The 72,089-nt window shown below is 36.4% G+C and overlaps 2 protein-coding genes across 5 annotated transcripts; one reads left to right on the top strand and one right to left on the bottom strand.

Annotated features, from left to right (window-relative positions):
* Positions 1 to 8,747: 8,747 nt before the first annotated feature.
* Positions 8,748 to 13,712, bottom strand: LOC111467852 (glycine-rich domain-containing protein 1). Of its 3 annotated transcripts, XM_023112915.1 has the most exons (8): positions 13,420 to 13,708; positions 13,200 to 13,317; positions 11,786 to 12,169; positions 10,884 to 11,156; positions 10,269 to 10,789; positions 10,023 to 10,147; positions 9,455 to 9,612; positions 8,748 to 9,366 (listed from the first exon to the last, which is right to left on the bottom strand). In XM_023112915.1, exons 1-8 carry the CDS (start codon positions 13,614 to 13,616, stop codon positions 8,854 to 8,856), a joined length of 2,289 nt encoding a protein of 762 aa, XP_022968683.1. In that variant the 5' UTR covers positions 13,617 to 13,708; the 3' UTR covers positions 8,748 to 8,853. The 3 variants fall into 3 exon arrangements, with proteins under 3 accessions (XP_022968683.1, XP_022968684.1, XP_022968685.1); XM_023112916.1 differs by lacking the exon at positions 11,786 to 12,169; XM_023112917.1 differs by lacking the exon at positions 8,748 to 9,366 and having other exon boundaries at positions 9,455 to 9,617; positions 13,420 to 13,712.
* An 11,638-nt stretch (positions 13,713 to 25,350) lies between these two features.
* LOC111467877 (calmodulin-binding protein 60 G-like) lies at positions 25,351 to 47,864 on the top strand. Of its 2 annotated transcripts, XM_023112963.1 has the most exons (9): positions 25,351 to 25,601; positions 45,146 to 45,164; positions 45,258 to 45,336; positions 45,417 to 45,478; positions 46,260 to 46,765; positions 46,851 to 47,014; positions 47,206 to 47,301; positions 47,380 to 47,488; positions 47,572 to 47,864. In XM_023112963.1, exons 1-9 carry the CDS (start codon positions 25,508 to 25,510, stop codon positions 47,694 to 47,696), a joined length of 1,254 nt encoding a protein of 417 aa, XP_022968731.1. In that variant the 5' UTR covers positions 25,351 to 25,507; the 3' UTR covers positions 47,697 to 47,864. The 2 variants fall into 2 exon arrangements, with proteins under 2 accessions (XP_022968731.1, XP_022968732.1); XM_023112964.1 differs by lacking the exon at positions 47,380 to 47,488.
* The last annotated feature ends 24,225 nt before the right edge of the window (positions 47,865 to 72,089 follow it).

The raw sequence follows: 72,089 nt of genomic DNA, 5'->3' as shown, positions 1-72,089 counted from the left end.
TGTTGGAGGATGAACTGGTAATCTTAATTATTGTAGGGTCTGTTTGGTGGTGTTCCTTAGTTTTTAAACTTTTGTAAAACCATAGGGTTTATTATATGGTTTTTGTTTCTAGTTACTCATTTCTAGAAAACGGCTCACAAATTTGAGTAGAAATTTTAGAAATAAAAGAATAATTTTTGTTTTAGACTTTTCCAAATGTATATTTTAAAATCATTTATAAAAAAATGCATTAAAAATATAGAGAGATAATCAAAGTCGGAGGTTCAACTATATTTTTAAAATTCGGTTGAAAGTTTCTATATTTTTTAAACAAATTTATTAATTTAACATACCGAAAATAGGTGATTTTGGAAGCCTATGAAATAAGCTTTGATCAAGAAAGCACGAGAATAACTTATTATGGCATCTCATCTTTGAAAATGTATATTAAACTAAGGATTTTATTCCGCTCTCTCATTCTTATGTTCATTCTAATCTCCGTTCTCTTGGTCAAAACGCTTCCTTTGGTAACAAAATTAAAAATTGTAACTTTTAAACTAGTTTGAATAGGGTAAAGAAAGCACGGAATAACTTATTCTCATGTTCATGTTTGAAACATGACGTAGAAATATAAAGTCAACATTTATTGGACACGTATTCAACACTTAAAATACACATTAAATTATTTTTAAATAATTAGTGCATAAACTTCAATTTTTTAATTTCTTTCTACTTACATACCCGTATATAAATAGATAGATAGATAATTATGTAATTGTTTTATTTTGGTATATGTCATTTTCATAGTTAAGAGAAGCTAACACCTCCATATATAGATAGAGGGCTTAGTGTAAACAAAGAGAGCCATCTATTGCTTGTTGAAATCCTTGAGAACATCTTCAAATGATAAGAGCTTGGGCAGTATCATGGGATTCGTATTCGTCTCCACCCTCCCAATATATGACCAAGGAATATTATCATCATTTATAACTTCTATCACCATACCATAAATATCGATGAAAACAAGACCTACGGTTATCACATTGAAGGACACACGGCTCACGATGCGCTTGTCTAAACCCTAAACCCTAAGTTCTTTCCACTTCTTCTTCATTGACATCCCTAATTCGAACTAGATTTGAAGGCAACACTTCTCCACAACTCATTTTGGAACGTCTTTGTTAGATAGTTTCAACAAACTTAATTTGCTCAAGAATATTTTGGAGTTTGATGTTTATAGTTGTGACGGAATGTTGTTCAAATTGATATAGTAGAATCTCCCCACAAAGACTAATTGAACATTTCTTTGTGAGGAGATAGCTTTGAATCAAATTCTTTATTTGGGATGATAGTTGTATTGTTTTCGTAAAAAAAAAACCGAGACCAAAGCTCAAACTTTGTGTACGTGTATTTTTTAGTTTTAGTAATAAATTACATATAAGTAGTTGAATACAATTAAGGTTAACTAATCATTTTAATATTTATACTCAAACAAATGAAACAATGTCTATGAATCTGGTTATTCCATTTCACTGCAGACCTTGCTGTCTCTTGTGCTTTTTTGTCATTGACATCCTTAATTGGAAATAGATCTGAATGCAACACTTTTTCACAACTTATTTTGGAACTGATGGGTCATTGAACTTGAAGCTCTAGGTCGTGGGTAGGATAGTTCTTTTCGTATTCTTTTAGTTGACGGGACTCGTATGCAACAACCTTGCCATGTTGCATTAATACACATCCTAGTCTCTTCTTGGACGCGTCACTATAGATCACGTACCCTTCTGAGTTGTCAGGTACTGTGAGTACCGAGGCGGTTACCAATCTCTCTTTTAGGTTCTGGAAGCTTGTCTTACAAGCATCAGTCCATGTAAATGGTACTCCTTTCCTCGTTAACTAGGTTAAAGGTAAGACTATCTTAGCAAAGTTCTGCACGAACCTTCGATAGTATCCCGCCAATCCTGGAAAACTTCATACTTCTGTTACCGTAGTTCGGCTTTCCCACTTTGTGACCACTTCGACCTTGGTGGGATCTACGGATATTTCGTCCTTTGACATCACATGTCCTAGGAAAGAAACTTGTCATAACCAAAGTTCGCACTTGGAGAACTTGGCGTACAACTTATTCTCTATTAGGGTGATTAGGACTTTTTGGAGGTGCTCCTAGTGTTCTAGGTCTATTTTCGAGTACACTAGGATGTTGTCAATGAACACGATCACAAACGAGTCTAGACAGTCCTTGAATACTCGGTTCATTAACTCCATAAACATAGGTGGGGCATTGGTAAGACCATATGACATCACTACGAACTCATAGTGACCGTACCTTGTCCTAAACGCTGTCTTTGGTACGTCTTTTTGTTGATCTTAATTTGATGGTAACCGAACTAGATGTCTATCTTGGAAAATATTGTTGCCTGTCTGAGTTGATCGAATAGGTCTTTTATTCTAGGTAGAGGTTACTATTCCTTTATAGTTCTCATTTTTGGCTCTCTATAATCAATGCATAGACGCATCGATTCGTCTTTCTTTTTAACAAACAACACTAGTGCCCCCCATGGGGATACGGTAGGTCGAATGAAACCTCTATCTAAGAGGTTTTGTAATTGCGCCTTGAGTTCCTTCAACTCCACTTGCGCCATACAATAGAGTGCTTTGGAAAGAGGCCCAGTTCCTAGCTCGAGTTCAATAACGAAGTCAACCGCTCAGGAAGGGGGTATTCCAAATAGGTCTTCCAGAAATACATCCGGGAACTCATTTACTATTTGCACTTTTTTTAGGATCTTTTTTTTTTTCCCTCTTACGTCTACGACACATGCAAATATAGCTCATCCACCTTGTTGGATTAATCTCTTTACTTTCATCATCGAGACTACCTTGGGAGTAATCACGGTTCTTGTGCCTTTAAATTTGAAGGTAGCTCCCGCCGGTGGTAAAAATTTTACTTCCTTTTTGCAACAGTCTATACAAGCACGATTTTAAGCTAGCCAATCCATGCCTAGTATGATGTCAAAGTCCGTCATGTTTACTACTATCAGGTCAACACTTAGAATTTGGTTCTCTATGATTACTTGGTCATTCTTTGCTCTATCCCTAGCTATTAAGTTTAACTTGTAGGGGGTGCTTACAGACATTTCATGCAATACATCACATCATACTTGTTAAATAACACATGAAATATAACATTTATTTCAGTAATATTAACAAGAAAATGCATGCGAGTTTGAAAACGTTTCTCATTTCTTATCTTATGCAAGGTGTACTTGACGGTGATGGGGCATCGACGTTGGGATCATGAAACATGCCAAGCCTACATCGTAGGCTAGTCTACATAATCTGAAACCTACAGCTCTAATATCAACTATAATGACTCTAAATTTCTACATACTCCGAGTCGCTACTAACATCTCATGCTCATCTCTTAAATGCGAAATATTTAAAAAAATTCATAACACTTCAAACGGCTGGACTTATGTGTTTCAGAACATAGCGCTAAAATTTAAAATTAAAACAAAAACAATTACAAATAAAATAATTTAAATAATGAAATGAAAACGTCCCATTCTAACCTAAGTCTAGAAATTTAAATATGCAACTACCCTATGCACACACTATAGTCTCGGTCCAGCCCGCTCAGCAACCCGCACGCGACCCACGAACTAAACTGGCCAAATTTTGACTCGTCCCAACCTTTCGGCCCAGTAGCCCACGGTCCAGCCAAACCAACCCGCGACCAAACCTGCGATCCAGCCAAACCGCCTTGCAGCCCAAGTACCTACGGCCCAGCCCAGTAAGCCGATGCCTAAAAGACCAGTCCAGCCTAGTAGCCATTTACTGCCATGTGGCACCTAGCGGCGCAGGCAATCCTTGGCTCGACTTGGCTCAAACAGCTCGTGGCCTCCCACAGGCGATGCTCCAGCGGCTCTTCGGCTGTTTCAGTTAGTTCGGCTTGGCTTCTTAGTTTTCGGCTCAATTTCCACCATTTTGACCATTTTGGACCCATTTTTTTGTCCCGATTAAGGTAATTGAGTCCATTTTAGAGTCGTATTTATGTTTATTAATTAATTATTAATTTAATTGTGAAATACTAACGGAAGGTGGCGAACGGTGTGATAGAAAACAAACCCCAGCATTATTTGAAGCAACTCTCAAATAATGGGAGCATACGTTTAGCTAATTAGGGAGTACTTCCGATAAGGCCAACCAATTAAGTGGCTTTCTATAGGATAGACTAGAAATTGTATGCTTTACAGCTATTTATGAGCATGATGATGTATGAGTATAATCTGTGAGCTGTGATACATGTTATATGTATGTGATTTATGTTTCGATGCATAACTTATATGTTATGTTTGATGCACTTGATGACTTTATGATGAGTATTTTGTTTGCATGACATTTTTCCTTAATATGATGATGTTTTCCATATTGAGCTTGTTATATGATGATGAGTGTCATATTGCATCATGTCATTAGATCGACATAGGATACAACCCTAAGAGCATGAAAATGATATTAATATAAATATCCACAAGCATGTGCTACATAGTGTAACAAAGAGATGAGATTAGAGGGTTATGTCAGGAGAGACGGTAAGATGAGATTTAGAGGGACCTCATGCATGTTGTAAGTTCATAAGCATAGGGCTACTTCCCCTAGAGATGATGAGTGCGTACGTGCATAGTATGATGATGAGGGTGTTTATGAGGTGCATGAGACTAGAGGTTCCGCTGACCTCCAGACGTCACTACAGATTAGCTTGATCAGAAAAGGTCCAGGGGGTGTGCGAGCCCACCTGGGGATTCACACTTGCACGTGTGGGTCGTGTGTAGGGAAGTACTACACATCCATAGTTGTCCAATACTGGAGGTCACCCCCTATATGAGCTAAAGATAGATCTCTACATCATGATTGCATGTGATTGCATTAGCATGACCCCTAGAGTGTGGTCACTTATTGAATATTTCGCAGGTCGTGTGCCATATTATTTTTCAGGTAAAGACAAGGCGTCCATGTATGATTGACGGAGGTATCATAATCCAGAGACTATGGTGCGTGCATAGGGTAATTGCATATTTAAATTCCTAGACTTAAGTTAGAATAGGACGATTGTGTTTCATTATTTAAATTATTTCATATGTAATTTTTTGTTTTAATTTTAAATTCCACCGTTATGTTTTGAAACACGTAAGAATGACTGTTTTCTAGCATTTTGAAGTGTTCTGAATGTTTTTAAATATTCCGCATTTAAAAGATAAACATGAGACATTAGTAGCAACACAATTTTTTATTTTTTTATTTGTTTATGAGGGTTAAAATACCATTTTACAAACAACCTTCAATAAATAGTAAAAAGATGTTCATTCTCATTCAAATAAATGTAAATTCTCTCAAACAACATTCACTCTTCTATTGTTAAGTTATAAGGACCGAGTTGGAAGTCTGAGAGCCTCTACCACACACATCGCCCCTTCTCCAACAAATGGAATGTAGCTAGCGATGTCAAAATCATTAGATATTGATTGATTAGGAGAGTCTGCTGTCACGAGAGTCATGGTCGATGATGCAAAAATGGCTAAGCAGACAACGAATACAAGTGCTAACTTCATTGCGGAAGCATTGAGGGACATTACTGCCATTGTTTGTAGAAAAATATGGGTGAAAAGGTGAAGATAATGAGAGAAGTATTGTCTTGTTTGTATGAGAAAGTTGTGAACTATGGAGGTTCTTACATAGGAAAAGATTAGGAGTTGGAGTTTTAATGTCATTTAATGCCACATAAAACTATAAAATTCATGTTGACGTAACTTTACTTTAGGGATAGTAACGTGAGTATAAGTCAATGGTAATGACATATAACATCACCTCATATATCACCTCATATACTATTGAACTTTGTTCTTTAGACTTCCAAAATTGAAGTTCGAATTTTGTAGAACTTCATGGTAAATACAAAGACTAACCCGAGTTACATTTAAAAAAGCAGATGATGAAAAGAATCTTTTATGGATTTAGATTTTATTACTATGTATGGACGTTGAGATACCAAATTAGTATAAACTTTCCTTTTAAACTATTAAAGGGCATAAAAGTAAAATGGAATCAAATGTCTTAGAAACATGTTTTTAACGTGACATGGAGTAAATGAGTGATACATGAATGAACTGAGACTACATTCAAATAAAAGTTATCCCGAGGATAGGATGACTAAAGAAATGGATGTTAATATCTATATCAACAAGGTACACTTTTATTTTCAATGACTTAATTATAGAAACTTCATAGTCTGATGTGATCCTATCATAAGGGATGTAGAGCAATGTCGGTGCCATCAGATGCGAAATCTTGATTCGAATCATGAGAGTGGAATATGATTGAAATCCCTCGATTTTAAACGTTTACAAAATCAATTTTAAATAAAAGTAACTATCAAAGAAATAGTGACAACAAAATACCAAAAATTGAAAATAACCGGATCACCCTAATCTAACCTAAGGACTACAATTTGACCCATAAATGCGACAATCCTAGGGTGGATCCCATGGCTTCCACTGTGACGCGGTCATCTGTACTTGTGTCTGTTTTCTTTACTTGAAAAATAAGAGTATCACATGACTTGAGTATTTTAGAAAATAATTAGTAAATAACTCATCAGTGTGTGAAAAAATAAAATGTCAACACATGCAATATGGTGGGACCTATTTTTAAAAAAATACCATTGCTTTGCCTTATGTTGCTTTCAAGTTTCTATAGAGTTTGATTTACAGTACTCCCCTACACACGACCCATGCATACCCACATGGACCACTAGACGAACTCATATACATACTCTTAAGCCTGGCTCATTGGCCTAGCACTCTCTAATGGCCGGCTAGACATCACAGAGAAGAAATGCCCCAATAATAGCATGGTTTGAAGCAAGTGATAGGCCAACATTTTGGCTGACTTAAGTTTGATATGCTTGGACCCTTTCCTCTAGTTTTAACTCTTTGGAAGGTTGTTAGTATGAATACGGTTTAGTTAGTTTAAATTTTTGGAATTAGGTTTAAAATGTTTACGTATGATTAAGCTTAATTATTTTAAATTCAAATTATTACGAGTAAGTTTTCTGCCTAATTATACAATTAGTTTAAATTATTTTAACTAAAATTAGATGAGTCAATTCCCACATTAGAATTTGAATTGATGATTGTGGGATCCCATAGGTAGAATTAAATTCCAGAAACCAGCCTTAAATTTGTATCAAACATCAAAGTGTCGTAGTAGCTTCGACCTAAGCCAATCAAGTAAATAGTCTTACTATCGGTGCAATTATAATTATTTGTTGTATGATGACACGTGGTCGTGGCTTCACACGTGTCATATGCTTGTATGTTTGAACGGTTATGAAATGATATGTGAATGATATGATATATTTTAAGGTACAATGCATTTGATGATATGTTTGAGATATGATGTGAGATCCCACATCAGTTGGGGAGGAAAAATGTTGAGACTTCATGCATCAGAGGATACCCCTTCTCCATTTATGATGGTATGGACGTGTACACTACGAGGTAGAAAACGATCATTATATTTATTATAATGTTAAGACGGTCATTATTCCTAAACTGGTGTTTAACATCAACAAATACCAAAGAATGTTCGCCCGACAAGAAAGGGGCCTAGGAGGTGTGCGAACCGACTGGTGGGTCCATACTCGCACGTGTGAATTGTGTGTAGAACAGGAAATACACATCCAATTAGCCTGTTTAGGATAGTCGTCTAAGGAATAGTGGCTTCACTTACTAAATATTTCTTAAAATACTCAAGTCAAGTGCTACTTCTATTCAGGAAAAGGCATGATATCCTTGTATAGCTGACGGCGATATCCCAATTCGAGACCATGACACATGCATAGAGTAGTTGTACTTGTTTTCTTAGACTTGGGTTAGAATAAGATGTTTTTAGTTTTAACGCTTATTTATTTCATTGACTATTTCATTATGTCATTTTAAAGATGTTTTCGAACACGTAAGTCCATGGCGGTGTTTTAAGATGAAGTTTAAACGCTTATTTTCGCATAAAATGTCTATGATATGTATACAATAGTGACTCTAGGTTAAGTAGAAATCTAAAGTCGTTACAGTACGCGTTTGTTCTAATCATAACGGGAAAATATCCCGATACTTATTACCAAAATAAATGCTTGAGTTCCTCATATTTTAAATTCATGGCATATGTTTATGATGCAAGCCAAACCTCCATTCATTTATAACATAATGAGCCTATGAATCATGCTAGCATGTTGACGTAGCGTTCATGATCGACACTCGTAGCCAATCTCTATATCGAGACATTCTATGGTCTGAAGTTCCATGCAGTGGATGTTGCCTTTCTTTATGAAATCCTAACCTGCTAGCGTGGTTCACCAATTCCACCGAAAATCCTCATTTGTCATAAGCTTGCACCTCATGCAAACTTAGCGTTAGAGCGAGTGAGGGAAGCCTTCAATTTAAGGCCTCCCCCTCTTATCCCTCACCCTACGCATGGTTTAACATCTAGAAAGTCACACAATGAGCTAAACAAAGTGTTAGGACCATTTCAATCTCTCTGATGTAACAACCCAGACCCACTGCTCCTCTTTGGGTTTTCCCTTTCGAGCTTCCTCTCAAGGGTTCAAAACGCGTCTGCTAGGGAAAGGTTTCCACACCCTTATAAATGATATTTTATTTTCCTCCCCAACCAATGTGGGATTCTCACACGTAAAAACGTTAGGGATGGTCTAAGGATGAAATAGAAATTACAAATTAATATTTGAAAAACAATATCAACATTAGGAACTAAATTATATATTTAGCCCAATCATGCAACTAAACCATGGAAGTATATCATTCATGATATTATTCCTTGCTTGTACAACTTATCTCCACCCTCCACGGGCAAGTAGCTCGACGCAGGCTGTCTCGTGGGGTGATCAACGCTGTTGGATGCCATCACGGTTTTGGCATTCCAATACCAAGGTTGAAGGTAAGGCAACGAAGGAGTCGAACTTTTCGATGAAGGGTGAAGCATTATGGAGCCCCAATCTCTAAGACCTATTTTCGTCTCCTTCATTCGCCTTCGAAGTAGCAAGTTTCCAACGTCTTCTTTCTTCATTTCTGATACGCTCCTCAGGATCGAAATGCAGAGAAGAAGAGCCAACACGGCGTCCTCCTCTGGCAACAACTCAATCACAAGCAACTTCCAGTTCAGAAGAGCTGTTGCCCTTCCAGTTGGGTCCTCATTAGTATATCGAATCATTGTTACAAACCCGTCGTCATCTTCGTCTTTCTCTTCTTCCTCCTGCCCTTCACCATCGAGTCGTGGCTCTTGATATAGCTTTTGCTGACCTTTTACGAGCCTTACCTGCAATATCAAAACATATTGAAACCCGAAACTCGAAACCAGAAAAAGAACTTGTGAACAAGATCCGAGATATGGAATGACCACATACAGATGATTCTGAAGTTGGATTTGTTAAGACAAAGCTAAAGGCTGGTTTTGGTGTTGAAGTGTCCCATTGAACCATCAGTTCATCACCAGTAGAGAATTTCCAAGCAGCTTTAAATTCTTCTAGTGGCTGTTTTGGTGTTGCAGTTCCTACCACTTTCTCTGTTCTAGATGCCAATGTATTAATCAATGTTCAAAATTTAAGTAATGTAGCTGCTTCAAGTCGAGATTCTAGACCATCTCCGTGCTCATTATTAAACAATCACTTATTCAAACCGAGTCCAAGTTCTGGCTCTTTACCGTTTGTGATGTCCCACATTGGTTGGGGAGGAGAACAAAACACCCTTTATAAGGGTGTGGAAACCTTCCCCCAACAGACGTGTTTTAAAGTTTTGAGGGGAAGCCCGAAAGAGAAACCCCAAAGTGGACAATATCTAATAGCGAGCTTGGGCTTGGGCCGTTACACCGTTCATATAAAGAACTCACCAAAAATTGAGATCTTACTAATTATCCACAAGATATGAAAGTTTCAAGATTTAGGAAGATTTGATTCAAGTACGAATATATCATACCCGGGGTTCGGCCGATGGAGCCAGCGATATACGACCAAGAACCTTCTCGAATCTCGATAACTCTGTCCTCCCATTTCACAGGCAGAGGAGTTTCACCTCCTCTCCTCCAAAACCCCCCTCCAACCCTGCGTTTTACGTTCACATTGTCATGTTACATCTCGATGTGCCCCGAACATTAGTAAAAAATAACTCGACAAATCGTTAACTAAATGAGAGATGATGGTGAAGTATTGATTAAGTTATTACCTTATACAAATGACAAAACACTCTCTACCTCCATGGTCGAGTACGGTTCGAGATAGCCACCGCCCTTCTTGAGGCCGGTATTGGTTCATTTTAAGAACAACATCCGAAACCATCGCCCCGGAATCATCTATCACTTTGTCTGGTACACATTTTAACAAGTAGGGTGCTTGAACTGGTGGAGTTATTGAGACAACCACCTTGAGATTTTGATTCAATTGTCTTTCTAAAGTAAGTGAAGGTGCTCTTATCAAGTCATTCCACTTGAATGTGGTAGCTTTCTTAATGATACTTCCTTTAAAACAATGGCCATTGGGACGCCGAACCTCAAGAACGACTCCCTTGGTACCGAATTCACAATAGAGATGCCACGCTTTGTGCCACGAGTCATCGTTGAGCCTCGAGATCTGTTGATTGAGCTTAAGCTCCCGATGGCATCGTAAAGTGCGTAAACAAAGAAATTCATGTGAAGAAACTTGTTGTAATGGTTGTTTTTGAGCTTTGAGCTGCAGAAACACACAAACCTGAATTCAAAGCATGGATAAAAAAAAGTTAATGAACATAAAACTTTGATACTTTGCTAATATCCAAATGACTTGTTCGAGTTAGTTAACAAACCTCGAGTACGAACCTCGACATCATAGACTTGTACTTTGTGTTAACGTCCGAATCGGATGCTTCCCAGTAAGCTAGAGGATTGGAAGTAACAGCTCTTCCTAGTTCCATGGTTATCCCTCCTCCGGCTTTCTCGTACGGTTGTCGAAAGGTTCGGTGCCACAGTTGCTTGGTTTTTTCCAGTTCCATTGCCTTCACGGTTTCCCCGAACCTCACGACCTTCGTCAAATCTCCCTGCATCTCCTTTACATCTTCTGCATAAACTGTTGGATAACTCTGGTTTACATATAACAAACAAGAATGAAGTTTGGAACATAAAACGTCTGATGTAAAGGCAGAAAATACAGCATTAACAAACATAGATGGTAATACATTGCACCGACATGGCTCGACTAATACAATCAATGTAACGGTCCAAGCCCACTGTAGCAGATATTGTCCTCTTTAGACTTTCCCTCTTGACCTTCCCCTCAAGGGGTTTTAAAAACGCATTGACTAGAGAGAATTTTCCACACCCTTATAAAGAATGTTTCGTTCTCTTCCCTAACCGATGTGGGATCTCACAATCAAAATTTAAAGGCTCTTGTGATTAGTGAATGTTTCGTTCTTTATGATCTCACAATTAAGCATGTGTTAGGATCGCACAACAATGCACACACTCGATCCAGATGAACATAAAGAACAGTACACACTCGATCTAGATGAACACGAGAAATATTGGCTAAAGGTTTATATTGATAAATACAAATATATAACGCAAGAGAGAATACAGAGAACGAAGAAAGTACTTCTTCAAAGCACTATATGCATTCCGTTTACTATATATAGCTTTACCAGATATAACCACCTACTATATGGCAATCTACCGTGTATATCTCTACGAGCTTTTTAATATGAACATTTACCTGATGGGTAAGCCACATGAGAAGAATATCTGAGGCAGGCACGAAAGAAGAACATTCATCAGAAAAGCTCTGCAACATATACAGAAACCCTTTGTATCGTTGCTTAGCTGCAATAAGGTAGATGATCTCGGACCTGAACGGCTCCGAAAACGTCGAGTACAAGTGCTTATGGCTCCTTACTAGTTCGAAAAGCTCGTGATTTTCAACACTAATTTCGTCTCTCAAACTTGAACTTCCTTCATTTTCAAAGGATTGGGTTGGGTACCTCTTGACCCAAATTTCTTTGCACCTCATATATGCATAATCTTCATTCTCTTCATCAAAAATTGATGGTTTTCCAATAAGCTTAAGGAATCTTGTCTCACAGTAATGTTTGTAACTGACCTGAAAGAAGTATATTATTACCTTTAATGCTCGTTAAGCTGCTTAGAACGTTTAGAAAAACACTGTAGAGTACGTTCGACCCAAGTGATTCTACCGAAGTGCTTATATCACACTCCCAAAACATGTTAGGAATCAAGACTCTCCACAATGGTGCTCCCTTCTAACAATCCTCGATAAGTTCACTATAGAGCCTTCCCTGAGGCCTATGGAGCCATCAGCTAGCCTTCCCTGAGGCCTATGGAGCCATCAACTAGCCTCCCCTTAATCGTGGCTCGACTCCTTTTCTGGAGTTCTCGAACAAAGCACACCCTTTGTTCGACACTTGAGTCACTTTTGATTACACCTTTGAGGCTCACAACTTCTCCTATTGAGCCCTCAAACAACCTACCCTTAATCGAGGCTTGACTCCTTCTCTGGAGTCTTCAAACAAAGTACACTCTTTGTTCGACACTTAAGTCACTTTTGACTACACCTTCGAGGCTCCACAACTTCTCCTATGGAGCCCTCGAACAATCTCCCCTCACTCGACGCTCGACTCCTTCTCTGGAGTCCTCGAACAAAGTACACCCTTTGTTCAAGTTAACACTTGAGTCACTTTTGACTACATCTTCGAGACTCATAACTTTTTTGTTCGACATCCTCACTCGACGCTCGACTCCTTCTCTGGAATCCTCGAACAAAGTAGACCCTTTGTTCAAGTTAACACTTGAGTCACTTTTGACTACATCTTCGAGACTCATAACTTTTTTGTTCGACATATGAGAATTCTACTAACATAGCTAAGTTAAGGCATAACTCTGGTACCATGTTAGGAATCACGACTCTCCACAGTGGTATGATATTATCCACTTTGAGCATAAGCTCTCATGTCTTTCCTTTGGGCTTCCTCAAAAGATCCCATACCGATGGAGATATATTCCTTACTTATAAACTCATAATCATTCCCTAAATAAAACACACTAGATAACCAATCTAAAGGGTGTTTGATTCATTAGGAATTTTCTCAGGAAACAAACAGAATAAGGCTAACCGGATTCAACGTGTGGCAGAACCAAACCCATTCAACATCCAACGGAGGAAGAATCATAGGAGGCGAAGCCCCAGCAACCATTAGATCAGAAATCAACGGCATCCAAAGCTCCTCATACCTTAAAAAAACAAAAATCCAGAAAACATCTCGATTAGCATTAAATGCATAAACCCAAAAGAGATTCGCATCAGTTGAATTAAAAAGTGGATTAGGATTTGACCTTCGTATGGCTTCACTGAGAGTGGACTCACAGTGGAGCCAGTGGGAATCGGCGACGGTTCTGAGAAAGCCGAGGTTTCGACGGACGGCGGAAATAATATCGACGCCGATTTGGATGGTACCAAGTTCGGACATGTCGCCGAGGCTTCTCGCCGACATGGAGGCAGAAAATTCGGAAATGGGTCGGTCGGATGACATGGGTTAGGTGAAGAATGAAGAAATGGGTGATGGAAAATGGTGTGTTAGAGAGAATATAATATGAGAATGAAACGGAGTTTCGTTATTCCATAGTGGTGGGCCTGTTCTAACGTGACTTGATGCTTTAGGATATCATGGAATTTGGTGACAAACTACTCCACATCTTTTTTTCTCGTTCCAATTTTATTTGCCTTTGTTTTGTCTCTTTTCTTTCTCCTCCCCGCAATTAGAAAAATATAGTGCGATTTGAGGGGTAAAATGGTCATTTTAAGTTGAATGGTTGAATTAGTTGTCTTGAAGCAATAGATCGATCAAATAACAACAAAAAAAAAAGTCATCCATTAGGACTTCCCAAAATAAGATTAAGATATTCGGGCAAATTTAAGGTTAATGAAACCAAGAAAGATATTTTCTGTGTCATAGTAAGGAAGAGTCAGAGAAGATTTGGAAGAGAAATGGTAAGTACGAAGGGTAAAAAAGTCTTTTTATTTTAATTTTAAAGAAGATTTTTAATTAGGGACGGAGAAGGAATTTCATGATGTTCTAGAAGAGAAAAATGACCTAGAAGAGTAAAAAAAAAAAAAATTAAAATGATAAATTACTAAAACACTTTTAAAGTTTAATATAATTACGGTAATGGTATCATCAAATCTATAGTGAATTTGATTTTATAAGACCAATTGCACAAAGATCAACTGTATTTCTTTATGCAATCCGAGGGTTAAAACGGTCATTTTTAAGTTGAATGGTTGAATTAGTTGCCTTGAAGTATAGGTCTTGGAAAGTGATGAAATAACAACAAAAAAAGTCATCCAAATGGGCTCGTTGAGCATTAAGTTAGGATTTCCGAAAATAAAGTTAAGATATTCGGACAAGTTGAAGGCTAATGGAACTAAGAATTTTCGATGTCATAGTAAGGAAGAGCCCGAAAAGATTAGGCAAAAAAGTTTTTTTTATTTTTTTAATTTTAAAGAATTTTTCTATTTTTAATTCCTTATAGAGAAGGAATTTCATGATGTTCTTAAAGAGAAAAATAACCTAGAAGGGTAAAAAAGAAAAATTTTAAATTAAATTACTAAAACACCTTTAAAGTCAAATATAATTACGATAATGCCCCTATCAATGAATCTATAGTGAATTTAGTTTTATAAGACCAATTGCACAAAGATCGACCGTATTTCTTCATGCGATCCGAGGGTTAAAATAGTCATTTTTAAGTTGAATGGTTGAATTAGTTGTCTTGAAGTAATAGGTCTCGAAAAGTGATGAAATAACAAAAAAAAAAAAAAAAAATCATCCAAATGGGCTCGTTGAGAAGTTAGGACTTCCCAAAATAAGGTTAAGATATTCCGAGCAAGTTTAAGCTAATGGAACCAAGAAATATATTTTCAATGTTGAGTAAGGAGGAGCGAAGAAGATTTGTAAGAGAAATAGTAAGTATTAAGGGCAAAAAAGTCTTTTTATTTTATATTAAAGAAAATTTTTCGATTTTTAATTTCTTAGAATGAATTTAAAGATGTGTAAAGAGAAAAATGACTTAGAAGGGTAAAATTTTTTTTAAAAAGTGACAAATTACTAAAATACCTTTAAACTTCAATATAATTATGATAATGCCCCATTATTGAATCTAGTGAATTTGGTTTTATAAGACCAATTACACAAAAATCGACCGTATTTCTTCGTACAATTTGAGGGTTAAAACGGTCATTTTTAAGTTGAATAGTTGAATTAATTGTCTTGAAGCATTAGGTCTCGAAAAGTGATGGAATAACAACAAAAAAAAATCACCGAAATAGGCTAGTTGAGCATTAAGTTGAGACTTCTCAAAATAAGATTAAGATACTCGGGTAAGTTTAAGGCTAATGGATCCAAGAAAGATATTTTCTATGCAATAGCAAGAAAGAGCCGAAGAAGATTTAGAAGAGAAATAATAGGTAGGAAGGGCAAAAAAGTCTTTTTATTTTAATTTCAAAGAAAATTTCTCGATTTTTAATTCCTTATTGAGAAGGAATCTCAAGATGTTCAAAGAGAAAAATGACCTAGAAGGATAAAAGAAAAAATAAATTACTAAAATACCTTTTAAAGTTCAAAATAATTATGATAATGCCTCTTATCATTGAATCAATAGTGAATTTGGTTTTATAAGACTAATTGCACGAAAATCGATCGTATATCTTTATCAAACCACTGGATTCACTCCAAATCTGAGTTGTACAATAAGATTTGAGGTTTTTTAGATCTAACTGTTGATATTCATAACTAAGGTCAGCATCCTCATCCGAGTAGATATTTTTTAAGGACAATCCAAAAACTTTAAGTTAAACTAGAATGATCAAAGGCCGTGCAATTTTCATCTATAAATAAGAAAATATGGGCATATTTTGGGACAAGAATCAAGTGATAGAACTTAAAAATAGGACTTTCGATATTCTTTCGTCAAATTTAGGGGCTACCGTACACCATTGTTTTCTCAAAGCAACTCTTGGGGCTTTTAAATGAGTTCCCCCAACATGAAGGATTGGACAGCTAAAAGAAATGGCACAAACACATTCACCCAACTCAAGCTTCCATGGTCACGAGGAAGAATTTTCTTGAAAATTGAATTGGAGCCTGTAGGTAATGTCGTACTCCCAAACCAGTCCCATTCATTTTTTAAGAGCTTGAGGAACATCTTCCATGAAGACCATGAAAGTTGAAGAATTCGGGAACGAGGGAAATCAGAGAAATTCTTATCAGGTTTGTTTTATGCGAGATTGTAGGTAATCTAAAATTCAGCCTCTACAAACCATCTCATTGGTTTGGGCCAATCTCGTTAGCTTTGTGGAGATGAGAGGAAGAGCTTTCATGAAGAAATTAGGAGCTAACACAATCTCTATCGAGCTACCTAATAAGCTCTAAAATCTATTAAGAATGGGTAAAAGTTCAAGAGTTTTAAACGTAAAATTGGAGATACCCACGTAAAATTGTTCTTTCAAAACGATTTCTTAAGCTTGAGAGAAAGAAGACGAAGAGATCTCAAGAAGATCTGAATTTTTTTTTTCATCCCAACTAATAAAAGTTTTATGGGTATTTCCCTTGCGAGGAAAAAAATATTCTAGTAAACTTTCAAGGTTTTTTAGTATAAATTTGGCCCTAACTCTTTCTTACCACATGATCTTTTAAGTTTAATCGAGGGAAGAAACACTCCATATTGAAGTGTGAAGGGTGTTTTTTGGGCCGTGTTGGCCACAAGAATCACCTCTCCTTCCTTGTTTGGGGAAGAAGATAAATGACGTGGTTTGAACCGACAACGCTAACCTAAACCATGATCTTTTCTTAATTTTTCTCAAATTATACTTATTCTAAATCAATTCTCAAGAAATGATTGATGGTTCAAAAAACTAGACTAAAGGATGGATCTACTGAAGAAAATTTGGAGCAATTCGGATATTGGAAGCTCAAGAATCGAAGACCCGAATGTTAACTCTAAGGTAAATAGTCATTTTATACTTTTCTCGAGGTATAATAGTAGAAATCACTTGGAATTTAATATAGATCTTAAATTAAGTAATGTTTAAAGGATTAGGGAAGAATTACATCATGAACTACAAGTTGAGGACTTAAACCGAGCTTTTTGCTCGAGAAACAAATAATGTTAAAACAATCCATTAAATGGACTCTATTGTTCATGAATTTTAATATTAGTCATGATATTATATTTTAAAGTTACATATGAAATTAAGTGGTCATTTGATAAGGATAATAAGCTAAATCAAGCAACAATGTCAAATGACTATAATGCCCCTATGGTAACTTACTTTCCGCTTACAAATCCAAATGTCATGAACTTCATAAGAGGACTTATGTCATGATTTCTAAGGACTATAAATTTTTTTAGAACAATTGGATTTTGTTCTGGGCTCGAACCAAGTTTTAAGATAAAAATGACTAAAATGCCCCAAAGGATTCTTTAATATATTTTAAGGTCCATGCACCCTCCAAATAACTCAAGATTTGAAGTACGGCGTACAAGGACATGAAGTGTTATCTAAAATTTCAAAATGTTTGGACCAAGTTTAGAACTTAAACTAATTTTAGGGTATAAGCCATTTTAAAAGAAATGATGAAACCTGTCCCTAAAGACTCCTAAGATTTAACTTTTATAGGCCCTAGAATGGATCATGACTTGTGCTCACATACTCTTAAGATTTAACTTTTAGAGGCCTAGAATGGATCACGACTTGAGCTCACTCTAGGGGCTTGAATGTTACCAAGTATCATGGTCAAGATGTGTTATAAGTTCAAGGTTAACTATTGATTTTCAAGTAATCACAATGTTACCTTAAGATAAACTTTAATCCTTGATTTTCAAGTAATTAAGAGACTACCTTAGGATGATCTCACGGTTAACTTTTGATTTTCAAGTAATCAGGATACTACCTCAAGAGAAGGTTTAGGACAACCCTTGACTTTCGAGTAATTAAGAGGCTACCCTAAATCTAGATGAGCTTAAGGTTAGCTCTTAATTTTTAAGTAATCAGGATGCTATCTCAAGATAACGGTTAGAATAGTCATTGACTTTCAAGTAATCAGGAGGCTACCCTAAGTAAAGATGAGCTCAAGTTCAGCTCTTGATTTTCAAATAATCAAGGTGCTACCTCAAGATAAGGTTTAGGATAGCTCTTGATTTTCACGTAATTTAGAAGCTACCCTATGAGCTCAAGGTTAGCTCTTGATTTTCAAGTAATCACGATGCTAGATAAGCTTTTGGTAGCTTTTGATATTTAATTAATCAATATGCTACCTTATGGCCATGATCGAAGAAAGTAAGCTTTGATTGTCAAGTTACCAATATGCTACCTTAAGTAGCGGTATATAAGCCCTAAGTTCATTAAGACATGAACACTGTTAGGTAACACTCAAGAAACAAGAACAAAAACAAAAATTAGAACATGGATCAAGATCCAAGTTCTTGGGACTAAGAATCCAAAATCTAGAAACTAAGCTCTTTACTTTTTGTGATTAAGAGGGCAAAATTTTGTGTAAAATTTGGGGATAAGGAGGCCTAAATCACTCTATCTCATTTGCGGAATTTAAAGGTACTATGGGATGAAAAATATCTAGTTATTTATTTCTAGCATTTACGTGAATTGGTTCACTTGGTCAGAAAGATGATAACATTGTCTGGTTTAGTTTGATTGAACTGGTTTTGGTTCACTTCGTATTTTGATCTAATTTCAATGGTTTTTCTCTTTTGACTCAATTTAGGATCTACTTGAAGAGTTCGGGAAAGTTAAAAATTCGAGATTTTGAAAAAGTGTAGGATCTTCATTCAGATTTACCACGTTTAAATAGATACAAACTATTAACTAATACCTAATACCTGAAAATAGAAAAAAATATATATAACTAACTAAATCTTGTAAATAAATAAAATATACTATTAATCAAATTTATATTAACAACTCCCTAAATATCTAAGATATATTCTAACTAATATATCTCCAAAATATCCTCTTAATAGTTATCAATCCAACCAACCCAAACTTTTGGGTTGGTCAAAAAAATATCACCCATCCAATCCAAACCCGGGTTTGTTGAGACAAAATTAAAGAACCCCGTGGGCATTGAATCATTCTTATGTTTTTCATTGGACCATTTTATTCTATGACCCATTTATGGGTTGGACTTTCTAAAAGTTATTTTAAGGTTGTTCGAACGACATATGGTCATGTGTACATTATTTGTCAGGTTCTTAAGGTCTTGTTTTTATTGTCTAACACCCGGACCAGATGAAAAATTTTATCGCATTTTCTAATTTTATTTTATTTTTGTTATTGTCTTTTTAGTTTCGATCTGAGCTTTTGAATGCTCGAAAATCGGGTCGTAATATATTCTTAATCTCAAGATATCAATTTGTGATAGTTGAAAGTCAATATGTTTTGTTCGACTATTTGAATTTGTAGCACGAGGTTAAGGTTTATTTGTAATCTTTATCATAGTAAATAATGAACTTGCATAAGACAAAATGTAGTCACGAATTTTCAACAAATTCATATACTTTTCATTGTCGTTTCATTTCCCCCTAACCTTCATTTTATTTCGAGATGACTTAGTTAACTTGTGTGAATTACTACTATTAATGAAATCAACATACTCGAATATCCTTTTGTACTCTTTTTAGTTTGGGAGGGACGATAATTGTCCTGACCTGATTTTATAGCTACTCAAAGCACGGATTGCAACGTGAGCTTAATTGAAAAGAAGAAAGATATGGTAATTTTTTTGCTTTTTAAAACAGAAAAACTCAATAAGCAACCTATTTGTAGTCTCTAAATCCTATTTATGGTTGATGCTAAGATACATACTCTAAAGTTGATCATAAAGTATAAACATAATTATGTTCTAAGGACTTTGGTCATGAGGTTCTAAGTTCGGAGTTCTAAGTAATGAGAACTTGGTCAACCTGCATTTGTGTGGTCCCTTGCTATAAAATGAGTCTAGAGAGAGAGGATCCCAATGGGCTATCCATTTCCTTTCCATACATAATACATTAGAGTAATTATAATCCTAAGAATACTCGAAAACCTACTACAACATGGTCGGTAACAACATGAACTTGAAGAAAAACCTATATCTGGGATTTGGACCAAGATTCATATTCCAAATCGGTCTATAATGCCTCTTGCATTTCTATGTCCCCCGTCAAATAATTTGAGTCGAACATTCCACAAAAGTAGACTATCCCACCTGAGTGAGGAAAAACATGAAATCATGTTATACCATATGGGAGATCTAAAGTGATTTTGGGCACCAGACAAGTTTGGGTAGAGTGGTACCTAGCAAATGATGCATCATATTAAGCTTATGGTCTTGGTTGTGCATTTATGAGGTTCATCCTACTTGGATTAGCTAATAACCCTAATTCTTACTATAAGGGTATGTCATAAGAGGCTTAAGCAACAACTTAAGCATACAACATTATTTAAGGTTCATAAATCCCTATTTCAAGCATACATGTTATAACCATGTCAAACCGTCGTAAAATCATGCATAATTCATTCACAACATTATAAGTAGTTGTTATGTAAAGATTTGGGTCATACGGAGTTCATTAAGACCATAAAATTAGTAAGCATAGTAGGTGGATTTTTGTCATTTTTTACCCCTATTGTTGGGTTCACGTGCACCCATATTTTAAAATTTTATGTACAACGGATATCATTTTGGGGCAATTTCATAATTTACCCAACTTTAGGCGGTAAGAGATCTCAACTTCATTCGTTATCTATAGGAAAATTTTTCCTCTTCCTCTGGTAAACCTAATGATATATCCTTGTTGGACGAATTTGTTCTAGCCCTCTAAAAATTCATAAAACAAAGGCTTAGTTGTAGCGTTTGAAGGAGTCTTAGTTCAAATTGTGGTTACCAAATGGAAGGCCTCACTCCACTCTTTATACCCTATAACACCTTTGGTCACCGACTGCTTTGGACAAGTACAAATCTTTGTTCGAAATTCACACAGATTTACCTTTTATTCATTATCAATTCTTCTTCATTATACCATACTCGATAACTACGACTACATTTTTTTATAAGGCTCCCGTAAATCTCTCCCGACATTCATGGCTAATTCTTGTATTTCTTTCCTCCAATGTGAAAAGAATTCGAACCTAAAAGGGGTTTTGGAGTTTGGAACCTAACTTTTTTAAAGCTAACACTTCATAAAGACAAGAAGAAGAAGAAGAATCTACCCCTTGGTTGCATATCTTTCCCTTTTTAAAATTATTAATGAGTGGGTCAAAGATCATGTTTGAACACCATTCCCACGTGATCTTTCAACATTTTCAACACTTTTATACATAGGCTTTGGCAATGGAAGTATTGGAAGAAAAACATCGAATTCTCAACTTCAGCTACCTTCAATGATTGCAAAAATCGCTCCCTATAATCTTAGTTGGTTCGGCTACGACTGACCCGTCTCTTCTTTACTCGCGAACTTGGGAACACATTTGATAGGTTGTGTTCCTTCAGCACTTTGTTTAATAGTGTTTTCTAAATCACCCGTCGACTCAAACCTAACTTCATTAGTTTGTTCGATAAACAGTTTTGACATGATCCGTGCATCGAATAAAAATATTTACGGGAGGAGACAAAAATTAAAATACAATTAAATGAGAATTAGGTTGCATTAAGCAAATGGGTGCATCTACTTTTTAGGGTTAAAGCTAAATGCTATAAAGAGAAGTTTGATTGAATGCATTAATATATGTCTTCTCTTCACCAATCTGTCACATCTCCCTCCTCGAATATCTCTCTTCTACACCTCCTAGAACGCGAGATTGATGAGCAATTCTGAAAAAGAAAAAGAAAAGATGGCTCTCTTCTTATCTTATTGAAAATCAGATCATGATCAATAACATTTTTTTTAATAATACTTGAAAAATGAGAAACTCTGATACCGAGTTAAGTGGGATTGAAAATTTAATTTTCATTAATATTCACAACGAGTACATATAATACAACCTACCAACGGTTGAAAATAAGATAAAATATATCAAATATACTTATACTGTTATCGTAACTAATTACACGAATATAACGATTGATTGCAATTGTGAAAATAATTAAGAAAATAAAAGAGGAAAAATAGAGAAAAGAAAATGGAAGATTTGGAGATGATTAAAATTGTACGAGGAATAATATTGGTAATAATTTTTATATATGTACGGTAAAAAAACAACTTGATTTCTGAGAATAAGAATTTCAACGAATAGGCCCTCGAAAATGAACGGAATTTTGAAATATCGTAAGGTAAGAAAGTAGAGAATATTATAATATAAAATAAATCCATCAAATTCTTTTGTTCTAAAAACCGTAGCAGTAATAATAGAAAATGACATAAATGTAATCTAACGATATGACTAAGATATTTAATTTTGGCGGCTTAAATTTGTGTATCTACCCGGTTAGAGTGTGTATTATTATTTTTTATTTCAATTTTATTATTCTATTTGATTTTTGTAATAAGGTGTGGTGTATCGTAATCACACTCTTTTCGGTAGCGGGATGATCATTTTATGGCACTTGTTCTAATTTAGTGAACAAGTCAGCCATGTAAAAATCGTATTTTGCAGACATGGTTAAAAGATTAAATGTTTCGATTCAAAATTAATGGTAAATGTATTTTTTTTAACACATTTTTCAAATTTTAAAAGATATCCAAAGTAAGAGTATACATTGAACTCGATAATTCGAACCGACCCAACCCAAATTATAGAGGGTTGAGTTGGATTAGATAACATTTCGGGTTACGTAAGGTTGAGTTAATTTTCTAAAATTGAATAGGTTCGGTTCGTGTTTCGAGTTCATCAGACAAAATTTCGAGTTGACCTGAATCGAAAAACATCTTATAAAATATACGAGACAACTTAAATATTTGTGGGCCGAGTGCATAATACAAATCTTACTCCTAAATATTTCATACTATTTTTTAACACATTATTTATAATGTAATAACCCAAATAAATAAATAAATAAACAAAAATAATTTTTTAAAAAATTACGTCCATGGTTCTCTCCGCTCACTTCTCCGTCCTTTCCCCCAATTATCTCTCCTCCATTAATTACTCTAAAATATATGCATAATTTTTTTTACGCTAATTATTTTTATTATTTTTTAATTTCATATGGTATCGTATTATATATATATATATATATATATATATATTTATATATTGTTAGAGTTTCACATTGGTCGGAGAGGAGAACGAAACATCCTCTATAAGGGTGTAGAAACCTTCTCCTAGCAGACACGTTTTAAAGTCTTGAGGGAAAGCTCGAAAGGAAAATTTTAAAGAGGACAACATCCTCTAGTGGTGGGCTTATCTTGTTACGCCTATATAGATGTAAGTTTAAATTGCGGTTGTTGGCTAAACGGGGTTGATTATATTTTTTCTCCCTTACCCTACCTATTTTCTCGTGTTTGCCCGGATTCCCGTCCCATCTTCATTTGTGTGTACATATAATAAAAAAAAATTATTGATTCGAGTAGACATCTCGTAGCTAACCTATACTATGTATAGATATTATCCAACGCCTTTATATATATATATATACTTGGGGAAGAAGTATGTAGTAGGTCTTAGGTCTTAGGTCTTAGGTCTTAGGTCTTAGGTCTTAGGTCTTAGGTGGGACCAAACAAAATAAAGTTAAGAAAACTAATATTGTGCAAAAGATATCGAAAATTTAGTTTATTAATGTAACTTAATAAAAATAAATTAATTAACAATAATAATTATCAAAAATTAATTAAAGTAAATAATTATCCTAACCATTAATTCTACTTAAATATTAATTTGAAGCCAAAGAATTAATTTGTAATTAAATATCAAATTTGGGGTATTTTTGTCTTAAAAAAAAATATATTTCTAAACTTTAAAATTTTCAAAAATACCATGGAGGTTAAGGTAAAAAAAACTATAAGAAAGATTGATTCTTTCCGATCCTTCCTTTCTTTGAACCGAATGAAGAGAGATAGAATCAGATCGATTCCCTAAATGCTTTTCTGAATATTCTTCAATGTCCCGGCTATTCACGAAACATAGAAACAGATGATATGGAAGAAATCGAATAATTTCTCGGGAATCCTACAAGATCAGTTCGTTCTTTTTTCTGTGACAGATGGTCAGAACTTCATATGGGTTCGAATCCTATTGAGAGATTTACTAGAAATTAGAAATTGTTGAAGAAAGAACAATATGTTTCTTTTGTCCCGCCCAAACGATCGAAAAATAAAGATATAGTTAATATATTCAAGATAATTACGTATTTATAAAATACCGTTTCAATTCATCTTATTTCATCATATCGTGGATGTGATGTGATATGGTTCCGAATGATGAACTATAGTCTTTTATGAAAAACCCTTCTTAATTTACTTCAAAAATATCCTTTAACTTTCAAACTTGTTTCAAAAAAATACTTTAAAAAATACCTCTAAATATTTTTTAAAAACTTCACAAACACATTTTAATTTTTTTTAAATAATAAAAAATACATATATTGTTAATACCCATGTTAAAAAAACTCCTAAACTTTCCAAAATAACATTAAAATGTTTGTAGATAAATTATGAAGTACCCATACACAATTTTTGTGATGTCCCACATTGGTTGGGGAGGAGAACAAAACACAGTTTACAAAGGTGTGGAAACCTTCCTTTACCATACGCGTTTTAAACCCTTGAGGGGATGCCCGAAGGGAAAGCCTAAAAAGGACAATATTTGCTAGCGGTCGTCTGGGCTATTACAAATGGTATTTTAGAGCCAGACACTTGACGATGTGTCAGCTTTCTCGCTCTTTCTCGAACGGGGTAGACACGAGCAAGAACGAGTGCCAGTAGGACAAGACACGAGCAAGAACGAGTGCCAGTAGGACAAAACACCCTTCTCCGAAGAGGGTAGACACGAGCAGGAACGAGTGTCATCGACTTCTTCTCCTATCCTCAAAGGAAAAACCTACTAGCAGTGAGTCTAGGTCATTACAGTTTTTGGTCCATATATTGACTTTTGTTGAGTATTTAGATCTGTTATTGAAATTTTTGAAAATTTAATAATATGTTTTTAGGGTATTTTTATTAATGGAATTGGAAAAGTAATTAGGACAGGTGGAATTTGCTTAACCCTAACCAATGAAAGAACACGTTATCTGAAAATTTCCAAACAATTACTAAGCTCCCTCTCTCTCTCTCTCTCCCTCTCTCTCTCTCCCTCTCTCTCTGTAAACAAAGCTCTCAGTTATGGAAGATGTTGAGTCCATAAATCCCCCTCTCTACCTCTCTCTCCTTCTTTCACTACATCACTCCAAATTTCCGGGAGTGAGTATCAGTTTGGAGAGGCATAGATATCAAAATGGATGCCAAGGGCAAGGGCAAGGCCAAGATGCCTCCTAATGATGATGACGACAACCCTAACCCTAAGAGAACTCGCCCTTCTTCTTCATCTGGGTTCACTCTATTTCTCTCTCTCAATTGTTTATTTTTATTTTTTCTGGGTTTCCTAGGTTTTGATGTTCTTGTCGGTTTGTTTTTCATTATAGTATTGGAGCTACATCTGTAGCTGAAGACGAACACGTGGTCGAATTTTTGTCTCGAATCCAACCTATCTTGAGCAATTGGGTATTTACACTTCGAGCTTCTTGAACCTTTCTTGAAAATCCAAATTTGAATATGAAATTCTATCTCTGACATTTGTGTTTTCTAAGGTACAAGTGGAAGTGATGAATGCACTTCAAACTCACTTTCATCCTCTTTTAGAATTACTAAGGTTCGTATTTTAAATTCCATTCATTTTTTGTTTTTGTACTTTTCTATTTGATTCTATTCGATTGGATTCTATTATGAAATTAACAATTTTGTCGGTAATCTTTAGATACAATTTTATGAAAATTTTGTTTTCGGATTTCCTGTCCTTTTATGTTGGTTGAATAAAACAAATAATCGAACCTGAAAGAAATGAAATAAATAACACGGTTACTTGAAGAGATAGTTTTTTTATATTAAGGTATTTGTGGTAGAACGTACAACTCTTTTCCTATAAATGTTCCACGATTACTGATTTCTTAACGCATATGACTGTCACATTCCGTGATGTTGAATGTTCGCGTTTGAACAAGTAGAGCTTATTGACTCACAATTTAGACGCACACAACATAATGTTATGTATTCGTATTATTGAAAACTAACGTATTCGTATTATTAAAAACTATATTAGATGAATAAATGTTGTATTTTAAAGTATGGTTTGGTTTCATCATATAGAGAAAGGAGAGAGGGTGGAGAGGAAGCAATTTTTGAAGGAGGGATTGAGAAGTTCAAGCTAGTTTTCTGCAACCAACCACCCTCCACTATCTTCACCAACAATGAAATCAAAGCAGAAAATGGTGAGGCTCTAGTAGTTGCAATTTGTGATGCCACAACCAATGCCATAATCCGCACGGGTCGTCTAGCATCGGCCCTGGTTGGGCTTGTCATTGTCAATGGAGACTATGATGAAACTAACAGTAGTTTGAGTGAATTGAGTCGAAACATTTTATCTCCAAGAGATGGGAAAAGACCTTTACTGGTTGGTAATGATATGAAAGTCAACTTGGAGAATGGCGTTGCTTTCATTAAGTGTGTGTCTATCACGGACAACTCGAGTTGGATGAAATCCAAGAAGTTTCGTTTGGTAGCGAAGTTTATTGATGAAAAAGTTCTAGCCATGTTTCCAACTGTTGGGTTTGCTGTGTCCCAATCTTTTAGGGTCATGGATCACCGTGGAGAAGGTAAACTCTGTCTCTTTAACAGTTTTACATGATTGAATGAATGATTTTCTTTATATGATTTTAGTGAACAAGAAACATCATCCTCCGAATAGAGAAGATGAAGTTTGGCGATTGGAAGGCATACGAAAAGATGGACCGTATCACAGAAACTTGTCCTCCCATGGTATCAAAAATGTGGACGACTTCTTACTCGAATACCAAAAAATAGGTCATGCCCGTCTAAGAAAGGTAGCCCAACAAAATCAAAATGAATAGACTTGTTTGAAATTGAAGTTATTAGTTGTAAGCCGTTCTATGTGAAGAATTGTTAGTGCTCCATTAAATATAGCCCAACCCCGTTCTTATTTTTCTTTCTATTCCGGTTATTCATTTTGATGTGGTTCGACGGAGGGTCATAACCAACAAAATAACAATTTGTGCAGTTGCTTGGTAACAAAGTTTCAGACAAAACATGGATAATGGCGGTTGAAAACGCTTTTGAGTGTCAGAGCTATACCATATACGAGCCATGTTTTCCAGCAAATAATGTCATGGGAGATGAAACTTTTAATGAAGTCCACAATTTGAATTTTGAGGATAAGAGTCCACAAGTGTACTTTACCGATGACTTTGGAAATGAGCTTACTGGTATGGTGATTTCAAGTATTAAACAGTTTTGAAGTTTAGCTTACATTTTTGTTAAAATTGATATGAATTTGAATCGCAGATTCGCCGCCATTGTTTACCAGAGAAGCTTCATCTGCATCAACAACAACTTTGTGCAACCACAACTATGTGCATCCGTCATTGTTTACTAGAGAAGCTTCAACCTCATGTGACGCAGCTTCCGCCAAAACTATGTGCAACCACAACTATGCAAACACTCACACCGATCAAAGACGATTGACAAAGTGAGTATCCAAACTCAAGTGATTCAACGATCACTATCTTTTACATTTCTTTACAACAACTTGATTGAGACTTTATCCTTTAAATTTAATATAAACTTTGGTTCGACATATACCTTTATATATGTATATGTATATTTTTTTCTAATGAATGCTATATTTACCTCAAAATTTTGTCACCTTAATTCATACAACGATTTTGGTTCATTTATTTTGTGGATATCATTCTTTTTTCTTTTTTATTTTAATGTATACACATATTATGGTTCCAAAATATTTATATTTATGTTTAACTTGTAATGCCTCGAAATTTTCTACTTAATTTAAGGTCGTCACCGAATACATATCATGAATATTGAATGCGAAAATATTCATTTAAACTTTCATAAAACGTCATCTTCATCTTAAAACACAATCACGGACTTACCTGTTTTGAAAACGCCTTTAAAAACAACACAACAAAAAACTAAATAAAATAAATAAACATGTAAGCGTAAGTCTAAGAAAATAAATACGACTACCCTATGCATGTGCCATGGTCTCGAGTTGCGATGTCGTCGTCAGCCGTACATGAATGTCTTGCCTTAACTTGAAATAGAAGTAGCACAAGACTTGAGTATTTAAAGAAATACTTCGCAGGTGATTTCACTATTGGGGGTTAGATGTAAGAACATTGAATGCAATGACGGGACCTATCATTTCAATCTATTTTTCGACGGTACTATCTTAAGCGGTAACTGGGATGTGTACCATATACTCTACACATAGCTCATACGTGTGTTGTGATATGATATGAACTTTTTTATGGTACGAGATATGTGATAAATTGACATGTTTATGATATGATATATTGTGATGTGAAATGTTATGGTAGGATATGTATATGATAAAAATTGTTATGTCTCGAAGCATGGAATGTTATGATATGATATATTTATGTATATATGTCTATATGTATGTATGTATATATATATATATATATGTCATTCACATGTCGTATCATAAACATATCATATTGTTCCTTCATGGTCATATTACTCCCTAACTTATCATAGTCTTAATGAACGTACCTTAGTTATATTGTTACAAGAACGTAGCCTAATGTTATTATTCTATCAATCTAATATAATTCTAAACCCTAAACCCTATCCTTTTCTATCCATAACCTAACCATATTCTTTTATCAATAGATCATGATCATATCGTTTTTATTAATCTCTCATATCCATAACACTTCGATACGTAACCTAACCTTGACGTTTCATGAACATATTTTACTCCTATGATTAGATTAGGTTTAGTGCATCCTTCTCATATCCTATTTCAAACATATCATTAAAACACATCATATTGTAAGTATTATCATACAATTCACATATTATCATATACATATCATATCATAAGCATATCGATTCCTAAACAATTCACACATATCAATATATATAACACGTGCAGAACCATGGGACACGTGTCAACATCAAATATAACTATGTCGATAGTAAAGTTACTTACTTGATTAGTTTAGGCTCGTATCACCAATTTATCCTTAAGAAAGTTTGAGTTTTGTCCTTTGTATCCAAGTCAGCCTCGATTGAAACCTTCTATACAAATTATCAACCCGTGCCTGCCTCACACTTTCACCATAATAACACAGGAGACTTTTGGGCCATTTGGGCCACTCTCATTTGGGTCCTTCAATGGTTCAGGCTCTGGCTCCAAATCCGGAAGAATCTTCCACCTAGCCATAAAGCAAGCCAATTGCATCAACTACAACCTACTGACCCTTCATTCAACATTCCATCCGACAAAGATCTGTGCAGGCGAACCCTTCAATGTCATGCTCCCCATGTACACCCTCGTCATGATATAGTGTGCGTCCACAACCATCATCATAAAGGGAGAGATTCTCTCTGCTTATGTATATACAATATGCATGAGATCCCTCTAATTCTTATCTTAACATCTCTTCTGACACAACCCTAATCTCATCTCTTTGTTACGCTGAGTAAAACATACTTGTTAGATATTTATATTAATATCATTTTCATAATCTTAGGATTGTGTCATAAGTCGATCTATTGACCTGATACAATATGAGATTCATCAATCGTACATGTTTAATATTGGAAAACATCATCATACATCATCATATAATGCACATACGTTATCGTACATCATCAAAGCTCATACAACATAGTTCATACATCATCATATAACTAGTGTATGACATCATACGATACAGCTCATACATCATAAACATAAATATCACATGAATCATCGTATGTCATTTCAAACAATCATAAATTGTAACTCATACAATTTTTAGCCTATCCTAGAGTAAGTCCACTTACTTGGTTGGTATTAGTTGGAGTACTCCCTAATTTAATTAACTTAATCTCGTGTTCCTCAGAGTTTCTCCAAATGTTGTCGTGGTTCGGTTTCTATCATCATTAGTATTTCACAATTAAATTAATAATGTGAAATACGGCTGTAAAATGACCTCAATTACGTTAATTTGGGCCTAAAAAAAGGTTCCCGAGGGTCATAACGGTAGAAATTGAGCTGGGAATAGAAAATCGAGCCGGATAAGCCGAGTCAAGTTGCGGAGCTGAGGGGCTGTTTTTTGTCACAGGTGACATGTGGCAGCACCAAGGTAGGCCACGTCGTTCAGATGGCGTCAGGTCGAGACGCAGTTCGAGTCGAGGCGCTGCAGACTGGACTACCGGGCGAGATAGGTTTGGGTCTCGGGTTATTAGACTACTGCAGATGTGGGCTACTGGGCTGAGGCAGAACTTGCATGACCAGTGATTCGGGTTTGTAGAAGCGACCGCGGGTCGCGGGTCACATATGGGTCCGACCCAGATCCGACGGGTCCTTTCTTCTTCACCCGACTTCCTACGCATTTTTGAACATTCTCTCTCCTTCTCACGACGTTTTGAAGGTCGATTTTGGTTTTTTTTTAAAACTCCTAAGAACGACAGATCTAGAAACCTAAATTTTGGTTGTTGGACGATAAAAGTCCTACATCCGACTAATTGAGGGAATGATCATGGATTTTTAATTAAAGAATACACTCTCCATTGGTATGAGACTTTTTGGAAAGTTCAAAGCAAAGCCATGAGAGCTTATGCTCAAATTAGACAATATCATACCATTGTGGAGAGTTGTGTTCGTCTAACATTGACTTTGTTTGCCAACGACAATACGTAAGGAAAAGGGCACAAAACTTACCCTAAGATGATGTGCAGTCGTCCAGGATCCTCCTCTTGGTGTTAACCAAGCTCTTCGACATCGATTGTGACAATACGTGGGTAACTTATAATCATGTTAAAACATGTTTGGTTTTTTCGAAAAACTTTTTGTACACTTTTTACCTAAGTTTAGAGATCAAACTTAATATTTTCTTACACCAAAGAGAAAATTGGTAATAGCTTACTTCAATAACTGATTCTAACTATGGAATTTAAAATAATAATATTTTTAAATAAATGATAATTTTTTTAATACAAAAATTAGAGAAAAAATTAATACCCTAATTTTTTCTTATAATTATAGTCTTACATGTTTAAATATGAAATTCTGAAATGGAGAGAAAATAGGAGTGATACAAAATAATTTAAAACAATGAGATGCATAAGCACCTATTATCACCTAAACTTAGAAATTTAAAGATGAATCTACCTTAGACACGTGTCATAGTCTATATTCGCGATGGTGCCATCCTCCGTATTAGTGTGTCTTGCTTTTATCTGAAAAATGATGTGACACACGGCCTGAGTAATTCGAAGAATACTCAGTAAGTGGTCCACTGTAGGGGCCATGCAAATGCAAATGCAAACACATGCAATCATGATTTAGAAATCTCTCTTTAATCTTTATAGGGGTGGCCTCCAATCTCGGAGAGATTGGATGTGTAGTACTTCCCTACACACAAGTCACACGTGTGAGTGTGAATCTCCGAGGTGCTCACACACCAAAATTACCTTAATTCGGGTCAAAAAAAGGTCCGAGAGGGTTGAAACGGTGAAAACCAGGTTAAAAATGCCCAGTCGAAGATTCGCCGAAAAAGTCGCTGGAGAACCGCCGTTAAGGTCACTGGTGAGATGCTGGAAAGTTGCCGGAACGTCGCCGGTGAGCAATCGGAATCGGCGCCGCGCCGCCATGTGATGCGGGTTGAAGACCGGTTCGAGTCGGTATTCGGGTTGGCTTGCAGGTCGTCAGCTGTAGGTGGGCCGATGGGCCTCGATTCGCGGGCTGGGCTGCAGATGAGTTTGGGCCTCGAGATACTGGGCTGGATTGGGTTTTGGGCCTCGGGTTGCATAGGATGGTCTCGAGTTGCAGAACGGGCACGGGTCGTACGTGGGTCTCAAGCTGGACTGATGGATTTTGGGCCTCGGATATCCGATTTGGGTCTGACCCGGATCCGACGGATCCTTTCTTCTTCGCCCGATTTTCCGACGATTTTCTCTGTTAAGAATAAGAAATAGAATTGTGATCGAAGGTATATATTCTCATTGATATTCATATTCTTTAAATAGGATACAAGCCAGCAACTAATATCTTCCTCTAAAAAAATATAAACTAATTAAATATTGAGAATAAAATAAAATATATTATAAACCAAATTATAAAAGAAAAAATATTAAGATATAATATGTAAGATATATTTCATAAACAATATATTCTCCAAATATTATATCTCAACACTCCCCCTCAAGTTGGAGAGTGTATGTTAATCACATCCAACTTGTTTTTATGAGTGTAGATCAATAACACTCAAGTTGTTTTTAGGAGTGTAGGTCAATATCACCCAAGTTGTCTTTGAGAAGAGAGTATAGGTCAATAACATTTTTGTTTTCCTAGTACTGAAAATATCCGTCGAGCGTAGATCAATAACACTCAACTTGTCTTTGAGAAGAGAGTGTAGGTCAATAACACTTTTGTCTTCCCAGTAGTGAAAATATCGGTCAAGTTAACTCTAAACAAGTATTTGCTGATGATCACGGCATATTGGTTTGGTTTTTAAACTTTCAAGAAATTATTGATTGGTTTGCATTTTTAGACTTTCAAAAAATTATTGAATTTACAAGAAAAATGTCAAAAATAGACCGCCTTTCATTGGTTTGCATTTTTAGACTTCTCAAGAAATTATTGAATTTCCCAAAAACATGCAAAACTCAGAAATAGACTGGCTTGATGTATCTGAGAGAGCTCCTTTTTTATTTATGCATAAATGATTTATTCCAAGATTGATAATTTGTTCTATTTAATTTGATTCGAACAAATGAATATCCTAGCTCATTAGAGTGATGAATATAATAAGGATGTGTTAAATAAACATTCAAAGTTTTGAAATTGGATAACGACACCAAGATCGATGCTTTGGATCACTTGAGAGGTTGTGAAAGAAAATACGAACATCTTGAATATGTCACCTTTGAGCTTGGTGAGAAAATACGTGCATAGGATAGATTCATGTATAAATTTCTAGGTTTAGATTAGAATAGGTTGTTATGCATTTCATTGTTTTAAATTTATTTGTATTGCTTTTAAGACCATGATTGTGTTTTCTAGAGAATAAGTTGTTTTAAGCCTTTTGCAAAGTTTACATTATAAATGATGTTCATGTAAGAGTTACATTTTCGCATTATATATGAGCATGAGACGTTAGTAACGACTTTGAGTATGTAGAAATTTAGAGTCATTACAACTCAAATAGGTTGTGTGGCTGTGGATTCAACTCAAAGGAAAAAAAAAAAGTTACGTAGTGCAAACTTGTAAGTTTATTCTAATGTTCAATGCATAGTAAAAGCTCAAACTTGTCTTAATTGATTTATGGGAGTTAGATCTACACTTTTGTACAAAGGATCTCGGAAGGGATAATGTGCCTAAAATGAGAATCAAACGAAGAGATGTAATAGGAATTAAATAGAAGATCTTGAAATCACAATGTCGTAAGGTTGAAGACGCTTGAGTGAGCGGGCCTTATTCATGCGTGATTGTGTGCATTGTCGAGGAAGTGTAGGCGCATGACATGCTCGTGAGAACACGTGCTGACATGTGGCGAGCTTTTGTTTGTCTTGTTCAATTCTTTTTTACTTGTTCTATTAATATTGGTCCATATTGACTTTGAAAATGATTAAAAGTTGCAATGGGGAGAAATTGAGAAGAAATAGTCACTTTAAGTTTTTTTTTAACCCTAAACCCTAAACCCTAAATGACATTGTATTGAAATATATTTTATATAGCCATAATGAGTTAGATTTCGAGATTTGGTTAGTAGTATATTTTCTCGTATTTTTAGGAGTTAGTCGGTAGCTTCTATCCTATTTAAATGTTGTGAACATTAATGAAAATCGGACTTTTAATCCCACTTTCTTTTCTCATTTTTAACATAGTATCGATGCTTCTCATTTTTAACACATAGGTAAATAACATACCAAAGTTCTTGACCAAGTTTTAGCTTGTTATAAACATATGCAAGCATGTTGACGTTGTAATTATGAGCTAAAATGTTAAGTGTACTTAAAATTGCATGAGTTAATTAACAATAATCGTAAATACATGCATATGATTTGATAACATTAAAAGTTCATAATTAGTATCCATAATGTAGTTTATACTTATGAATTGATTATGATATGAGATGTGCACGAGTGTTCTTAGTCTATTAGTCCGCATGGAATCCCTAATCGATGCACTATGAGTATTCCTAACCATTAGACTGTGTGCTACTTTAGGCTAGTAGACAAGTCATATTTGACAGAGAGGTGAATCTTACATACGAGTCTAAAATTTGTAGTAAGCATAAACAGAAAGAACAGATAAATTTGAAGGTTAGCTAAAATATCTTCATTAGAAGTCTTAGTAGATCAGACTAAGTGCCTACGTAATAGTTGGGTCGAGGACCCAATCCAAACCAAACACCTCTAAACAATCGGTTATAAATCAAATTTAAAATAGGGTGGAAAGATAATTAATACAACTTTTTGGTAACAAGTTAGACTACTTAATAAGTAAATTATTTTACTCATCTAAGTTAATGTTATTTTTCTTTTTAGATAGACAAGACTATAGTGATGGAGGAGGTGGGGTGGACGAGCACGAGAATTAAAAGATTCTACTTAGATCCGAGTCCGTTTTGTTCTATCTTATTTTGTCCTACTTAGATGAGTAAAGTTGTTTATAGTTTTTTTGTTTTTTTTTTTTATCTAGCTTTAATGATAATATCCCTTAAAAGATAGTGATTTTCTTTTAAATGGTTTTAAAAGATAAATCGTTTTTTAATAAAATTAATTTGTGTTAGTAGTAACGTCCATGAACTGGGTTTTCTGGTGAGCGGGTTTTACAAGTCTAACTATCGTTCTGTGAGTGGAAGCAGTACTGAAGTCATTCGAGTACCCAACGTTTTCTAGAGGTTGCACTAGAAGGCCAACGTAAAGCGTGAGTCTCGAACCGATACAATCGATATTGAAACTTAATGCAGCCTAACAATCTCTCTCATGTACAACTGCCCAATTATCTGTTGTATACTTGGCCTTACCAGATAGGAAGTATGTCGACTTTGTCAGTTTATCGATAAGTACCCATATTAATGCATAGTCTTTCAATGTCTTTGGGAGGCCTACGATGAAATCCATGACTATATTCTCCTAGTTTCATTTTGTTACGTTCAAGGGTTGCAATAACCCTAGTGGCTTCTGCCTCCGTGCCTTCACATTTGGGCACATTAAGTAGTTGCTTACCAACTCTAATGTTCTTTTTGTTAGGATTTATGCTCTAAAACCTTCTCATTAATTATTTATTTTTTACTTTACTTTATTTACAATATAATATTATTCTTTGTATGAAAATTCAAGGTATTTTTTAATGTAATTTTGAACCATACGTGGTTGACATAAAAGAGGATCATGTTTAAGTAACAACCTAAATGATTTATGTTATATGGATAAGGTTTGGTATATTATCTTGGTAACACTACTGATACTGACACTTTTTGTAATTGTTACAAATGATTTTATTCAAATGGTTGATGTGAAGACATGTGAGTGGGATATCGTGAGTTTGTACAAGACTAGACCAATAAATATTTAATCACTTTTTATAAATTTATTAATTGAGAAAACTAATATTTTACATAAAAATCATAAAAGTCGTATAAACAAAATTATGTTCTAAGGACTTTGGTCATGAGGTTTTAAGCTCGAAGTTATGAGTTTTAAGAACTTGGTCAGCTTATTGCTTGATCTATGCATTTGTATGGTCCTTTGCCATAAAATGAGTTTAGATAGCGTGGATCCCAACGGGTTGTCCAATTCCATTCGATACATGATACATTAGAGTAGTTCTAATTCGAAAACACTCCTTTGAAGACTTATTATGTCACATGGTCGGTAACAACATGAACCTGAGAAAAAACCTATGTTTAGGATTTAGACCAAAATTTAGGATTCATATTTGGTCTATAATGGCTTTGGCATCCCCTATGTCCCCCATCACATAATCTCAGTCGAACATCCCACAAAGTAGGGTATCCCACCTAGGTCAGAAAAAATATGAAATCATGATGTACCATATAAAGAGAGATCTAGGGTGATTTAGGACACAAGACAAGCTTGTGTAGAGTTATACTAGCTAATAGTGCGTCATATTAAGCTTACAGTTTTATTTGTGCATTTATGAGGTTCATCCTACTTGAATTAGCTAATAACCTAGACCATAAGTTATTCATAGGTTCATGGTTCTGACTCTAGGGATCTGTCATTCGAGGCTTAAGGGACAACTTAAGTATACGACATTTTTTAAGGTTTATAAATTCCTATTTCAAGCAAACATGTCAGAACCATGTTGAACCATCATAAATTCATTTATAATTCACTCCTAACATTATAAGTACGTGTCATGTAAAATTTTGGGTCATTAAGAGTTCATCAAGAATATAAAATCAACATAGTAGACATAGTAGGGGCATTCTTGTCATTTTTACATCTATCGATGGTTTATGCTCTAAACATGCTTCTAACAACTTCAAAATTATCTTGCATCCATATTTTATGATATTAAGTCATACTTTAAAATTTTATGCACAATGGATATCATTTTGGGGTCAATTTCATAATTTACCAAATTTTAGGGGTTAGAGAGCTCAACTTCCTTCAATATCTATAGCAAAATTTTTCCTCTTCCTCCCGTGACCAAGCTCAGACAAAAATTAACTAAGCTTGTTTCCGAAGTTCTCCCTATCCTGAACTTTTTGGCCTTTGTAGTCTTCTTCAATGTCGTTCCTTACACTCCATAACTCTCCCTAGTTTGAGTTTATTGACTCGAGAGTAGAGCCCCAATTAAATTCTCAATTACCCTTCGTAAGTGAAACCCTGGTTTGAGTTCATCGACTCGAAGTGTAGAGCTCTAATTAAATTTTTAGTTACCCTTCATAAGTGGCCTTCAAGAACTTGAATTAGGAGATTGTTTTATGCTCGTTTTCAACCTTCAAGATCTTTTACAAAGTTGCGGGTAATTTGATTAGGAGTGTTTGAGGGCTACTTTGAAGAAAAATGGTTAAATATAACTCTCTAGTTTTTAAAATGTTGAGCTGAGGAATTGTTTAATTCTCAGCATCTCATGCTTTACTATTGACTATAGTTATTCTTACTTACTAAGCGATCTTGCCTTTATCTAGAAAATGGGAGATTTTAGCCTCATTTCTAACAACCCTCCTTTTAAACACGGTCGAGTTTCTCCTCATACAGCCATCTATTCCGTAACTCTTATCTAGGTCAATTCCTATTCATTAGAGCATACTAGATGTCGAATAGAGCTTCAGTCATGGCTCCATAAATCTCTCCAGGTGTCTTTGCGAGATCTTGTATTTCTTTCATCAAAGAATGTAAAAAGAATTCGAACATAAAGCGGATTTTAGGGTTTGGAACCAAAAGATCTTCTTCTTAAAACTATGACTTGATAAAGACAAGTGGAAGACTTTCTTTATTTGGTCAATATATCTTTTTTCTTTATAAAATTATGAATGAGTGTATTAAGCTTACCGTCTTGGTTGTGCATTTATGAGGTTCATCCTACTTGGATTAGTTTTATGGTTCTGGCTCTAAGTGTCTTAAGGTACAACCTAAGCATACAACATTCTTTAAGGTTCATAAATCACTATTTCAAGCATATATGTCATAACCACGTCGAACCATCGTAAAATCATACATAATTCATCCATAACATTATAAGTAGGTACCATGTAAAGTTTTGGGTCATTCCGATTTCATCAAGGCCATAAAAACAACGTAGTAAGCATAGTAGGGGTATTTTCGTCATTTTTACCTCTATCGATGGTTTATGCTCCAAACAAACTTCTTTGAACTTCAAATTTATCATGCATCCAAATTTCATAATATTAGGTAATACTTCGAAATTTTATGCACAACCGATATATTTTAGGGGAACAATTTCATAATTTACCCGATCTTTAGGAAAATATCAAAATGACTATATGCTTATGATCGTGTTCAAGGGCTTAATTCAAGTCCTTGTCGAGCTAAATTTCTTCCAAAATTTCTTTGGTAGTCCCTTCGTGTGATAGCTTTCAAGAACCATTAGACTTAAAATTGAGTGTATGGGGGCTTTTAAATTTTACCAAATTCTAACAAAAACTTACGTATAAGCTTGCGTTCCAAAATTCAACCTATTGTGAGCTTTTCGGCTTTCGTAGTCTTCTTCAATTTTGTTCCTTTACACTCCAAAATTCTCCCTATTTGAGCTTATTGACTCGAGTGATAAATTTATTTGTAGAGCTCCAATTAAATTTTTAATTACCCTTTGTAAGTGAATTCGGTATTATGCTATGCATCTTTTCAACTTTCAAGGTCTTCTACAAAGTCGTGGGTAATTTGATTATGGGTGTTTAAGGACTAATTTGAAATTGTGGGTACCAAATGGAAAGCCTCACTTCACTCTTTATACTTTATACCCCACACCGCCTTTGGTCGCCGACTCGTTTGGATATGTACAAATCTTTGTTCGAAATTCACAAAGATCTACCTTTAATTTAAAAAATGGAGAGTATAGTTGCATATCTAGCAACCCTCCATTTAAACACATTCGAATCTTTCCCCGTACAGCTATCTATTCATTATCAACTCTTCTTCATTATACCATACTCGATAACTACGATTTTAAGGCTCCCGTAAATCTCTCCCGAAATTTATGGCTAGTTCTTGTATTTCTTTTCTCAAATGTGAAAAGAATTCCAACATAAAAAGGGGTTTTTGGAGTTTGGAACCCTAACTTTTAAAAAGCTAAGACTTCATAATGAGAAGAAGAAGAATGTACCCTTTGGTTGCATATCTTTCTCTTTCTCTTTTTAAAATTATTAATGAGTAGGTTAAAGATCATGTTTGAACACCATTCCCACGTGATCTTTCAACATTTTCAACACTTTTATACATTAGTCTAGCAAGTAACGCTTTGGCAATCGAAGTAGGGAAGAAAAACCTCGAGAAAAAATTCGTCTCCAGCTACCTTCAGTGGATGCAGGAATCGCTCACTGTAATCTTAGTTGGTTCAGCTACGACTGAACCGTCTCTTTAACTTCTTTACTCGCAAACTGTGGAACACATTTGATTGATTGTGTTCGTTCAACACTTTGTTTAGTAATGTTTTCTAGATCACCCGTCGACTCAAACCTAACTTCATTAGTTTTACGGTAAGAGGCTTTGACATGATGAGTGCATTGTTTTATGTACTTTAAGAGACAAAAATTATAATATAATTAAATGAGGAGTAGGTTTCGTTGAGCACATGGGTGCATCTACTTTCTAGGGCTAAAGGGGAAGGCTATAAAGAGAAGTTTGATTGAATGCATTAATATATGTCTTAGCTTTAGGAAGCTCAATGATACGACATGTTTTAAGCATAATAAGCGTGTAACAACCCTACAAAGTAATAATAATAATAATAATAATTTAAAAAAATGATAACCGATCTCTCGCTCCAAATATCTCTCTTCAACGTGTACTCACGTTGATGAGCAATTATGCAAGAGAGAAAAAGAGGCTCTCAAATGTAAGAGGAAAGAGATAGAAAACTTATGAATTATTATCAATCGAATTATATACTCGAGTGATATGAAGCTTTCACTCCTACAATTACTTATTCGTTGGGACAGTAACCTATGGTAAGGATTGATTTGAGGATGAGGCATTAGCATACTGACTCGCCTTCTTCCTTCCCTTTCTTAATCCAATCTCAAATGGAACTTTTTTTTTAGGATTGTTACAAATATTTTTTACTCTATTTCGAAAGAAATAGGAAATTAACATGAATTATGGTCAACAAACAGTACTAGCTGTAAGGTACTTTAGTCAGAGTTTCATGATTACTTTATCCCATGCAAATCATTTGCCGTAACTATTCAATATCCTTATGGAAAAATTAATCGCATCGGAGCATTTCTGTAGTCGAATCCATTTTGAATTTGATAAATGCATTACTTGTGAAGTATGTGTTCGTGTATGTCCTATAGATCTCCCCGTTGTTGATTGGAAATTGAAAATGAATATTCGAAAGGAACGATTGCTTAATTACAGTATTGATTTTGGGATTTGTATATTTTGTGGTAACTACGTAATATTGTCCAATAAATTGTTTATCAATGACTGAAGAATATGAACTTTCTACTTATGATCGTCACGAATTGAATTATAATCAAATTTCTTTGGGTCGTTTACTAATGTCAGTAGTTGATGATTATCATTTTTTTTAATATATGTTAAAGATGAGAAGCTCTGATACCAGGTTAAGAATGAGAACAAAAGTGAGATTGAAAATTGGATTTTCATTAATGTTCACAACGTGTAAATAGAATACAAACTACCACAGGAGGTTCAACCAGTGCCGTTACAATATTCTCAGGTAAGACCTAAACAATATCTGTTGCAGCTAGGTTAGTCTCCAAGCTCTTATGTTTCTGAAATCGACTCCTACCTAATCTTAGAGCAGTGTATATACCTTGAGTACTTTGTATGTGGGTTTTTTGCTTCAGTCTTGTCAATCGTCCGTCTCCAATGCAATGTATTTCCGTTCCGGATATATATATAAAATCGAGGCATTTGACTCTTCCATTAGTGCCCCTTAACCTTGATGAGTTGGCTTACACTATTTTCTTAGGAAAGGGGAGAGAAATTGCGAAAACTGAATTACGATAGCTCAAGTTCAATGAGCTTTAGGTATTGGTATTGCGAAGAATCGGGCATTTTCTTTTGTCCCAAAGTCATTCTTCATTCCAATTTTGAATAGCAAGCGTAAGCGCAGGAGTTTTCTTGTTCGTACCCCTTTCCCCAAGCACTAACTAAGCCTTCATCCTCTCCCTATCAAATATACTGTTAACCAAATTTGAACTGATTACAGCTATATAAAATATATTCCAATATAAAAATTGATTGAAATGGGCTAAAAACAATTGAGAAAAAAAGTTAAGAGAATAAAACCGAGGGAAAATATAGAAAAGAAAATGGAAAACGAACTTGATTTTTAAGAATAAGAATTACAGCAGATAGGTCATCGAAAACGAACGGAATTTTGAAATATCATAGGTAAGAAAGTAGAGAATATTGTAATATAAAATAAATCCATTAAATTCTTTCGTATAAGAGTAGCTATATTTTGTATAAAACCGTAGTAATAATAGAAAATGAGATCTTTAATAAAAATAATATATATATATATATATATATATATATATATATATATATATATGATTGATATAACGACATAAACTTAATGTGACGATACGACATAATGGTATGATTTAGAGTGTTTATTATTATTTTTTATTTCAATTTTATTATTCTATTTGATTTTTGTAATGAGGTGTGGTGTATCCTAATCAGAGGAGGATGATTTTATGGCAGTTGTTCTAATTTAGTGAACAAGTCAGCTATGTAAAAATCAAAATCGTATTTGGGTTAAAAAGTTAGCAGTGTAAAAATCATATTTGGCAGACGCTATTAAAAGATTAAAGGTAGTTGAAATAAAGTATTAATGGTTTAGATTCAAAATTAATGACAAAAGTATTTCAATTTTGAAATACTGGACAAAATGGTCTTTTAGTTGAATAGGGGTGAACATTCAACCCGATAATCCGGACCAATCCAACCCGAACTATAAGGGTTGGTTGGGTTGGATTAGCCTTTCGGGTTGGTTTGGGTTCATGTTTTTGAACCCAAACTAACTTGGTTCGGTTTCAAGTTCATGGGACAAAACCCTCGAGTTGACCCGAGCCAAACAAAAATATATAAAATATACTAAAAGATTTACCTTCATAACACTCACACCTAAAATAGCTTCTCAATCAACATGCATCAAGTGAGAGAATTTTTTATTATTTTAGGAATTCTTTAATACCTAAAATAGTAGAGCCAATTTTAAAAAAATTAGTTTCAATAGATTTAAAAAGTTTGTTATAAAATTGAGATAGAGTCATTCTAAATTCTAATATATTTATTATCGTGTTCTAATATTATTATATCACAATTTATATATATATATATATTATTTTTTTAATAGTTTACGACTCTCTAACTCCTTCATCTAGACTATTTCAATTATAATATTTTTTATTTTTGTTATATATAGTATTTATAGACTAATCCTTTTTATTGATATATTCTCAACAAGTATCGTTTTCTTAGTTTTACGAGGATGTTGAATTATGTTAATATGATACAATTTTCTCTCCTTGTTCTTGATTGAATTTGTTTATTTATTTATTATTATTATTATTTTTTTTTTTTTTGTGAATAATGATAGATTGATTTGTGTTTGTTGGTAAACTTCTCATTATCTAGAAGTTCTATAAAAAAAAATATTATAAATTGTGGATAAATAATTTTTTTTTTAAATAATTTTTTTTTACAACCAGAACTAAAACAGAGGGTTGGGTTGGGTTGGGTTATCAATCTAACCAATCCGAATTTTGGATTGGGTCAAAAAAAATCTCTCAACCCAACTTAATCCGGACCATGTATACTCCTACCGTTGAAACTTGAATTTTTTTCATTGGGTGCCGTGAGGCATAGGTTCGAAACTCGTGAGCAGCCAAATTACAACGAAATATAATAATTATTAGCATATTATATAGAATGTTTATATGTAAATTAATAACGTTAAAAAAATTATTATTATTTATAAAGCTCTTCAATAACACCAATTATAAGGGTATACATTAAACTCAACAACTCAAACCGACCCAACCCGACTCATAGGGGGTTGAGTTGGATTAGATAGCATTTCGGGTTAGGTTAAATTAGGTTGATTTTGAAATTGAATAGGTTTGGTTCGAGTTTCGAGTTCATTGGACAAAATTTCGAGTTGACCTGAATTAAACAAAATCTTATAAAATATACGAGACAACTTAAGTATTTGTGTATCGAGTGAAACTTGTGCAATAGTACAAATCTTACACCTAAATATTTCTACCGAGTTCTCTCCACTCACCTCTCATTTCTTCCTCAATTATCTCTTCTCAACTAATCACCCAAAATATTTTCCCATAAATTTTAATAAAAATAATAATTTACTCATTCAACTTTGATATATAAAAATAAATTGAACAATTTAGACCATATTGGTAGAAATTTAATGAAATGTTCTTCCCTATGATGAGAGTTCTATATTGGTTGGGTAGGAGAACGAAACATCATTTATAAGGGTGCATAAACTTTCCCTAGCAGATACGTTTTAAAGCCCTGAGGGGAAGCTCGAAAATGAAATCCTAAAGAGGACAATATCTGCTAGCGGTGGACTTAGACTGTTACACCTATATAGATGTAAATTTAAATTGTGGTTGTTGGCTTAACGAGGTTGATTATATTTTCTCTCCCTTACCCTACTCAATTTCTCGAGTTTGCCCTGATTCTCATCCCATCTCCATTTGTGTGTACATAGAATAAAAAATGAAGGTTAAAATAGATGGCTAGAACGAAGATAGAAAAAGTTTATTGATATGAGATAGATGGCTAGAACGAAGATAGAAAAAGTTTATTGATATGAGTAGACATCTCGTAAATATAGCTAACTTATACCACGTATAGATATTCCTCAATGCCCGGCTATTCACGAAACATGAGAAGCAGATGAATAATCATCTGTTTCCAGAAGAAATTGAAGAATTTCTCGGGAATTCTACAAGATCCATTCGTTCTTTTTCTCTAACAGATGGTCAGAACTTCATAGGGGTTCGAACCCTATTGAGAGATTCACTAGAGATAATAAATTGTTGAAAAAAGAACAAGATGTTTCTTTTGTCCCGTCCAGATGATCGAAAAATAAAGAAATAATTAATATATTCAAGATAATTACTTATTTACAAAATACCGTCTCAATTCATCCTATTTCATCAGATTCGGAATGTGATATGGTTCCAAAGGATCTTTTTATGAAAACCCTTCCTAATTTACTTCAAAAATATCCATAATTTTTTAAAAACTTCAAAAACACATTTTAATATTTTTTAAAATACTAAAAAATACATTCATTGTTAATACCCATGTTAAAAACACTCTACAACTTCCCAAAATAATATTAAAACGTTTGTAGATGATTTATAAAGTACCCATAGAAAGTTTCTGTGATGTCCCACGTTGGTTGGGGGAGGAAAACAAAACACCTTCTCCTACTAGATGTGTTTTTAAAGCCTTGAGATAAAGCTCGAAAGGGAAAGCCAGACATCAGACGATGTGTCAGCCTTCTCGCTCTTCCCCAAAGGGTAGTAGACATGAGTAGGAACGAGTGCCAGCAAGGACAAAACACCCTTCCCCGAAGGGGAGTAGACACGAGCAGGAACGAGTGCCAGCGAGGACAAAACACCCTTCTCCGAAGGGGAGTAGACTCAAACAAGAACGAGTGCCAGCGACTTCTTCTCTTACCTCTCAAAGGGAAAGATGACGTCCATATATTACTTTTGTTGATAATTTAGATCTATTATTGAAAATTTTGAAAATTTAGTTAGAATTGGGAAAGTTATTAGGATAGGTGGAATTTGCTTAGCCCTAGCCAATGAAAGCACATTATCTGAAATTTCCAAACAATTACTAAGCTCCCACTCTATCTCTCTCTCTCTCTAAACAAACTCTCTTTAATGGAAGATTTTGAGTTCACACAAGTCCCTCTTCTCTTGCTCTCTCGCTCCTTCTTTCACCACATCACTCCTTCAAATTCAAATTTCAAGATTTTGAGTATCAATTTGCAGAGGCATAGATATCAAAATGGATGCCAAGGGCAAGAGAAAGATGCCTCCTAATGATGATGATCACAACCCTAACCCTAAGAGAACTCGCCCTTCTTCTTCATCTGGGTTCACTCTCTTTCTCTCTCTAAATTTTTTGTTTTTATTTTTTTCTGAGTTTTCTAGGTTTTGATGTTCTTGTCGGTTTGTTTCTCATTATAGTATTGGAGCTAGATCTGTAGCTGAAGATGAACACGTGCTTGAATTTTTGTCTCGAATCCAACCTATCTTGAGCAATTGGGTATTTTTTATTTTTTGAACCTTTCTTGAAAATCCAAATTTGAATATGAAATTCAATCTCTGACATTTGTGTTTTTTAAGGTTGAAGTGGGAGTGATGAATGTACTTCAAACTCACTTTCATCCTCTTCTAGAATTACTAAGGTTCGTATTCTAAATTCCATTCATTTTCGTTCTTCAACTTGTCTATTCGATTCGATTCTATTTCAGTTTTGTGAAATTAACAATCTTCCAACTAGATAGTTACATACGTTGTTGTTGCCTTTTTGCTTGTATCACATATAACACTAATTTCCGTCTTTCAAATCTCGCTTTCAAATCTCTGTCTCCATTTTCTAAACCTTTCTTCTTGAACTGGAACTAGAGGCTTCATCATATGTCGCTTGCCTGTAAGTGATGCAAGAACGAATTAGCTTAACTCACTTATTGCTGGGGAGTGAGTGCCGCATAATCGCAAATCCCTTGCTGTCAAAAATGCGATTGTAACAAGTGACCGATAGATACAATTTTATGAGAATTTTGTTTTTCGTTTTATGTGTATAATAATTGTATGTGATAAAGTTATTTTACGTTGATTTGTTAACTAAATTTTTTTTTGGATTTTTCAAATTTATAATAATGTAGGTTATGTTTTTTTATCTTGGTTGAAAGTACCCTGAAATAAATAATCGAACTTGAAAGAAATGAAATAAATAACTATGTAACTTGAGGAGATAGTTTGTTCGTATTAAGATATTTGAGGTAAAACGTACTAACTCTGTTCCTATAAATGTTCCACGATTACTAATTTCTTAATGTATAACTGTCGCATTCCGTGATGTTTAATGTTCGAGTTTGAACAAACAGAGCTTATTGACTTAGAATTTAGTCCTACATGACATTGTTACGTATTCCTATTAAACTATGGTTTGGTTTGATCACGTAGAGAAAGGATAGAGAGTGGAGAAGAAGCAATTGTTGAAGGAGGGCTTGAGAAGTTCAAGCTAGTTTTCTGCAATCAACCAGCCTCCACTATCTTCACCAACAACAAAATCAAAGCAGAAAATGGTGAGGCTCTGGTAGTTGCAATTTGTGATGCTACAACCAATGACATAATCTGCACGGGTCTCATGGCATCTGCCGCAGTTGAGCTTGGCCTTGTCAACGGAGACTATGATGGAACTAACCCTAGTTTGAGTGAATTGAATCGAAACGTTTTATCCGCAAGAGAGGGGAAAAGGCCCTTAATGCATGGTGATGGTACCAAATTCCTTTTGGAGAATGGCTATGCTCCCATTAATTGTGTGTGTATTACTGACAACTCGAGTTGGACGAAATCCAAGAAGTTTCGTATGATAGCAAAGATTGCAGACGAAAAAATTCTAGCCATGTTTCCAACAATTGGGGTTGCTGTGTCCCAATCTTTTAGGGTCATGGATCACCGTGGGGAAGGTAAGTTATATCTCTTTACAAAGCTAACAGCTTTGTAGTTATGCACCCTTGAATGACTGAATCTTACTTCTTTACACGGTTTCAGTGAACAAGAAACATCATCCTCCGAGCAGAGAAGATGAAGTTTGGCGATTGGAAGGCATTGGAAAAGATGGCGCATATCACAAAAACTTATCCTCCCATGGCATAAAAATTGTGGACGACTTCTTACTGAAATACCATGAAATAGGTTCAGCCCCTCTGAAAAAGGTAGCCCAACAAACTCAAAATTGAAGTTATTTGTTGAATGGTTTGTGTTCCGTTAAATATAAGTTGAAAAGTATTGTAATTGAAGTACGTTAGTATCAAAGAAACCCTCTTCTTATTTCTTTCTACTCCGGTTATTCATTTTGATATGGTTCGACCGAGAGACAAAACCAACCAAATAACAATTTGTGCAGCTGCTTGGAAACAAAGTTCCCGATAAAACATGGACAATGATGGTTGAAAACGCTTTTGAGTGTCAGAGCTATACCACATCCGAGCCATTCTCAAAGGTTACACATTCTTTGAACTTTTATTTCTGTATGTTGAAGTAGAGAACTTTAAACTCAGTCGATGTTGTCTGAAAACAGGCATATTTGCCGGGAAATAATGTAATGGAAGATGGAGCTCTTAATGAAGTCTTTGACATTTTTGAGCAAAACAATTTAGATCGCTTGTGTCAGGGATGTGGGCTTACTGGTATGGTGACTACAAGTAATTAACGTTTTTAAAGTTTAGGATCATTAAATGTTTGTTAAAACTTATACGAATTTGAATCGTAGATTCGCAGCCACGGCTTACCGGAGAAGCTTCAACTTTATGTGACGCAGCTGCAGCCACAGCCACAACTGTATGCAGCCACAACTATGCGAATACTCATACCGATCAAAGACCTTTGACAAAGTGAGTATCCGAACTCAATGATTCATACGAATCACTATCTTTTACATCTCTATGCAACAATAACTTAATTGAGACTCTTTCCTTTCGATTTAACATAAATTTCGCTGAACACTCTTTCCTTTAGATTTAATATAAACTTCATCGGAGACTATTTCCTTTAGATTAATATAAACTTCGCTTATTCGACATATACCTTTATAATATATATATGTATATATATATATATATATAAAAAAGGTATATCGTTTTTTCTTTGAATGCTATATTTACATCAATAAATTTTGTCACTTATAATTCATACTATGGTTTTGGTTCATTTACTTTTGTGTATATCATTTTCTTTTTTCTTTTTTCTTTTTTGTTTATATATATACCCATATTATGGATCCAAAATTTTTATATTTATAACGACTTGAAATTTTCTACTTAATTTAAGGCCACAATGGTATACATATCATAAATATTGAATGCGAAAATACTTCGTTTAAACTTTCATAAAACGTCACTTTCACCTTAAAACAGTCATGGACTTGTTTTGAAAACACTCTAAAAAACAACACAACAAAAGACTAAATAAAATAAATAAACGTTTAAATTAAAAACATCATATTCTAGCCTAAGTCTAAGAAAATAAATACAACTACCCTAGGCATGTGTCATGGTCTCAAGTTGCGATGTCGTCGTCAGCCTTACATGAATGTCTTGCCTTAACCTAAAATAGAAGTAGCACGTGTTCTTACATTTAACCCCAATAGAGAAATACTCAATAAGTGTGATTTCACTATTGGGGTTAAATGTAAGAACATATGAATGCAATGACAGGACCTATCATTTCAATCTATTTTTCTATGGTACTATCATAAAGGGTAACTTGGATGTGTATCATATACTCTACACACAGTCCATACGTGTGAGTATGTGTGTTGTGATATGATATGAAATGTTTTTATGGTACGAGATATGTGATAAATTGATATGATATATTGTGATGTGAAATGTTATAGTAGGTATGTATATGATAAAAAACTATTATGTCAGGAAGCATGGAACACTGTGATATGATATATTTATGTAATTATGTATATATGTCTATATGTAGATATATGTATATATATGTGTATATGTATGCATATATGACACATACAAAACCACGGGACATGTGTCAACATCAAATATAACCATGTAGATAGTAAAGTCACTTACTTGATTAGTTTAGACTCGTGTCACCAATTTATCCTTAAGAAAGTTCGAGTTCTGTCCTTTGTATCCAAGTCAGCCTAGACAAAACCTTTGATACAAATTATCCATCCGTGCCAGCCTCACACTTTCACCAATAATAACACAGAGACTTTTGGGCCATTTGGGCCGGTCTCATTTGGGTCCTTCAATGGTTCAGGCTCTGGCTCCATAGCAATTTGACACAAATTATGCATCACACACCAAGCAACCAGGGTATGTGGCGCATGGCTTAAAGCCACGTTCAGATCAGATGAAAGTCCCACCTCGACTAATTTAGGAAATGATCATGTAAATCAAATAATACTATCTAATTGGTTTGAGGTCTTTTGGGAAAGCCCAAAGCAAAGCATGAGAACTTATGCTCAAAGTAGACAATATCATACCATTCTGGAGAGTCGTGTTCATCTAACACCACCTAGCCTTAAAGCAAGCCAATTGCATCAACTACAACCTATTGACCCTTCATCAGCATTCCATCAAACAAGTTCTGTGCAGGCAGAACCCCTAGTGTGATGCTCCCCATGGACACCCTCATCATCATATGCGCGTCTGCACTCATCATCATAAAGGGGAGGGGAAGTATCCCTATACTTAGATATTTATATTAATATCATTTTCATACTCTTAGAGTTGTGTTCTAGGTTGATCTATCGAAGTCATACAATATGACATTCATCATCATGCAACATGTTTAATATTGAAAAACATCATCATATTGGGGTAAACGTCATACAAGACATCATAATCATCATAAAGCCATCAAGTGCATCGAGTACATCAAATACATCATACATCATCATATAACGCACATACTTTATCATACATCATCATAGTTCATACATCATAGTTCATACGTTATAGTTCATACATCATCATAGCTCATACATCATCAAATAACTAGTGTACGACATCATACGATACAAATCCTACATCGTAAACATAAATATCACATGCATTATAGTATGTCATCTAAAACAATCATAAAATGTAACTCATAAATATCACTTACTTGGTTGGCCTTACCCGAAGTACTCTCTAATTTAATTAACGTAATCTCCCATTCCTCGAGATATGCTCCAAATGTTGCTGGGTTCGTTTTCTATCACACTTTTCGTCAGTTTTCGATAGCATTTCACAATTAAATTAATAATCCAATTAATAATGTGAAATATGACTCTAAAATGACCTCAATTACCTTAATCTGGGCCAAAAATAAGTTCGGGAGGGTCATAATGGTAGAAATTGAGCTGAAAATGGAAAATTGAGATGGATAAGCCGAGCCAAGCTATAGAGCCAAGGGTCTGTTTTTGGTCGCAGGTGGACACGTGGCAGAACTAGGGAAGGCCACGTCGTTTAGATTGCGTCGGTCGAGGAGCTGCAGACTGGACTACCGACCGATTTCAGTCCTTTTTCTCCCTCTTCCTCTATCTATCCTCTCTTCTTCTCTTCCTCGAAGTCTCGTGGCTTAAAAACACATAAAAACCACAAATCTAAGAAAATTTAGGAAACCCGAATTTTGGCTTTGTTTATCGACGATAATATGTAAGGAAAAGGGCAAAAAACTTACCCTAAGATGATGTGCAGTCGTCGGGATCCTCCTCTTGGTGTTAACCAAGCATTTCAACGTCGAAAAAATGAACACGTTTGATTTTTAAAACATGTTTGATTTTTCCATAAACTCTTGCACACTTTTACATGAGTTCGGGATTAAACTTAATATTTTTTTACACCAAAGAGAAAATTGGTAATAGCTTACTTCAATAATAAGATTCTAAAAAATTACTAATAATATTAAATATGTTTTTAATGCTCTTAATTAATTGGTGGGAGGATTTAATTTTATTAAATATAACAAAAATAAATAAACATAAATGATTTAAAATATAATATGCTCTGTCAAATCTTGAATATAATATTTCTTGTCTGTAAAAGAAATTTAAAATAATAATATTTTTAAATAAATGTTTTATTTTTTGGAAAACATTTGGGGAGTTGTAAAAAATTGTCACCCTTTCCGACATATTCGGACTATTTATTTAATTAAAATATAAAAATTATTTATAACGTAAACGTCGAAAAATGCTTAAAACAACTTTTTCTCTGGAAAACACATTCATAGTCTTGTATGTTTAAATACGAAATACTAAAATTGAGAGAAAATAAAAGCAATACAAAATAATTTAAAACTAAAATGGATAATCACCTATTCTAACTTAAATCTAAAAATTTAAATATGAATTTACTCTATGCATGTGTCATAATCTCTGTTTGCGATGTCGTCGTCCTCCGTACAAAGGCGCCTTGTGCTTTTACTTGAAAAATGATGTGGCACACGGCTTGAGTATTTCGAAAAATACTCCGTAAGTGGCCACACTATAGAGAGTCATGCACATGAAAATACATGTCATCATGATTTAGAGACCTATCTCTAATCATCATAGGGTGGCCTCCCGTTCGACAAATTGGATGTGTAATACTTCCTTACACACACGACTCATACGTGCGAGTGTGAATCTCCAAGACGTTCACACACCTCAATAACCTTAATTGGGGTCAAAAAAAGGTCTGAGAGGGTCAAAACAGTGAAAATCGGGCTAAAAATGGCAAGTCGAAGAGTCGTCGGAAAGGTCACTGGAATCGCCGCCAAGCCGAGGGGCTGCTCGCGTCGCTGGTTGCCAGTTCGGGTTGGCTTGCGGGTCGTGAGCTATAGGTGGGCCGCTGGGCCTCGGTTCGCAGGCTGGGCCCAGGTAATTTTGGGCCTTGAGATATTGGGCTGGATTGGTTTTTGGGCCTCAGAGCGGGCGTAGGTCGTACACGAGTCTCAGGCTGGACCGATCTCTAGCTACTGGGCCGATAGATTTTGAGCCGCTGCAGGTGGTCTGGACCGCAGACGCGAGTTGGGCCGCGGGTATCTGTCTCAGGTCCGACCCGGATCCGATGGATCCTTTCTTCTTCGCCCGATTTCGTGCACGATTTTCCGACGGTTTTCTCTCTCCTCCCCCGGGACATTTCCAACTTCTTTCTTCTTCCTTTTTCTCTTCCTATCTTTCTTTGGGTCTCCTCCAACATTTTTTTTTTTTTTTTTAAATTTCCCGATTCATTACAAATTTATATCTATTTATTTGAGGGAGGGAGGGAGGGAGGGAGGGGTTGTGAAAATAATAATAATGTTTGAATTTATGAATTGAAAAGAAAAGGAATGTGTGAATTAGGTTCCTTTTTATGTCCTCATGTCATGTAAAGATAGCTATCCCCATTAATCTCTTTGTAGAGAGAGATGAGAGAGAGAGATGACAGAGAAACAAGAGAAAGATAAGAGGGAGAGGGAGAAGTGAGAGAGAGAGGAGAGAGAGAGAAGAGAGATGAGGTGCGATGAGAGAGAAGAGAGAGGGAGAGAAGAGAGAAAGAAGAGAGAGAAGAGAAAGGGAGAGAAGAGAGAGAGAGAATAGAGAGGGAGAGAAGAGATAGAGAAGAGAGAAGAGATAGGGAGAGAAGAGAGAGAGAAGAGAGAGAAGAGAGAAGAGATAGGGAGAGAAGAGAGAGGGAGAGAAGAGAGAGAGAAGAGAGAGAAGAGATAGGGAGAGAAGAGAGAGAGAATAGAGAGGGAGAGAGGAGAGAGAGGAGAGAGAGAAGAGAGAGAAGAGAGAAGAGATAGGGAGAGAAGAGATAGGGAGAAGAGAGAGGGAGAGAAGAGAGAGAGAGAAGAGAGGAGAGAGAGAAGAGAGAGAAGAGAGAGAAGAGAGAGAAGAGAGAGAGAGATAGGGAGAATAGAGAGGGAGAGAAGAGAGAGAATAGAGAGGGAGAGAAGAGAGAGAGAATAGAGAGGGAGAGAAGAGAGAGAGAATAGAGAGGGAGAGAAGAGAGAGATGAGAGAGAGAGATGAGAGCGATGACAGAGAAGAGAGAGAGAGATGAGAGCGATGAGAGAGAAGAGAGAGAGAGATGAGAGAGAGAAGAGAGAGGGAGAGCCAATTTGATGAACTGAAAACAACATTATATCTATTTTTTAAGGTTAAATTTTGTAACTTGTGACGGAGTTATGGTTAATTTGTATATTAGATAAAGAAATTTTTGTGTCTTTCTTTGAAATTAATAAGCTTGTTGTTAAAATTAGTAAGATATACCAATTCAAACTTTTGAATGATATACCAATTAAATCTTCAAATAATTTGAATCAATTTAAATCCTACATTTTTATAATTAATCCGAAACAATTCAAACCATATAAAGACATATTTGTAACGACTCAAGCCCAACGTTACCAGATATTGTTCTCTTTCGCAGTTTAAAAATTTAAATTTTGACTACATAAATGGTTAGCTAAGGTAACGACTCAAGTCCACCGTTAGTAAATATTGTCCTTTTGGTCTTTCCCTTTCGGGCTTTTCCTCATTCCACACCCTTATAAATGTGGGATTCTCATAATCCACCCCATTCGGGGCCTAGCGTTCTCGTTGGCACTCGTTTCTTTCTCCAATTAATATGGGACCCTCACCAAATTCACCCTCCTATAGGGCTCAGCGTCCTTACTAGGACACCATCTCGTGTCTACCCCCTTTGGGGAAAAGTTTCCTCTCTAGCACATAATCCGAACCTGGCTCTAATACCATTTGTAACGGTCAAAGCCCACTACTAATAGATATTGTCTTCTTTGGACTTTCCCTCAAGGATTTAAAACACGTTTGCTAGTGAAAAATTTTCACATCCTTTTTAAAAGGTGTTTCGTTCTACTCTCCAACTAATGTGGGATCTTCACAGCTATGCATAGATTCCATAACGTTTGTGGATCAAGAATCATGTTGGGACACAATTTCCCATTATTTTATAACATTCACATTTCTATTATGTAAAACACACCCACACTAGAGGCTAATGCCTTTTAGGAATTACCACTCCAGTAAGCATCTTAATCGACATGTCTAACATATCTAAAATAGACGAAAAAATTTATTTAAAATATTTTATAGTAAGATCATGAAATTACACGTTTGTTACAAAGTCATTAAAACAATGTGGTAGAAAATAAATAACACGAATTTAAATAAAACAAAGAAAAATAAGGTATGTCTCCTTATCTAATTTAAGAGCTACAAAAGAAAGACAACATGATTGCTAGCTTTGATTTCCTGGTCGTCACTGTGGTGTTGTCATCCTATATCTTACCTTTACCTAAAAAATAATAGTAACACATGGCGTGAGTTTTTTAATGAGTATTTTAAGAAATACTCAACAAGTAATCCCACCATTGACATCGAGAAAATGGATACATAAGCAATCATGGTGGACGTATCAAAAATTGGATATGTAATACTTCTATACACACGGCTCACGTACACATACATGGGCCCACCAAGCAGGCATATACGTATCCCTGAGTCTGTTTTTCAGCTAGTGCACGATCATGCTACAGGAGCCACATAGAGAAAGGAGGCCGCATAATATCATTGCATACATAAATATCAAAATGTAAGCGTCCGTACTTATCATAATGACGAAGTATTCTGATGCACATGACATACAAAAATACATGAGATCCTCATCATTTTAAATCATGTCATGTCGTAACGTATAATGCAAGTTGTACATTTGTTCTTTCATAAATATATCTTTCGTGAATGTATATGTGGTGTAACAAAACTTACAGTCATAGCATAACTTAGCATAACATTGCATACATAAGTCGTAGCATAACTTAGCATACATAGGCTATAGCATACATAACACAATACATGTATTACAGTCATAAAATATGACACGTGGAGGATGTCAAAAGGTCTGATGAAGCATGGGCTTGTCTGAACCTCAAGACTCCCTTAATCAGAGCCACCTTCAAAAACACCTTGTCATCTACTTCAAATTCCAAGTTTCTATGTCTTACGTCAATATAACTTTTCTATCTACTTTGAGTCGTGCACATCTTCACCCTGATTTTTGCACAGCCTCACTGATAACTTGCACTAACTTTGAACGTCCAAATCCTAATGTTCAATGCATAGTAAAAGCTCAAACTTGTAAGTAAATTGCATACCAAAGCTCTTGACCAACTTTTAACTTGTTATAAACATATTCAACATGTTGACTTTGTGATTATGAACTAAAATGTTAAGTGTACGTAAAATTGCATGAGTTAATTAACAATAACCGTAAATTACATGCATAAGATTTGATAATATTAATTAGTATGCATGATGTATGACTGTAGTTTATACCTATGAGTTGATTATGATATGAGATGTGCATGAGTGTTCTTAGTCTATTAGTTCCCATGAAACTCCTGACCGATGCACTATGCACTAAGTTTGGGACAATGAGTATTCCTAACCATCAGGCTGTGTGCTACTTCAGCTGCTAGAGAGTTTAGTAGACAAGTCATGTTTGACCGAGATGTGAGTCTTACATACGAGTCTAAAATTTGTAGTAAGCATAAAGAGAACGAGCAGATAAATTTGAAGGTTAGCTAAAATATCTTCATTATCAATGAAAAAGTCTAGTAGATTAGTCTAAGAGCCTAGATAATTGTTGGGCCAAGGACCTGATCCAAACCAAAAACCTATAAACAATTTGTTACAAATAAAACTTAAAATATGGAGGAAAAATAATTAATACAACTTTTTGGTAACAAGTTGGATACTTAATAAGTAAGTTATTTTACTCATCAAAGTTAATGTCAAGACCCAATATTTTACTAAGGACCGTGACTAATGACAACACACGAATGCACAAATGAATTAAATATGAAATAGAAAAAATCCTTTAATTCCAATAAAGTTTTTGAGCGACAAACAAACAGAACACTTGACAGTTTGGCAATAAGTTTCGAAAGAATGCAAATACAAAATAAAGACTGGACTGACGCCTTGGGACAACCCATTCCTCTGGGACAATCCCCGTCTCCATCACACCGGCCCTTGACCGACGCCTCACGCTCCTGAAAAAGGAAAACATAGCAAAGATTAGTATAAAAATTATACTCAGTAAGTCACCTACTTGTAGGCTCTCTTCACATCCTAACTTAACAGGTTCCCACAGTCTCCTAACTCGGTTCTAGGACATCTGGTTCTAATCTTAGACCCTTGGAGCTTGCCCCTTGGGTTTCACCAATTCATCGTACTTTCATTAGACACCTAGAGGTTCCTTACGCCAAGCTGATATGGTCGGTATCTCTCTATGAGGCGCTACCTCTACATGGCTATATGGGACTACATGGTATCTAGCCTAGGGGTGTGCTGAATACCCCTAAGTCCATATAGTCTCCTTATGGGGGAGGGGGCGCGACCCAACCCGTTCCTATGCAGGTAATGGGCTGTACGATGTGGGGGACACATTTCCCATGCGAAATGGCTAAGAGCAGTAAGGACTGGTCAAGAACACTTGGTCCTCCCACGAAGCTATAAATACCGTTCTCACACTAGAAATCTATGAACACTCCTGAGGTACCTTGTTGTCGTGGTAATCCGCTAAGTTCCTAGGGGAAAGTTAAGTCTGGCTAGAGTGACATATCGCTCCTAACAGTAATTCCCTAGGCTTATCATAGAAATGGGCCCTAGCAAATAACAGAGTGTGCAGGCAACCGTCTTCTAACATCATAATATATAATTCATGCAAACTAGGCATGCCGGCTCAACGGGGCGATGACCTCCATCAAGCACCTAGACCACGAAGTTCACGCTCAATGGGGCGAACTCATCCATCAAGCACCCGAAACGCGGAATACATAATTTCAACATAAATTAAACGCATGCATACATACGACGGAAGCTTAAAACATACAAGCAACACTCAGATAATTCACCCAATACACTCATAACAATCAATCTGACTAATCTCATTCATGGAGAGCTAATCTAAGGCAAAGGTACTAGCATGCATGCAATCCAAGCGAATCCTACAAATATTTCTTCCTAAATACCGGGTGGTGACTTACCTGGTTGACGCGTGCCTTTTCGCTAGCGTTTCTTTGCTCATGAGGTGTCCAAAAATACTGATTTCCTTCAATTAGGTCCCTATTCACATAAAAACAGTATTAGAACTGGAACTGGGACAAAAATAAGACAAACAGAGGGAAAACGGGCCAAAACGATCGTTTCACGAGCACTCACGCGCCAGCAGTGCTCTGACCACGTGCATGGGAGTGCGCCAGTTGTAGGCCGCACGCGCGGCAGCTTCTGCGCAGTCGCGGATCGGCCGGTCCGGTTCGACTCGACTCGGCTTGGGTTTGCGATTCAGCTAGGGCTTTGCAGGTGACACGTGTTGTCGTCTCACTAGAGCTGCGTTGCTCCAGCCGATGGTCGATGCGTGTCTGGCACTTGTCTCGCCGGCTAACTTTTTTTTTTTTTCCTCTCTGTCCTCTACAATCCGTAACATAGAGTCCCATTTCTGATTTTCATATCTTTTGATTTGTAGTTTGTATCGACATGATTTCTTCGGTAAAGTTCTAGATCGTGTTACGGGCTACGTCTTGGTATTTTTTTCATAATTTTTTGCTTGACTACCGAATGAGTTAAGAGCGTCGAAAGTTCGCGTACCGTTCTCGAACGATTCTCGGATCTCTGCCTTCAAGTTGAGATCTCGACCAAATTTCTTCACAGATCATGCGTAGAGTTGTTCCTAGGTGAATATCTCAACATTTTAGGACTCGATTCACATAGGAAAAACTTAGATTTGAAAAATGTCGTTCAGAACCTTACCTCGTCAAACGTTCTTGGATCTTGACGGAGCGTCGGCCTCACTAGCCTCTCAGTCCTTGTACATGTCTCATCTGAAGGTGAATTTCGACGGTGGTCTGATGAACTTCAGAGCTAATTCCTCTCAATTTTCTCTCTAACTCTCTTTTTCTTTTGGAGGAGATTTGATGGGGTTTTTCTTGAACCCCTATTGTGGTTGGACATTTTTGCCCCTCAATTGACTTAGCCTATTTTTTTTTTTTTTTTTGGGCGTTATAAACTCTCCCCTCCTTAGGAACTTTCGTCCCCGAAAGTGGATATCTCTTGGAAGAGTTCGGGATAAGCTCTCCTCACGTCTTCTTTTCGTTCCCAGGTTGCCTCTTCCTCACGGTGGTTACCCCATGAGACCTTTACCAAGGGAATATCTTTGTTGCGAAATCGCCTAGTGTCTCGAGCCAAAATTTTGTTAGGCTTCTCCTCATATGACAGATCTTCCCAAAGAGGAAGCATCTCATGCTCGATTACATGAGTAGGGTCTGGAGTGTACTTTCGCAGCATGGATACGTGGAACTGGGCACGGCGGCAAGGTTCGGTGGTAGGGCAATTCTATAAGCCACAGCCCCAGCTCTTTCTATAATCTCGAAGGGGCCTATGAACCTTTGGCTTAATTTTCCCTTCTTTCCGAACCTCAACACTGAAGGTGTTAATATAACACATGCGGAAGCAATTTGGATCTTAGGCACTTTTAGAACATCAATTATAGTAAATAACTAGCATGTTCATAAGTATTAAAACTTAATGAGTTTGAATACTAACCTTTTGTAGTTCAAATTCCTTTTCCTCACGAACCAGTTTCGAACCACCACTAGTGTCTTCTCCACTATCCTCCGGCCTTAGAACGGGATTGTGGAATTCGGTGAGTGACTAAACTTGGGAGGGATTTTGTATATATGAAGAGAGTGTTTGTGAGAGGTTTTTCTCAAGGTTTTTCACCAACAAGAAGACCTTTCATGTATTATGATCACTCTATTTATAGAGTCATGTTTGCATGTTCATGCAAATTTGAGATCACCCAATTTTGACATTCAAAATTCTACTCAAATGTTTGAGATTATGTGGCAAGCATGCATGCTTGAGTTAACCAAATTATGACACTTAAAATTCCACTCAAATTTGTGGGGTTTATTTGACAAGCATGCAAGTTTGGTTAAACCAAATTTTGAAACCTCAAAATTCCACTAACATGTATTTTTCCATTAAATGAAGTCAACATTTTGACTTTCTTCATTTTGATTCAATAATCAATTTGAATTATTAATTTCAAATTAAAGTAATATTAAATGATTAATTAAACTATTTAATTAATATTTAATATTAATTCAAATGTCAATCTCAATTAATTCCGACACATATTTGATTAAGATATTTAAATCTTATTTAAATATCTAAGATTCTCTCTTTTTGTTTAATTCGTAAATAAAACAAAAATGCGGTTAAATATATCGTATATATGTAGCGCATTCTCCCTAATTTGAATTCGAACACTTCGAACTCACTCATCATACTATTCTATGGTTTAGTCCGATATGAGCTAGCAGAGGGACCTAATGGACCTATAGATCATGGGCTCCAATGATCCAAGATTAACGGTTAAACTCATTAACCTTGTTAACCAACATTCGTTAACTACTAAGACATTCCACTATAGCCTAGTAGTTGCACTCCCCTCACTATAGATATATTTCTGTCCATTTGATATAACCATGATTAGTAAGTCGATCCTTCACAAGTTGTTTGTAACTAGAGCTGGGTCAATTTACCATTTTACCCCTGAAGTTACTTCTTGTTTCTTATGTCTCACTGATCCTCTAATGAACAATTGGTTTGTGGTCCAACCAGTAAATCGGATCCCTCTCAGGCCAATGAGAGGGTGGGGCCCCTTGTTCAAGACCTGGAGTCAGTACTTAAAGGAACTACCTCTCTTCTAATCCTAAAAGTGGGTAGGAGTGAATTCTATCTTGCACCCCACGTCCCCAGCCATTTACCCAGTCTTACCCCTGAAATGGGAGGCATATTGAGTCGGCGAACTTGAGCCACTCTCACCCATGAAAATCTAAGGATAATTCCGAATAAACAAGAGTTCATGGTTAGCTCAGGATTAAGATCGAGTTACCTAGGTCATTGAATGAAAAGAAAATCAGTCTCAACAGTAAACGACATTATAAAGTAAGAGTGATTTTCTTCATGGTCCGATCTTATGCAATACTCATTGCATAGGACGCCCCCACTCACATGTCTCCACATGTACAATTTTAGTGATCACATTGTTTATATCATATACAAAAGTGGGCCGCATCCATAGTGTCCCCAGAATAAGGTACTCAGCCTTATCCTTATACTATAGATCATTTTGACTATATACTTGAACTTGATCAACTCTTATGTCTCTACATATAATTCAAGTAATCATACTATAACTAGAGTGTTCTTAGTTTATTGAATTTAGATTAATGATCGTAAAGTTCACTTTATTCAATAACAATCTTTACTGAATAAACAACAATAATAACTTTATTGAAAATAGAATATTTTTTGTTTACAAACTATGAGTTTTAGGACATAAAACCCAACAAACACCCCCCTCATAGGGGCTACCTTCAGGAACACGTGGTCACCCACCTCAAATTCGAGGTCCTTTCTACGCAAATCTGCATAGCTTTTCTGTCGGCTCTGTGCGGTGAGTATCCTCTGCTTGATTTTCTGCACCGCTGCGTTGATGGCCTGAACCAACTTTGGTCCTAGTAATTGCTGCGTGCCTACCTCTTCCCAAAACACTGGTGTTCGACATCTGTGCCCATACAGTGCCTCAAAGGGGGCCATCTGGATGGTTGCCTGATACTATTATTGTAGACAAACTCCATCAAAGGCAGATGTTCATCCCAGCACCTAGAGAAATCTAAGGTACAGGCTCGCAACATATCCTCTAAGATCTGGTTCAGCCTTTCGGTCTGTCCATCCGTTTGAGGATGAAACGCTGTACTGAACCTCAACTGAGCTCCTAGTGCTTTCTGGAGACTTTTCCAAAGCTAAGTGGTGAACCTGGTGTCCTAGTCTGATACTATGGATACTGGCACCCCGTGCAGGCATACTATCTACTTGATATATAACTGAGCCTACCAATCCACTCGATATGTGGACTTTCCTGGAATGAAGTGGGCCGTCTTGATCAGTCTGTCTATAACTACCCAGATGACGTTGAAACCTTGCTTTGTCTTTGGCAAACCCGAGACGAAATCCATACAGACTGCATCCCATTTCCACTGAGGAACGTTCAGGGGCTGTAGCAATCCTGTTAGGCGCTGCCTCGGGGCCTTCACCTGCTGGCAGGTCAAGCAACGGCTTACGAAATCCACTATGTCCCTCTTCATTCCGGACCACCAATAGTATCTTTTCAGATCTTGATACATCTTCGTACTTCCAGGGTGGAACGTATTAGATGTATCATGGGCTTCGATCATAATATCTTTTAAGATTCTCTCGTCTCCGGGAACGCACAGGCGATTTTGCCATAGAAGGCCCCCGTCTGAGAAGATAGAATACCCTGCTGGTCTCTCTATCTCAGTTTGACTCCAAACTTTACTGAGGTGTTCATCAGACCTCTGAGCGTCGATAATTTTCTTTCATAGGGTGAGTTGTATGGTCAACTATGCCATCTGAACAGTACCACCTTTAACCACCACATCTATCCCAGCCCTCTTCATCTCATCTTGTAGTCTTTCCTGCGTGGTGATCATCGCAGAAGTATGCACAGCCTTCCTACTCAATGCATCAGCTACAACGTTGGCTTTGCTTGGATGGAACAGGATTTCTATATCATAATCCTTTACTAGTTCCAACCATCGCCTTTGTCTCATATTGAGCTCATTCTGCGTGAACAAGTACTTGAGGCTCTTGTGATCGGTGAAGACTTGCATTTTTCCCCCAAACAGGTAATGTCGCCACCTTTTTAGAGAAAATACTACCGCTGCTAACTCGAGGTCATGCGTGGGGTAGTTTCCTTCATATTCCTTCAGTTGTCGAGAAGCATACGCTATCACCTTACCCTTCTGCATGAGCACACACCCTAAACCTTTCCCTGATGCATCACTATACACCATGAGATTACCTGATCCATCTGGAACTGTAAGGACTGGTGCAGTTACCAACCTCCTCTTGATTTCCTGGAAACTCTGTTCGCAGGCTGGAGTCCAAGCAAAGGGCTTGCCCTTCTTGGTTAGCTGAGTTAGCGCTGAGGAAATTTTGGAGAAATCTTGAACAAATCTTTTGTAATATCAAGCTAGCCCCAGAAAACTCCTCACCTCCGTGACTGTGGTCGGCTTTGGCCACCTCATCACTGCTTCTATCTTAGCTGGGTCCACTGTAATCCCCTTGCTTGACACCACGTGACCTAGAAATGCTACTTCAGACAACCAAAACTCGCATAACTTGGCATACAACTGCTAGGCTCTCAATATTGTCAAGACTTTTCTTAGGTGTTCTTCATGATCTTCCTTTGACTTAGAGTATACCAGAATGTCGTTGATGAACACTATGACAAAAGTATCTAAGAATTCCTTAAACACCCTGTTCATTAGTTCCATGAAAACTACTGGTGCATTGGTAAGGCCAAAGGACATAATGAGAAACTCGTAATGTTCATAACGACTTCTGAAGCCTGTCTTGGGTATATCTCCTTCTCTGACCCTCAACTGATGATGCCCCAACCTTAAGTCAATTTTGGAGAAGACTGTTGCTCCCTATAGCTGATCAAACAGGTTGTCAATTCTCGGGAGGGGGTACTTATTCTTTATGGTGACCTTGTTTAGTTCCCTGTAATCAATACACAACCGCATCGACTCATCCTTCTTGACAAACAGAACAGGACCTCCCCAGGGTGATACACTGGGTTGGATGAAACCCTTATCCAACAGCTCCTGTAACTGTTCCTTCAATTCCCTGAGTTCTGCAGGTGCCATCCTGTAAGGTGCCTTGGAGATCGACACAATTCCTAGTTCTAAATCGATCCCAAAATCGACTTCTCTAGCTAGGGGCAAACCTAGCAGATCCTCTGGAAAGACATCTACGAACTCCCTGACGATGTGTACCGATGAGGTTATTTGTTTGTTACTGTTGTCTAAGATCACGCTAGCTAGAAATGCACTTGCGCCACTATAAATCAACTTCTTAGCCCTTAATGATGTTATGACGCTTGGGCTTCCTTTGGAAACGGCTCCCTTGTAGGTAAAGTTGTCCCCTGGCGAGAGTTTGAGAGTCACTATTCGAGTCTCGCAATCTATCAAAACGTGATTCTCACCTAGCCAATCCATACTTAAGATGACATCGAAGTCTTTCATGCTTAACACTATCATTGTAGCTTTAATGACACGTCCTGATATTGTTACACCGCCTCCCTTAACCCTATGGGTAGCTAACAACAGCTCGTGAGCAGGGGTGGACACTGATAGGGTAATCTCTAAAAGTTCTTTCTCTAGGTGTGCTAGCTCTACAAACTTCTCAAATACGAACGAATGCGTTGAACCCGAATCAAACAATACTAAAGCAAGATGGCCAAATATGGGTAGCGTACCTGTGACAACTACGTCAGGCTAGTCAGCTTGCCTAGCTATTGTTGCATGGGTTATAGCTCGCCCCTGCTGATATTGAGCACCCTGGCCCCTCTGATGTTGTACTTAGGCTGGTTGATATGCTGATTGTTCCTCTGAGGGCAATCTACTGCAAAGTGCCCTACCTAGCCGCATTTGTAGCAGACGTCTATTCCTGCTCTGCATTCCCCTGTCTGAGGACGCCGACAGTTAGGACAAAGGATCATGTTTCGTACTGGGGCTCTTCTTTGTTTATCAGTGTGACCAAGGGGCAGTCTACTAGTTCTGAGGTGGCTACGGTCTGTCTCCTTTCCCTGAGCTACAATGTGGGATGATTGTGTTGTTCCCAATTGTAGCTTGTCGGTGCGGGACGCATTGAGCAGGGTCGCCACTTGAAGGGCTTTCACATAGGCAAAGGATGATTGGGATGCTATATTCCCTCTTAGTTCCTCCCTCAGGCCAGCAATAAATCGTTCGCCTTTCAACTCATCAGAACTAACATAAGCTGGAGAAAACCTTGCCAGCCTATTGAACTCTAAGTCATATTCCTCCACTAACCTGTCTCCTTGTTTCAGTTCGAGGAATGATGTCTGCATTTTCACTCTGGTAGTGATGGGGTAATATTTGTGGAGATAAGCATCTTTAAACTGACACCAGCTAATAAACTCTTCTTGTGATATAAGAGCACCCTTCCACCAGAAGTGCGCCTCTCCTCTCAGAATATACGTCCCACAATGGACTTGATACTTTAGCGGGCAGTTCATAAAATGAAAGGTCGTTTCTATAGCCTCTAGCCAATTCTCAACGGCAATGGGATCCACCTTGCCTCTGTCAAAGGAAGGCGGTTTATGCCTCTGGAAATCTCCTAAGTAGCGGGACTCCACAGTCATAGTCCCTGAATCTTTGACCCCTTGCCCTGCTGATTGATTAGCCATCATAGTTTGTATCATTCGGTTTGTCAGAGCCTGATTTTCTATCGAGGTCATCATGAACATCTGAAACATCTCTGCTATGGGCATGGCTAACAGCTGGTTTAGCGGGACTGCTGTACACGGGGTTGGACCCGATGGGACATCTTCAGAGAAGGGAGCAGTAGGGGGTGTATCGAGCAGCCTTCGGGTCTTGGCCTTCCTTCGACGTCTTTTTGTTCTTCATGGCTGTGGTACGATCCCCTCGCTAGTTTGGGGCGTATCCCCAACCTCCTCTTGAAATTTAGGTTGTTCCACTTTAGGTGTTGGAACTGAGGTGTCCTGAACTTTCTCTCTTCTTCCCCTGGGTCTGGGCCATACATATGGTTCACGTCTCTTTGGTGCCATTATCTACCATAACAGAAAAAAGAACTATGGTTACAATTCATTCGTAGCACATCTCCTAGGTAATGTGCGATTATAATGCCATAGTAGGTCATGGTATACTCTATAAATACTAGCTTGACTTTTGTCTCTATGTTTCCATCACGTGAGAAAGTCTGGTCGTGAGCAGCATGTGTTTGACGAGCAAGGTCACAGAGGACACGACTCTTTATCCTAAATGTCTACAAGACCTATAATCCGACTGCTCTGATACCAAATTTTTCACGACCTAATATTCTACTACGGACTGTGACTAATGACAACACACGAATGCACAAAGTGATTTAAATATGAAATAGAGAAAACCTTTTAATTCCAATAAAGTTTTTGAACGACAAACAAACAGAACACTTGATAGTTTGGAAATAAATTTCGAAAGAATGCAAATACAAAATAAAGACTAGACTAACGCCTTGGGACAACCCATTCCTCTGGGACAATCCCCGTCTCCATCACACCCGCCCTTGACCGATGCCTCACGCTCCTGGAAAAGGAAAACATAGCAAGGATGAGTATAGAAATTATACTCAGTAAACCACCTACTTGAAGGATCTCTTCGCATCCTAACTTAACAGGTTCCCATGGTCTCCTAAGCCAGTTCTAGAACATCTAGTTCTAATCTTAGTCCTTTGAAGCTTGCCCCTTGGGTTTCACCGGTTTATCGTCCTTTCATTAGACACCTAGAGGTTCCTTACGCCAAGTTGATATGGTCGGTATCTCTCTATGAGGCACTACCTTTACATGGCTATCTGGGACTACATGGTATCTAGCCTAGGGGTGTGCTGAATACCCCTAAGCCCATATAGTCCCCTTATGGGGGAGGGGGCGCAACCCAACTCGTTCCCATGAAGCTAATGGGCTGTACGACGTGGGGACACATTTCCCATGCGAAATGACTAAGAGCAGTAAGGACTGGTTAGGAACCCTTGGTCCTCCCACGAAGCTATAGATATCGTTCTCACACTAGCAATCTATGAACACTCCTGAAGTACCTTGTTGTCATGGTAATCCGCTAAGTTCCTAGGGGAAAGTTAAGTCTTGCTAGAGCGACATATCGCTCCTAACAGTAATTCCCTAGACTTACCATAGAAATGGGCCCTAGCAAATAATAGAGTGTGCATGCAACCGTCTTCTAACATCATAATATATAATTCATGCAAACTAGGCATGACAGCTCAATGGGGCGACGACCCCATCAAGCACCCAGAACACGAAGTTTGCGCTCAATGGGACGAACTCATCCATCAATCTCTCGGAACGCAGAATACACAATTCCAACATAAATTGAACGCATGCATACGTATGGCGGAAGTTTAAAGCATACAAGCAACACTCAGATAATTCACCCAATACACTCATAACAATCAATCTGACTAATCTCATTCATGGAGAGCTAATCTAAGGCAAAGGTACTAGCATACATGCAATCCAAGGGAATCCTACAAGTATTTCTTCCTAAATACTAGATGGTGACTTACCTGGATGACGAGTGCCTTTTCGCTAGCGTTTCTTTGCCCGTGAGGTGTCTAAAAATATCGATTTCCTTAAACTAGGTCCATGCTCACATAAATTGAACGCATGCATACGTATGGCGGAAGTTTAAAGCATACAAGCAACACTCAGATAATTCACCCAATACACTCATAACAATCAATCTGACTAATCTCATTCATGGAGAGCTAATCTAAGGCAAAGGTACTAGCATACATGCAATCCAAGGGAATCCTACAAGTATTTCTTCCTAAATACTGGATGGTGACTTACCTGGATGACGAGTGCCTTTTCGCTAGCGTTTCTTTGCCCGTGAGGTGTCTAAAAATATCGATTTCCTTAAACTAGGTCCATGCTCACATAAAAACAGTATTAGAACTGGAACTGGGACAAAAATCGGACAAACAGAGGGCAAACGGGCCAAAACGACCATTTCACACGTACTCACGCGCCGACAGTGTGTACATGCGTGGGAGTGCACCAGTCGTAGGCCGCACGCGCGCCTACCAAGCGGGGCAGCTTCTACACAGTCGCGGGTCGACCGGTCTGATTCTGCTCGACTCGGCTCGAGTTTGCGGTTCGGTTCAGGCTTTGCAGGCGACACGTGTCGTCGTCTCATTGGAGCTGCGTTGCTTCAGCCGACGATTGACGCGTGTCCGATGCCTGTCTCGCTGGCCGACTCTGTTTTTTTCCTCTTTGTCCTCTGCAATTTGTAACACAAAGTCCCATTTTTTATTTTCATATGTTTTGATTTGTAGTTCGGATAGATATGATTTCTTGGGAAAAGTTCTAGATCGTGTTACGGGATACGTCATGGTATTTTTTAACATTACTTTATTTATAATATACTATTATTCTTCGTATGAAATTTTTTAATGTAATTTTGAACCTTACGTGGTTGACATAAAAGATGATCATGTTTAAGTAACAACCTAAACGATTTATATTATAAGGATAAGGTTTGGTATCTTATCTGGGTAAACACTATTGATACGACACTTTTTGTAATACAAATGATTTGATTTAAATGGTTGATGTGGATACATGTGAGTGGGATATCCTATACAGAGTTTGTATAAGACTAGACCAATAAATATTTACTCACTTTTTATAAATTCATTAATTGAGAAGACTAATATTTTACATAAAGATCATATGCGACTAGATCTTAATTTTTAGTGAGTTATGAACTCTTGTCTACTACGGTTTGTCTCTCGATTTGCATGGGTGAGAACGACTCTTGTAGTAACAACCAAAAAATGAAGGAAATTAGGAGAATAAGCCCCTCATGTAAGATCCAAAGAATCCCAAGAAGAAATTAAGATGAGTAAGCACGGACAAGGACTTAAACAAGTCATTTCTTTACCTTAACAACTAACTTTAAGGATCTTTACAGATTTTTAATTCCTTATTGAGAAGGAATTTCAAGGTGCCCAACAAGAGAAAAATGACTAACGAGTGACTAAGGATTTTTAGAAAAATTATGAATTTTTCGGAAATATAATAATAAAATATTTGGAGAGTAAAAGATTACAAAAATACTCTTGAAAATATGGATAATTACAATGTGTCATTCTACTAAAAAAATCAGAATCTCCACAATGACCACTTGAATAAAGTTTTTCGAATCTCAAAATCCAGCCATTGGATTTCCCCCAAATTTGGACACAATCTAGAACGTTCATAGATCATCAAGTTCAATGGTCGAAATTTAAATTGGAATTTAGTAGCTTGCTGATTGGAGAGAATATTTCCGAAGGATTATCCAAAAAATTCAATCTCCAAATCACGACAATTTTGGAGGTTTCAAAGTCGGTAGAAGCTTCCTTTATAAAGTCTGAAGTTGAGGCAACATTTTAAGACAAGCATCGAGTGATGAGGATTCCTAAAACTCGAGTTTGAAACTTTAGATTATGGGTTTTTCTTCCTCATATTTCTTCTAAATTCATGGGCTATGGTTAATCATTTTCCTTCCTACCAACTCCTTCAGATTCCATATTAGATTTCCAACAAGTTTCGTGAAGGAATCGGGTCCTAAAAAACTTTAGACTCAGCTGCCCAACAAAAGATTTCTAGATTTACTCCGGCTAGAACATGTTTTCTAACGAATTTTATAAGGTTATAACTTGAGCTACAGACCACGAAAAGGTATGAACTTGGTCTCTACTTCTTCCTTGAAACTTCATCTAAAAGTGTCGTGAAGAAATTGAGTCCATTAAAAGTCTATGTAGAGATTTACCAAGGAAAAAATAGAGGGGTATGATAAGAAAAAATCGTGATTTTTCCAGGAACGAAGGAAGAAGATGGAGTCCAAAGTCAAAGGTCAAACTTTGACCAATAAAAGTCAAAGATAAGCCATATGTTGACTTTCCCTCAACTTTTCTTAATTTTAACCCCCATCCACACAAGTTCTCATGAAAAAGTTTATGATTCCAATAACTAGACACAATAAGGAGTTTGTGAAAGAAAATTTAGAGTAATTTGGGTACCAGAAACTCAAGAACGGAAGTACTGAACGTCGACAATGAGGTAAATAGCCACTTTAGACTTTTTGTTAAGAAGTACTTGTAGGAATCGTTTGAATTTTCATATGAACCCTACAAAAGTATGAATTAAGGATATATGTAAGAAAAACTCAAAGAATTGTAAGTTAAGGCCCTGAACCGATCAAAATGTTTGGAATTTAAGTAACGTTAAAATAATCCATTAAATGAACTTCACTACCTAATATTATAACATTTTGAGGTTATATATGAAGTTTGGTGGTCACTGGATAAGGATAAGTAGGTAAACCAAGAAATAGTGCAAAATGACCATATTACCCCTAAGAATATCTACCTACAGTTCATGACCTAGATGACCTCCAAATGCTATGAAACTCTGAAGTAGATCTTATATTATGATGTTTGATGATGCGGTGCAATTTGAAAGGCATTGGAACTCGTTAAGTAGAAAAACCAAGAATTAGGGATAAAATGAACAAAATTCCCCTAGGACTACTTATGATAATTCAAGGTCTATACGTGCTCCAAATGATTTGCTAATTCTCATAAGGTCTATTCTTAAAGACATGGAGATATGTTTCATATTTCAAGTTGATTGGAGCAAGATTAGAACCTAAATCAATGTTAAGTAGAAAAACCAAGAATTAGGGACAAAATGAACAAAATGCCCCTAAGACTACTTATGATAATTCAAGGTCTATACGTGCTCCAAATGATTTGCTACTTCTCATAAGGTCTATTGTTAAAGACATGGAGATATGTTTTAGATTTCAAGTTGATTGGAGCAAGATTAGAACCTAAATCAAGGTATAACCCAAGAAATGCATAAAGGAAACACCTCAAGATTCAAGATCCTTCTAAAACCCTTTCAAGAATTCGTTTGTAATATATGAATTTCTAGAATAACTCATGCTAGTTATTATGATGCTAGGTACCACTCAAGGATAAGGGACCAAGGTTCTCAAACTCAAAACTCAAGAATTCTAGGTAATACTTTAATCATGTCCAAAGTGACTCATGACCTCCCACCACATGGTGCTTTTAGAGGCCCAAGTTTCCTCTTCTAGGTGGGATGCTCTGCACCATGTTTTCTTTGCAGGATGTCATGTTTGGCCTCATTTCCCTCTCCTAGATGAGATGTCCTGCACAATGTTATGGGTACCCAAAGATTGGCAGGATGCCATGTTCATGTATGCACCGAGCACGTGACCTTTATGGTCTATCATGGGGAGTAATCTAGGCTACGATGGAACAAGAAGAGAGTAATTTACCTTAGCCAAGAATAAAAAGCCTCCTAAGACCTCCCACGGTACAACATGCTCATGACTTAAACTACGCTACTTGGAACGCATGAAGCCTTAAGAGTAGGTATTCAGACTGTATCATAAGGCAAGCCCAAGAAGCAAGATTAAACTACTTCGCTTGGAATGTAAGAAGCCTTGGATGCAGGTTTTCAGACTATGTGGCTTGGAACGCATGAAGTCATAGGTATAGGTTTTCAGATTGTATCGATGGACAAGCCTTAAGATGTGAGTTTAGACTACATCGCTTGGAACTCATGAAGCCTTGGACATAGGTTAAGACTGTCAGGTGCATGGCTAATGCCGTAAATCCTAGGGGGAGTATTTTGGAGAAAGAACCAAGAACAAAACAAGAACCTAGGAGCCATAATCTATCATAGACAACAATCTTAGGTTATTTAATATCCTAGAACGTCATTATTTTGTAGTATGAGTTCAAACAACATACATGGTCACAGTGAGGCCCTAAAACTCAATTGCCTGTAGGTTGACGCACATCAACAAAGCCCACTCATTGTAGTTGGACCCGTCAACATCGCCCAGGATGGCTTTGCATTTTCTTTTTTACTTGAACCTAAAACCTGTGTGTTATTAGGTCAACACTCTAACCACTTAAGCTATTCAACTTGACTTTTAATAAAATCGGCTCCTCTGTAATGGCATACCACCAGTGGATTAATAGTTGACCGATAGAGAGAAGAAATTTGTTGGAAGAAAATGAAAAACAGAAAGCGTAAAAATAACAAAGAGAGAAAACTTGAGATTTGAATTTGCTTAAAAAAGTTGTGATTTTCTTTCTCATTAGATTCACCTATTTAAATAATTATCTTATCATAGAAATAGTCGAGAGTGACCAACTAATGCCACTCCTCTCCAAATGGCCACCTAAAAAATTGTCAATCCATTCGACGTGTTTGTCAAATGGTCAAATGAAAATATTAAATTAACTGAGTAAAACGTTTAAAAGCAAAATAAGGAAACCTCAGACTTTTACCTAACATTATCTTGCTGTGAAATGCCAATGTATACCATATATGTTATGCTAAGTATTTTATTGTGGTGAAATATCATATATGCCATGCTCATGTATGCGATGTTGCCATGACTTGTTTTACCCTGTATGCATGAAATTAATTGATATGTCATGAATGTGTTGGGAGCTTTTGATGCCATGGATGTGTTGACTCGTGTACTACGAAACACTCGTGTGATGTTTCAGTGAGTCATGCTATGTAATGCGACTTGGGAAATGAAATGATGTACTTGTAATGCCATGGGGGCAGTGATAGGGACCCTATGCATGTTGTGTCTTATGTATGGGATTATCACCATGTTATGTAATGATGGTACGAACACGTACACTCGATATTATGATTGTTATGATATCATGCAAGCCCCCTCCTTTTCTGTGGAGTCCGATAACGTATGTTATGCGTACTCGACCAAGCCAGGCCCAAGGGGTTTGTATACGAACCCGCTTGGTGGGCCCACATTGACGTACGTGGGCCGTGCGTGAAGAAGTACCACACATCCACTCTACCCAGATAAAGTCAAGGCCTAAGGCCATGTAAAAAGGGAAATGGAAGACAACCCCCTCATATTCGCTTTTCTTTGCTTGTGATTGTGCATGTGTATTGTGTGTGTGAACTATTTGTGTCTTGAATGTGTATTGTATGCTTTACCACAACAGTGGGGTGAGTTACTAGGTATTTTATATAATACTCAAGCCACGTGCTACTTATATTTTCAGGTAAGGGCAAGGCTCCCATGTACGGCTGACGGTGAACACTGCGAAGGCAATGGAAGTCTTAGGGAGGGTTTGTAGTACCATAAACATCTTGTTGAGATTCTTTCGAATAATAACTATTTGCAATTGTTTCTCCTAGTTAGTTGTTGATTGATTTTCTCAGTTAGGTCGTCGTTATTGATTTTCCAGTTATGAACTACTTATAATAATGAACATGTCGTTGCTATTGAGGTTGTCTTATATGAATTTTCGTACTTTTGTCATCCGAATGCAAGGTAACGTCGCTAATTAGGTTAAAGAAAATTAGGGGCATTACAATTGGTATCAGAGCGCTAGGTCATAGATCTTATAGACTGGCCTACGATCTATGCCTAATGTACTTCCATGGTCCTCTAGCAACCACACCGTTACCGTCAAGTATATATGTGTATATTGTAAGGAAGAATTATGGTTTGTACG

This window comes from Cucurbita maxima, unplaced genomic scaffold (genome assembly GCF_002738345.1).
Source record: "Cucurbita maxima cultivar Rimu unplaced genomic scaffold, Cmax_1.0 Cma_Scf00035, whole genome shotgun sequence".
Taxonomy (NCBI): domain Eukaryota; kingdom Viridiplantae; phylum Streptophyta; class Magnoliopsida; order Cucurbitales; family Cucurbitaceae; genus Cucurbita; species Cucurbita maxima.
This window is presented reverse-complemented; position numbering and strand designations above follow the sequence as displayed.

Excerpts from the sequence above, each read along its gene's own strand:
- LOC111467852 (XM_023112915.1), bottom strand. The coding sequence starts at position 13,616 with ATGTCATCCGACCGACCCATTTCCGAATTTTCTGCCTCCATGTCGGCG. Across the intron at positions 13,318-13,419 it reads CTCAGTGAAGCCATACGAAG|GTATGAGGAGCTTTGGATGC; the intron begins GTCAAATCCTAA and ends TGTTTTTTTAAG. Across the intron at positions 11,157-11,785 it reads TCATGTGGCTTACCCATCAG|AGTTATCCAACAGTTTATGC; the intron begins GTAAATGTTCAT and ends TATGTAAACCAG.
- LOC111467877 (XM_023112963.1), top strand. The coding sequence starts at position 25,508 with ATGGATGCCAAGGGCAAGGGCAAGGCCAAGATGCCTCCTAATGATGAT. Across the intron at positions 45,337-45,416 it reads AACCTATCTTGAGCAATTGG|GTTGAAGTGGGAGTGATGAA; the intron begins GTATTTTTTATT and ends GTGTTTTTTAAG. Across the intron at positions 47,015-47,205 it reads GTTCAGCCCCTCTGAAAAAG|CTGCTTGGAAACAAAGTTCC; the intron begins GTAGCCCAACAA and ends CAATTTGTGCAG.